General features: G+C 42.8%; 1 long non-coding RNA gene across 1 annotated transcript; it reads right to left on the reverse strand.

The window, feature by feature from the left end:
* Positions 1-5144: 5144 nt before the first annotated feature.
* LOC311516594 lies at positions 5145-26387 on the reverse strand. Its single transcript, XR_014710457.1, has 4 exons — positions 26283-26387; positions 25563-25607; positions 13916-14039; positions 5145-5424 (listed from the first exon to the last, which is right to left on the reverse strand). It is a non-coding gene; the product is annotated as an uncharacterized lncRNA (long non-coding RNA).
* Positions 26388-72089: the final 45702 nt, after the last annotated feature.

The raw sequence follows: 72089 nt of genomic DNA on the forward strand, positions 1-72089 counted from the left end.
GGACTAGATGACCTCCTGAGGTCCCTTTCAACCCTGATATTCTGTGACCCAAAGTTAGCAACTATTGGCTGATTGGTGGCCTGCATAAAAAGTTTGCTGAACTTTCTTCTCCTTTTAGGGGTGGAGGTGGTGAAAAGGAACTTGTAATTTTCAGGGTTAAGGCAGGAAAAAAATAAACACACAAAGCCCAAATGGTCATATCAACACCTGCTTCATTCAGCATTTTCCTTCTCTATCACAGATAAATAATCTCAAAATATCTCCATTTGGTCTCTTGAGTTGACTTAAACCACAGATTCACATTTCCTAACCATAAATGGGAACAATGACAGAACTCACTCCAGAATTATGCATTTCATTCACCCTCACACCCTTTGGGCTTTAAAAAATAAACTCAATTTCAAAGGCCTAAATTCAGGATTTACATTGCTGCCATGAAAGTTATCGTCAAACCTTCTCCTCCTCAGTTGCCCCACTCTTAAGGCTGGCCTGCACAATGGGCCAGGAACAGTGGAAGAAGGTGCATTGTCTTGCATACCAGGGAGCTTTCTGTGGTATAATCCTTCCCCGAGTTTCCTGTGGAAGCCCTACGCACAACAATCCTACACCTAATACGCACAATCTTATCCTGCTGTCACAGATTACACAGTTTGCTGCACCTCTGTCTCCTTCCTGGGGTCTGAGTGTACTCCCTCTTGGCCTCAGGTTTCATGCCTTTACCTATCTTGGGGTGTAAACCTGCAATTCTTGCACTCATAGGGCCTTCTGCTACAGTGCTCTGTGCTTACAGGGTTTGGCATCTGCTGTTCTTCCCTCCAGGAATCTGTGACCAATGGTATACAGTGACCAGATAGCCTTTTTAAAACCAAAGTATTGTTTATTTTGCAGTATGAACAAAGCACAAGAGAGAAAAAAAGATTTTAAATCTACACTCTTGTCTATCTAAAAATCTTACCATCCCCTGATAGGTTAGGCAGCACTAATTTTCTTCAGTTGGAGTCTGTTAGCTGTCTGTGTGTCAGACTGGTTCCCCTGAACTATCCCCCTCTTGAAAAAGTGTTCCTTATTAAAACAGCAATAGTCTCTATGTTCCTGGGCTTTGGTCCTTCTGGTCCATAACTAGTTTTGCAGCTTGGCTGGGGAGGAGGTAAAATGTTCAAAGATAACAGTCCTGGAGCTGGCTATAAACAACCCATAAGTGTTTGCAGATAAGTGGCTTATTTTGAGTCTTTACCTTCCAGCTAAACCAATATATCCACAAAGTAAACATCTCAACAACCAGGTCAACATACAGTATTCAGAATTATTACAGAGGAGTTCCACTTCCATCAAATCTGGTTTAAAGGGCCAAATTTTCAAAGTTAGGCACCTGCATTTCTATGTGGCTAACATATACACAGGGGTACCCCAGGCATGCACACAAAGCAGATATTTGCATTCCTGTGAACCAGCAAGGCAATCACCTAACTAATTAGTGGCTGCACATGGGTATTTGCCCATGTAAGTTAAGTGCATGCCAAGGCTAACATGAAAATGAAAGGGTAGGTGCAAACTGAAAACGTTCCATGTCCTACAATGCAGACAAGTTTTCCTGAGAACTGCACTAGGCACTAGCCACCCCAGCCAAATTCCACGTCTCTGCTCCAAAGCACAGAGGTTATAGAGATTTCAACAAAATGGCTGTAAGAATTTGTTTTAATGTGGGCAAAAGAATGTATTTTCTCCCTAATCCCATTCATGGAAATGGCTGAACCATTTTTTTGCTAAAAACTTTGCTAAAAATTCAGCATGAAGCAGACACACAGCATGGGAAATTGTAACCCAAGTTCTTAAAGTCTGGAAAAGTCACAAGCAATTGAAAACAGGGTCTAGTAGGTTGCCCAACATTTCTCATTCCACTGTAGGTAGCACTCCAAGCATCATGTCTAATATATAGTTTTAAGAGCACAACATAGGTGCACAATATCAAAATACATAATGTTCAATGCATTTCACGTAGTTAAGCTACAATGATATTTAGAGTACAATAGTACCTATAGAACCCAATTTAAATGAGAACCCCATTGTGCTGGGAGCTGTACAAACATATCGCCCCAAAGAGTCTAAACAGACAATGGATTGGAGGGGAAACAGAGGCCCAGATAGGTGCAGTAACCTGCCCAAGGTCACGCAGCACATGAGTGGGAGAGCTTGGAATAAAACCTAGGTCAGCTGATTCCTAGTCCGGTGCCCTATCCATAAAAACCATTATGCAAACCACTGATAGCTATACATCAGTCACAGTATATGGAAAACGTATGCATTCCCCCATGGTATATTTGCAATGCCTGCTGCCACATACCCAGCTCTATCTAAGTTTCTCTTTGGTGCCATCCCCATTTGAGACCATACATGTTTAATGTTTTTCTCCTGTCTCTCAAACTATTTGTGGGCAAATTAAGTCAAGCAACTAAGGGGTTTTTTTTGCATTAGGTTTATGAGCACAGACATGTTTCAGAGTAGCAGCCGTGTTAGTCTGTATCCGCAAAAAGAAAAGGAGTACTTGTGGCACCTTAGAGACTAACAAATTTATTTGAGCATAAGCTTTTGTGAGCTACAGCTCACTTCATCGGATGCATGCAGTGGAAAATACAGTGGGGAGATTTTATATACACAGAGAACATGAAACAATGGGTATTACCATACACACTGTAATGAGAGTGATCAGGTAAGGTGAGCTATTACCAGCAGGAGAGAAAAAAACCTTTTGTAGTGATAATCAAGGTGGGTCATTTCCAGCAGTTGACAAGAACGTCTGAGGAACAGTGGGGGGCGGGGGGGAAATAAACATGGGGAAATAGTTTTACTTTGTGTAATGACCCATCCACTCCCAGTCTTTATTCAAGCCTAAGTTAATTGTATCCAGTTTGCAAATTAATTCCAATTCAGCAGTCTCTCATTGGAGTCTGTTTTTGAAGATTTTTTGTTGAAGAATTGCCACTTTTAGGTCTGTAATCGAGTGACCAGAGAGTTTGAAGTGTTCTCCAACTGGTTTTTGAATGTTATAATTCTTGACGTTTGATTTGTGTCCATTTATTCTTTTACATAGAGACGTCCAGTTTGGCCAATGTACATGGCAGAGGGGCATTGCTGGCACATGATGGCATATCACACTGGTAGATGTGCATGTGAACGAGCCTCTGATAGTGTGGCTGATGTGATTAGGCCCTATGATGGTGTCCCCTGAATAGATATGTGAACATAGTTGGCAACGGGCTTTGTTGCAAGGATAGGTTCCTGGGTTAGTGGTTTTGTTGATGGTGAGTATTTGCTTCAGGTTGGGGGGCTGCCTGTAAGTAAGGACTGGCCTGTCTCCTAAGATCTGTGAGAGTGATGGGCCGTCCTTCAGAATAGGTTGTAGATCCTTGATGATGCGTTGGAGAGGTTTTAAGTTGGGGGCTGAAGGTGATGGCTATTTTCTTTGTTGGGCCTGTCCTGTAGTAGGTAACTTCTGGGTACTCTTCTGGCTCTGTCAATCTGTTTCGTCACTTTGGCAGGTGGGTATTGTAGTTGTAAGAATGCTTGATAGAGATCTTGTAGGTGTTTGTCTCTGTCTGAGGGGTTGGAGCAAATGCGGTTGTATCATAGAGCTTAGCTGTAGACAATAGATCGTGTGGTGTGGTCTGGATGAAAGCTGGAGGCATGTAGGTAAGTATAGCGATCAGTAGGTTTCTGGTATAGAGTGGTGTTTATGTGACCATCGCTTATTAGCACTGTAGTGTCCAGGAAGTGGATCTCTTGTGTGAACTGGTCCAGGCTGAGGTTGATGGTGGGATGGAAATTGTTGAAACCATGGTGGAATTCCTCAAGGGCTTCTTTTCCATGGGTCCAGACGATGAAGATGTCATCAGTGTAGCTCAAGTAGAGTTGGGGCATTAGGGGATGAGAGCTGAGGAAGCATTCTTCTAAGTCAGCCATAAAAAATGTTGGCATACTGTGGGGCCATGCGGGTAGCCATAGCAGTGCCACTGATTTGAAGGTATACATTGTCCCCAAATGTGAAATAGTTATGGGTGAGGACAAAGTCACGAAGTTCAGCCACCAGGTTTGCTGTGACATTATCGGGCGTACTGTTCCTGATGGCTTGTAGTCCATTTTTGTGTGGAATGTTGGTGTAGAGGGCTTCTACATCCATAGTGGCCAGGATGGTGTTTTCAGGAAAATCACCGATGGATTGTAGTTTCCTCAGGAAGTCAGTGTTGTCTCGAAGATAGCTGGGATGGGGCATCCAGGATTCCCAGGTTTATGGATCTTGGGTAGCAGATAGAATACCCCAGGTCGGGGTTCCAGGGGTGTGTCTGTGTGGATTTGTTCTTGTGCGTTTTCAGGGAGTTTCTTGAGCAGATGGTATAGTTTCTTTGGTAACCCTCAGTGGGATCAGAGAGTAATGGCTTGTAGAAAGTGGTGTTGGAGAGCTGCCTAGCAGCCTCTTGTTCATATTCCGACCTATTCATGATGACGACAGCACTTCCTTTGTCAGACTTTTTGATTATGATGTCAGAGTAGTTTCTGAGGCAGTGCATGGCATTGTGTTCTGCATGGCTGAGGTAATGGGGCAAGTGATGCTGCTTTTCCACAATTTCAACCTGTGCACGTCGGCGGAAGCACTCTATGTAGTAGTCCAGCCTGTTGTTTTGACCTTCAGGAGGAGTCCACCCAGAATCCTTCTTTTTGTAGTGTTGGTAGGAAGGTCTCTGTGGGTTAGTATGCTGTTCAGAGGTGTGTTGGAAATATTCCTTGAGTCGGAGACGTCAAAAATAGGATTCTAGGTCACCACAGGACTGTATCATTTTTGTGGGGGTGGAGGGGCAGAAGGAGAGGTCCCAAGATAGCCCAGCAGAAGAATCTGTCCTAAGTGTATAGCTGGACAGATTAACAATATTGCTGGGTGGGTTAAGGCTGTTGTGGCCCCTTGTGGCATGTAGGGGTTTAGATAGATAGTTTAGTGTCCTTTTTCTTTTGTAGAGAAGCAAAGTGTGTGTTGTAAATGGCTTGTCTAGTTTTTGTAAAGTCCAGCCATGAGGAAGTTTGTGTGGAAGGTTTTTTTTTTTTTTTTTTTTATGAGAGTATCCAGTTCTGAGAGCTCATTCTCAATCTTTCCCTGTTTGCTGTATAGGATGTTGATCAGGTTGTTCCGCAGTTTCTTTGAGAGTGTGTGGCACAATCTGTCAGCATAGTCTGTGTGCTATGTAGATTATAACTCATTTTTTTTACCTTCAGTCCTTTTGGTATGATGTCCATCTGTTTGCATCTGGAAAGAAAGATGATTTCTCTCTGTATCTGTACTAGTTTTTTCATGAAGTTGATGGATTTCCACTCCATACGGCTAAATGCAGTGCCTTGCATAATGACAGGTTTCAGAGTAACAGCCACGTTAGTCTGTATCTGCAAAAAGAAAAGGACATTGGCCAAACCGGACAGTCTCTATGTAAAAGAATAAATGGACACAAATCAGACGTCAAGAATTATAACATTCAAAAACCAGTCGGAGAACACTTCAAACTCACTGGTCACTCGCTTACAGACCTAAAAGTGGCAATTCTTCAACAAAAAAACTTCAAAAACAGACTCCAATGAGAGACTGCTGAATTGGAATTAATTTGCAAACTGGACATCATTACATTAGACTTGAATAAAGACTGGGAGTGGATGGGTCATTACACAAAGTAAAGCTATTTCCCCGTGTTTATTTCCCGCCTCCCTCCCCCGCACTATTCCTCACACATTCTTGTCAACTGCTGGAAATGGCTCACCTTGATTATCACTACAAAAGGTTTTTTTCCCCTCTCCTGCTGGTAATAGCTCACCTTACCTGATCACTCTCGTAACAGTGTGTATGGTAACACCCATTGTTTCATGTTCTCTGTGTATATGAAATCTCCCCACTTTATTTTCCACTGCATACGTCTGATGAGTTGAGCACAGACATGGGTTTTCCTGACATTCTGCAGGAATGAGCTTGACAATCTTAAGGCAGCGGCTGAGGAATCTGGGTTCCTGGTGCTCACGAGTCTTATTCTTGTGGCTGATCATGTTTCCATTGGACCATCGCTGTCGTGGTCAGTTATGGTCATTTAGAAGGAGGTAGGTAAGTAGGACCACTCCCATTAAGGGCTTTGAATACCAGGATCATTGAAATTTTGCATATGATTTTGTATTCCACAGGGAACTAGTACAGAAGATGGAGCATTGGAGTGACCTGTATTGCTGAATAGGGGGTAATTTTATGATGTGATGCTTCATTCTTAAATATGAGTGATGTTATTAGGTTTACTACTGTAACATGAGCCTCTCCCTTTTTGCATGATAATCAAAAGAATTCTTTCACAGGACTTCATAAGAATCAGAGATATAACATTTAATGTGGGGTATTTAAGTCTACTAATGATAATTCTCCTTGATGCTAAGAGTAACTGAGGAGCTGGGTGTTTCTCTTGAAATATATGGGTCACTCAAAATGTGACAGTGATGAATGTGGAGGACTGATTGCTTGCTTGCTTGCTTGGGCCAGTAGAGTACTATTTTTCTCCTCAAGCAATTAGCATTTCCCCTCTACACTTTGAGATTTATTAGCAATATAAGAAACCCACTATGATGGTGGGGATCGATTTTCTATGCTAGATGGACACTTTAGTGCCAGATATTTAGAAGGAACATCCACAGTATAAAAAGGGATACAGAACTGGATTGAAAGCCCATAGAAGTCACTGGAAAGAATCTTGTTGACTTCAGAAAGATTCGTTTCAGGCCATATAATCACTAATGACACTCAGATAAACACCAGAAATGTGGATGCTTACACATAAAATTTATAAGAACTATCCAAAACAGTTTGAGGCTGACCTTCTTTCTCCCATTGTGACATACAATTCCCTGGCTCTTTCCATCTAGCAGTGTGTCTAGGCCACTATCCCCAAATAAACCAGCCCCTAGGTCCCTACCTATGATCAGTAACTCCGAATATAGTTGTAGGAGCATCTCCAGGACAAACATGGCATCTTCTCCCCCAAATTTCATACATGTTTAAGTGCTCATGTTGCATCTTACACAGTGAACAATTAGGCAGCCAGCTCAAGATTTTTAAAATCACTGCAGGAATGAAATCGACAAGTGCTATTCTGTCACAGTTCATTATTATTATAAGCTATGTTCAATGCACAGTTAAATAGGGTAAAGGCCTCTTTTTAAAAATCTCCTAACTCAATTTAACCACAGCTGATGAAGCCAAGTGTTTGCAACTGTTAAGTTCAGGCAAGTTTATATCTTGACATGGCATTAAGGGGCCCAGCTGTAGCAACTGTATCTTGCTCATACACCAGGTTTTGTTTCCGACAACTGTGTTTAGAAACAACTGAAACCAATAAACCCCCCCAAAATATACCAATAAACCTTGTATAAAGAGAGAGATTAGGTTACACCTTTGACCTTCAGAATGAAATCTGCAAAGCTAGATACTAAGGATTCAATATACAAAGATTCTCCTTTTCAACTAATTTAATTTATCCTTCCATTAAACTTCCCAAGGTAACCTCTCCAAAGCAGTCTGTGAAAGAAATAGCTCTATGACGGGTAAGATACTGACTTTGAAAGCAGAGGAAACTATTTAGCTTTGCACACATACATATGCATATTTTCATATGTACATATCTTATGTCATTCTTTTCCTCTACCACCTTTGCTTTTTCTGACACTTAATTAACCATATATCTCTGATGTCAAAACAAACATAAAATATGGCTGCTTGTAGGGAATGTGAACCCTAATTAAGATGAACTTTTGGACATAATTCAAGTTTTGAATTCTCATCAGGATCTAATCCGGTTTATAAAATGTTCCCAGATGTTCACGTGAGTCTGAGTCAGAGTCCATGTTTATTTGTATCTTGAAAAACTAAAGCTTAAATTAAAAATTTTGGAGCAGGTATTTCATTTGGAGCTTCAGGCCAAATTAATTACGGGTGAGATTCCACTAAATTCAATGGAGCTAAGTGAGACATGAGTTTAGCCTGCCACCTTTAAAGCATTAGGACTGTGGGAACTAATTCAAATCAATTTCTGTTTTTCTTCTTATTGACTTGCACTAAGGATGGGTAATTTCAACTTTAGACATTTCAAACCCACTCAGAAAACCCCAGGGATAAGAAATTTGAAAGAGTAAAAATACTCACTACCTATGTAAGGCCAGATTCTGATACCCTTCCACCTGTTAGTGTTTTCTCCCCACTCTGAACTCTGGGGTACAGATGTGGGGACCCACATGAAAGATCCCCTAAACTTATTTTTACCAGCTTAGGTTAAAAACTTTCCCAAGGCACAAATTCTTTTCTTGTCGTTGGATGGGTACTGCTGCCACCACCAAGTGAGTTAGACAAAGATTTAGGAACTCCAAGTGGTCCTTTTCCTATTTCCCCAAAACATCACCCCAAGCCCTTTCACCCCCTTTCTTGGGGAGGCTTGTGAATAGTATACCAACCAATAGGTTAACCAAGTGAGCACAGACCAGACCCTTGGGTTTTTAGGACCCAAAAAACCAATCAGGTTTTTAAAAGAAGAACTTTATTACAAAGAAAAAAGTAAAACAAGCACCGCTGTAAAATCAGGATGGAAGGTAATTTTACAGGGTAATAAAAAGATTTATAACACAGAGGATTCCCCTCTAGGATCAACTTCAAAGTTACAAAAACAGGAATAAACCTCTCTTCTAGCACAGGGAAAATTCACAAGCTAAAACAAAAGATAATCTAATGCATTTCCTTGCTTTACTTACAGTGTTTGTAACCTTAGATGCTTATTTCAGTTAGGGTTTTAGGAGACTTTTTTTCTGCCCTGGTCCCTCTCTGTCCGAGAGAGAGCAACAAAGAGAGCGCAAATAAAGCCTTCCCCCACAGATTTGAAAGTATCTTCTTCCCTTATTGGTCCTTTTGGTCAGGTGTCAACCAGGTTATTTGAGCTTCTTAACCCTTTACAGGTAAAGGAGGGATTTTATGCTACCTTTAGCTGTATGTTTTTGACACCACCACAGATAGTCCAACGGACTTCTGGGGGACTACTTCTAAAGCAGTATTCACTATTCTGTGTAAGGCTGTCTGAACCTGGTCCACTGTATTTTACTTGCTAAAAGTACTTGTCCAAGCATTAGTTAATTAATATTCACAACATCCCTACAATGCAGGTTAGTGGACCTTTGGTAGTTAAGGAAACAGACACAAAAAACATGAAAGGCAATGGCCCAAACTTTTGCCCTGACTTCAAACCAAATCTGTACTTTTCCCAAGGTCTGAAAAAGTTTTGACTTAAATTCACTTCCATCATTCATCCCAGTTCTGTCATGGATCTGAAAATCAATCTGTAGGGCTCTGTTTAAAGATCATATGGTCAGTGCTTTTACGAGGTGCATGCCTAAGTGCTTCTGTTGAGGTGCTACTAACAGAGAAGCCCCACATTGTACATGGCATATATATTGTGGTGTCAGAGAATGAGTGTCAGACCCACAATTGGATCTGGTGCTGTCATTTAGTTATTTATGATGAGTGGAAGGCTCTAAGGCAGAGTTCCCCCAAGAGTGGGGTGTACCCCCTGAACATGGGGGGCATGAAGGACTAGCTGAGAGAGGATGGAGATACCTCTTCTTTGTTTTTCAAGATTTCAGCTTTTGTTTTTCAAAAGAGGCAGTTTCTAGCTCTTATAGTTGCAAAGAAAACCTTCACCATCTGAAGGGAGCGTATGCCTGAGTTTGCAGACAGCATGAAACAATGGCTCTAAGGTGTGAACTGCCCGATTCATTTTGATGAGCACTAACTTGGATGCCAATAATGCTAGCTAAGATTGACATTTAAAATATTTCACTGCTCAAAGCATTTATGAAAGGAGGGGAAATAGATATTCTTAATCTATCTACACCAGTATTCACTAAATTAGGTGAGGGACTGGAAGGCTGAGCTTAGGTAGATGGGGGGACATGAAAGATGTATATACATTAACATGTGTAGACCTTGAAAGATGTTATGGCACATTCAAGGAGACATGGTGGGTTTTGTTTTCCTGAAGGGTGGACTCAGTTATCAGGAGTTTCAGGAACATTACTCAAGGACACAGTGACTGGAGGGAGAGAATTTTTCTTCCTGTGGTAGTTCTGTCATGTAAATGTACAGCACCCAGCACAATGAAGATCAACCTGGCCACGGCCTTTAGGTGCTACTACAATATAAAAGCATTAAATAATGAAGTACTGAATGATATTTCATATGTCATTTATTAAGGTTTGAACAAGGATCTCTGAACTACTGAGCACCCAAAATCCTTGGCAGTTTGACCTACTCACCACATATATAATGATCTAGCCATCTCCTGTAGGTGTGAGGAAGGACTGATAGATTTACTAAGTAACTTCATGGGGCAATTCCTTGATCCCCTATTAAAATTCATGGATCAGAACAAAGGGTTCATATAGTAGGTCTAAACAGGCAACTGAGGATTCCCCTGGCACGCAGAAACACTGCACTGGTGTAAAGCTTTAGGCCGCTCGCTCCTCCGCTCAGACATAGGGGTTGTCTGGGATGAGGGAGACAGGCTAAATAGGGAAGCAGCAAACCTGGGCTGGCAGAAGGATGGGACCATTGTAACCTGTGTAAATAAGAGCATCCCTGTGGTTCCTCAAACTAACCAGGGACCAGTTCAGGCTCTGGCCCAGGGGAGGTGGAAAGATGCCTTTCAGCTACTTTTGCCTCCCCACTCTTCATGCTTAGTGTTGTTTAAGGATTCAGCTCATAAAGAATATTTCTGCATCAAAATACCTAGCGACAAATCTGAGCTTAAAGAATGCTCTATCTCCTTTTTGTACCTGAAAAAGGACTAACCCAATAGTTCAATGGGAATAAACTAATATCAGTAAAGCCCACTATCTGAGGTACCCTTATGCACAGTAAAAGAGGTTAAAATATCCAGACAATCCGGCAGTGCAATTGGTTGAGCATCCCAGTGGGGCTTTAATAATCTGATTTGTGCCCAGTACTTTTCCTGCAAAACTAACTCATGAAATGCTCAGTCAAATGAGAAGTTTTCCAAATCTTCAAAGAGATCTTGGCCGTGAGGGGAATGAGGAGAATTTTTTTTTATTTATACTTATTCCACCTTTAATAGAAAAAGAGAAAATTCTCCTTGATGTGTCACATATGCCCTGATTTCAGAATAATACATTTCACATGAAGTTACGTGTCTAATCCAGTTTTATACATGCTCGCCATTTTACTTAGTGTTCTATAATTGAAAATGTAAATCTGTTTTTCCCCATTAGAATGCACCATGGAGTGGCAATTGGATAATATTAAGAATGGATGAACAAAAGGGACCTTTTGGTCCCAGCTCATACATACAGACTTTGTTTGAGCTAGCAAACCAGAGATTAAAGAAAGCACAGGGCATTAACCTGAACCTTTAGGGCTTCCTCTTATTAGGAACATAGCACTAATTTACTTGGGCCTTATCTATGCAAATTGACCATCTTGCCTCTTATGCAAATTGTGGAAGCTGGTTTGCAGAATAGTCAGTAAATGTATGCTTCCGTGGGGCTTTTTGAGCTTCAGCAAACCATGTACGTTACTTCTGAACAATGACAAATTGTGTGGACAGAGGCAATCTAAGTTTATTGGACTTTTTAACCACTGAATATTTGGTTTGATACTTTTACAGATTGGAGATTAACAAAAAAGAACCTGGATGGTTTGGATCTGGAACTGGATTCCCTGTTCAAGTTCATGGCTTATTTAGGGCCAAGGATTATGGTTTTGGTTCAACATCAAAAGTTACCAAAATCATGTAAGCTGTTGTCATGAGAATCTGGCCTAAAAATATCAGACATCTCATGAGATCTGCTGACATTGTGAGATTTCTGCCATCTTGAATTATGGAAATTTCACAAACTCAGTTACTCTCACAAGATTTGACACATATTCAGTGTGGACTTGAACATTGCAGTTTTAGACCAAAGCCCGAGGAGAAGATTCAAATCAGAACCTAATCCTGTTTAAATTTGAAAGGATTTAGAGTTAAGAATCTGGTTTTGACCCATCTCTAATATTAATGGAGCATTGTTTATGAGAGCTCTAATTCTGCTTTGGGATTTTCAACCATCCCCATAAGTCTTAAAAATGTAAAGGTGAAGACAGTTAAAAAAAACCCACAAAAACACCAAACCCAAAATCTTTACTGACCTGAATTATTCTTTATACAAAAAACCCAAAACACAACCCAAAACCTCACAACAACAACTTATCCCAGCTAGCTGCTGTAGAGATGTTATCTCAGCACATGACTTGCTATTCATAAATATTTTCGACATTAAACCAGTTGATGAAAACAGAGAATTGGCTAACAATTGCTTTTCTACAAAATCAAAGATGAATAATGTCATGGTTATAATTTTTTTTATTTATTCCTCTTTCCATTAACACCCAAGGCATGTAAGAGCATCTGCTGCAGCTACTTCTTTAATCTTCATGTAATTAAACAACTCATAGGGAACAGTGAAAGCTTTGCCCACAGACTAAACATAATGCAATTTCAGTTTGACAACACTGCCTCCTCCCTCATACCAAAGCACTTAGAATGCTGTAGAAGATCATTCTGATTAGACTACATTAAAGTCATAATAGACCCTATTCTTTTAATATTTAAGAGTCCAATACATAAAGATGGTTATCAATGGGGTCTAGGGTCATGTGATAGAAGGAAAGTCATTAATATGGGGCCAATAGGAGACAAATTAAAATAAAAAACTTCAAATGTACGAGTTGGATTTTCAATCCTGTTCCTAATAGTCATGGTGTCCAAATCACAAAATAAATCTCACCATTAGCACTAATCACCAGAGTTGGTCAGAGAAATGTAGATGGAACTACATTCCATTAGAACTGAAATGCTTCGTGAAATTGGGTCAATTTTATTTTGTTTAAGAAGAAAACCAGAAGGAAAAAAAAAAAAGAGTTCAGAGAATGTTAAAATGTCCTACTTCAACATTTTTACAGCTAAATATTTCAATTCTTCATTTTGAAATTACTTTTCAGCCAGATTTTTTTTTAATTTGGTTTTATGTTGTATTACATTGTAATACCAAAGTTTAAAAAGTCAGAATGGAAATTAAACAATTCAATCAACCCAAAATAATTTCACTTTTTTCCTTTGGGCAGAATTTAAAAAATGTCCAGTTTTAATTCCAATTTGGAATGCAGCCAAATTTGCAAAGTGAACTTCTGTTCTCCTCCTCACTACTGTACTCATCACATTTTGGTCCCCAAAAGGGCAAAGAATGTCTTGTGATGGACAACACAGGACTCTTAATCATAGGCTTACTAACTTTATTACATTCACCATCACAAACTTGTTAAGATTTGCCACTTGTTTGTGTGTCCCTTTTTTCCTGGAAAGCATAATCTCCACTCATTTAGGCCCCAGTCTTGCTATAACATGTGCACAGGCAAATCCATACTTGCATGGAGCATCACTGATTCCAGGTGTCCATGTGTGTGCATGGTCCATGGGTGTGCATTTCATTACAGGATCAGGGCCTTAGTCTATGTCAAAGTACTGCCTTAAATTATTGGTGTATCTAGAATATTTTATGGAGGCAGGGGTAACAAATAGGCAGCACCAGTTATCCAGCCACCTCCTCCTTCCCATCCGGTCTTTCCCAGACTTTTTTTTTAAATACAGGTTATTTTGGAATGTTTTCCCTCACCATTTCTTTCACACAAGACACATTGGTATGAAATAAAAAACAAACCTCTCTTCAGATAAAGGGTGGATGGTAAGAATCACAGAGGGAATTAATTATAGGATATTTGAATGTATATTTTTTTAAATAAAAAGTAGAAAAATCGAACCTTGGTGGCCTCAGCCTATCCTTTATTCATGGCGGACTTTCAGCAATAGGACTGTGTAGTTATTCTTTTCCTTCTTGTAAGAATTTCCCTCCTGGACCCCAGTGAAAGGGCTCCAACTGGATCTCTATTAAAATGACATAAAGGTCAATGTGAGAGTCAAACAGCTCATTTGTTGTAATAACTATATATGTAGTGGAGGTCAGTACTCAAAGTATGTATCTTGAATTAATACCCCTCCTCAAATTCACTGTCATTATTGGCTCAGTTTAAGTTCGGTTGAGGTATATTAGAATTCCATTAATGCTGCAGATGTTTTTATTTCTTGAAGGTGCTTGTATATCAAGTGTGCTTTCTCTCTCTGGCTTGCACTTCTCACAAGCAGCTCCCATATTCCATGTGAGGAATGAAAATATCATCAAGTTTTCAGATATAATTTGCCTATCTTCGCCATCATGTGACAGTTTTTTAAAAGTGTGTTTTTATAAAGGTCAAAACAAGAGATTAAAATGTTGTATGAATATCAATCATGTCTCTGCTGCTAGGGTCAGAATCATCAATGGAGAAGTTTAATTTAAGCAGCTGCAATACATCATCATGTTGTTTTAAGCATGTCTGTAGAAGAAAAAACACAAGTGTTTGCTTTTGGTTGGAAAGAAAAATGATGGATGATGATTTCAGACATGAAACCTGTTGTGATCAGTTACCCTAGCACACAGATCTTGGGAGACAGGCCAGTCCTTGCTTACAGACATCCCGCCAACCTGAAGCAAATATTCACCAGCAACCACACACCACACAACAGAATCACTAACCCAGGAACCTATCCTTGCAACAAAGCCCATTGCCAACTGTGTCCACATATCTATTCAGGGGACACCATCATAGGGCCTAATCACATCAGCCACACTATCAGAGGCTCGTTCACCTGCTCATCTACCAATGTGATATATGCCATCATGTGCCAGCAATGCCCCTCTGCCATGTACATTGGCCAAACTGGACAGTCTCTACATAAAAGAATAAATCAGATGTCAAGAATTATAACATTCAAAAACCAGTTGGAGAACACTTCAATCTCTCTGGTCACTCGATTACAGACCTAAAAGTGGCAATTCTTCAACAAAAAAACTTCAAAAACAGACTCCAAGGAGAGACTGCTGAATTGGAACTAATTTGCAAACTGGATACAATTAACTTAGGCATGAATAGAGACTGGGAGTGGATGGGTCATTACATATACCACATACTCAGCTTGGGTACAGATGGAAAACCTATCCCCTTTCAGATGCAAAGTTGAAGTGAAGACCACAATCATGGAAAACTTATTTAGTCTCTTTTAGCAAATATTTCCAGTCCCACACATACCCCTGTCAAGGTTCCTCCCCCACTCTGAACTCTAGGGTACAGATGTGGGGACCTGCATGAAAAACCTCCTAAGCTTATCTTTACCAGCTTAGGTCAAAACTTCCCCAAGGTACAAAATATTACCCCCGTTATCCTTGGAATGGCCGCTACCACCACCAAACTAATACTGGTTACTGGGGAAGAGCTGTTTGGACGCGTCCTTCCCCCCAAAATACTTCCCAAAACCTTGCACCCCACTTCCTGGACAAGGTTTGGTAAAAAGCCTCACCAATTTGTCTAGGTGACTACAGACCCAGACCCTTGGATCTTAAGAACAATGAACAATCCTCCCAACACTTGCACCCCCCCTTTCCTGGGAAATGTTGGATAAAAAGCCTCACCAATTTGCATAGGTGACCACAAACCCAAACCCTTGAATCTGAGAACAATGAAAAAGCATTCAGTGTTTTACAAGAAGACTTTTAATAAAAAATAGAAGTAAATAGAAATAAAGAAATCCCCCCTGTAAAATCAGGATGGTATATATCTTACAGGGTAATTAGATTCAAAAACATAGAGAACCCCTCTAGGCAAAACCTTAAGTTACAAAAAAGATACACAGACAGAAATAGTTATTCTATTCAGCACAATTCTTTTCTCAGCCATTTAAAGAAATCATAATCTAACACATACCTAGCTAGATTACTTACTAAAAGTTCTAAGACTCCATTCCTGTTCTGTCCCCGGCCAAGACGACTACAGACAGACACACAAACCCTTTGTTTCTCTCCCTCCTCCCAGCTTTTGAAAGTATCTTGTCTCCTCATTGGTCATTTTGGTCAGGTGCCAGCGAGGTTACCTTTAGCTTCTTAACCCTTTACAGGTGAGAGGAGCTTTCCCCTGGCCAGGAGGGATTTCAAAGGGGTTTACCCTTCCCTTTATATTTATGACAACCCCCAACTTCTTACACAGACCAAGTAGGTAGAAACAAAATTAATTGACATACTTAGATTGGTCAGATTGCAGACTCCAAAGCATTTGAACAATTCATCTAACAATGCACAACTTCAAAAAGGACAGATTTTTATAAATATTTTCAAATTCAACAATGTCAGACCAGAAATGTGGGAAGATGTACGTACTAGAGCCCTCAGATGGCCAGGTGGTCTAGTGGGTAGCACATCCAGCATTGCCTTTCAGTGGGAAGGCCTTTCAGACCGCTGCCTCACCTGAGGATGGGTTTAGCTTCACCTCAGGTTTGCAATGTCTTTGTCCTCATTTCATCAGAGGCAGTGGGAGATTGGAATGTGGCGCATGTACATCCTGCAAGCAGAGGCAGTTGGCTGGGGAGCCCAGGACCTCCCACTCCACCAGGCTCCGACACAGGGCCTTTCGAGAGTCAACTGTGTCCAGCATCCTGGAGTGCCCTTGGAGTTACCTTCCCTGGGTCACTTCCTACCACCTGTCTCTCCCCATAGCCCCAAGTCCAATATAAGATACAAAAGAAAAAGAAGAGATAACTAAACCTGCAGCCCCAATTGGCCTCAGCCTTCAATCCTGTTCCTCACAGGGCGGCTTCTTCAGCACCCTTGTCCAGGAGCCCTAAGGATAGGTCTATCTTCCTGCTCAGCCTACCCCTGACTGAGCTGAGTTGCTCCCTTTTAAGCTTCCTCTTGAGCTGGAGCATGCTCTGCAGGTCTGGAGGGGTGGAGCTACCGGGGCTCAGTATTGTCCTTTAACCCCTTTCAGGCCCAGTGTGGGATTTGCACCCCTCCCCCCATCACAATATACAGCAACCATATTGAAATTAGAAAAATAATTGTAAAAAGGCTTGGGAAAATAGGGTGATCTAAAGGACAGATTGTCATTCTCCAGGCAGCTGTACATAGTGGTGAAACAGATAAATCACAGCACACAAGAAAAATTGGAAGCACAATTTCCTGGCACCATAAAAGACTACACTAAAATGCACACTCCCCACAGGTCACTGTGGGCATGACAGCCTGCTCCTCTGCAACTGCTGTCTGGAGCAAACATTATGGGATCAGTTTCCATTCAAATCTCACCCCAGAACGTACCTTTTCTTCCCTCATTATCTCTTTTAGGCTCTCTCCTCAACTTCTGCTACTATTCATCTCGGTAGCAATAAAATTGAACTGCATGGAGCTTTGGGCTAGAATTTGTATGAAAAATTGTTATAATTCTACAGTGATATTGCATTGCAAAGGCAGGATTTTGTGGTTAAGGGACTGGGACAAGGGCGATCTCAGTTCAATTGCCAGCTCAGTCATAAACTCCTTATAACAGTCTGGGCAGGTCACTTAGCTGCTGAGCACATGCTTATGCGCTTTGTGAGATCAAACCCTGAGCAATGCCACTGGGGTTACTCAAGTGATTAAAGTAAAGTATGTGCTTAAGCGTTTTGTTACTCACGTCTTAAAGTTTAGAATGTCTAAACGTTTTGTTGCAGCTGAACTAAGAATAATGTTTTGTTTCTTGTATTGCACCTCCTTTGTACTCTTTTGGGGACTAGATACAAGTAAATGGATGCTGTATAAACATATACATAAATTAAACAGATGGGTCAGGTTACTTGTAAGTAGTTTGGAGGTGCCCATGAGTATTCAGGGTTTACGGGTTTTGTCAGTAGCCACTACACTCTAATACTGGTCTTGTCTGAGACCATCAGTGACTTACTCGCTCATGTGGTACAAACTAATATCTTCAGTTGTATTTTCCTAGCAACCACTGCAACTGGAGAACTTCACCGATAGTCCCTCAAGATCAGAATATGGGAACCTCAATGTGCTGAGTGTAAAATGATTGACAGGTTAGCAACAGATTTGGTGAACCACTGCAGCCATCTCTTTTCTTTCCCTGAAATACTTCATTGTATACTTTATATTAATATTTGATTTAGGCCTGGCTCTAGAAAGGTCATGAACTGAGAGAAAATACCTAGTTATTAAATTGCATATCAGTTTAGTTTTATGAAACCACTTGGGTCTTCAAATTACAATAGTATATTGGGAGAAAGTATTTAATGTTGCTATTTGCATTTAAATAAGCTTTGAAGTATGGAGAATAGAGAGAGTTTTTCAAATAAAATTTCCTACTGCTATGAAGAAAGAGGTTCTGAAGAAGCCAGCCTCCAAAATTTAGCAAATAATTGCCAAAAACGCTACTTGTTCAGCAGAAGGGAAATTTAAAGTGCTGCTTATAAAACAAGTGCTGTGGCAGGGGAAACACAGCAATTTAGTAAGTTAATTTTCAGCAAAATATTTCTTTTCCACATCACTGTTTAGCTGAAGTCTACATTTTGAAAAGTGACTTGTGATTTTTGGCTGCCTCGCTGGGGACCCCTTAAAGGGCACTGATTTTCAGAAGTGCTGAGCACCCGTGCTCTGAAAATGAGACTTTTTAAAGGTGTATTAAGTTGGGCATCCAAAAAATGAGGTTGTTTTTGCAAATTTGAGTCTAAGGCTGCTGCTAGACCTGTGGTTCTTTCCATTTGGTGCCACACACTGTGAGCAGAGAACTGAGCAGGGAATTGAAAGCCCATACACCTGTTGGACAGTAGGTCTTCTCTTCCCGCTTTTAATACGATACTATTGTTTGCTTCTCGTTGGTCTTATCCTTTGAAAATCTGGAAGTATTTGCAAGGATGGGGCTACTTTTCTTTGTCCAAATTTCAAATGTGAATTAAAACTACTGTGGTAACGTATCAAACAATTTACAAAATATTTTTAAAAGGCTCACTAAATCGGTTTCCACTTCACAAATCTTTTCAAGTTCATGCCACTTTGATTCAAAGCAATAGAGATGAGGCACAACAAAATACAACACTTCCAACGCTGAGGCCAAAACCTTTTTACAGATTAGCTGAGTGGTTCCCACCTCAGTAAATAGAAGCTGCATGGCTAAAAGGGCATGTCTACACAACAAATAGACTGTTTTACTAGTCTATTAGAATATTTTCATCAATTTTGTAAACTAGACTGTAGACTACACAACAACATGCAGCTGGCCCATGCTAGCCAACTCTGGTTTGAGCCCCGCAAGCCGAAGTCAGCTGGCAAACCGCATGTTTCTCTTTGCTGCGTAGACATACCGAAACAGAATACAAGACTTTAAACACACACCCCGGCAAATTGAACACTGGCCAAGATACACAGATGAGTCAGTTTCGCCAGGCAGTTGGCAACCAATCTGGAATGAGATAACTTTAAACAAGAGTGAATACATGATTCACCATTCTGCTTCACCAGGGCAGTTACACCAGTTTTATGCTAGTGTAAGAATCTTAGGAGAATAAGATTTATAGTATACCACGAAGGATATTTTCAAAATGCAGCTTCTATGAGTATGCATGCAACTCTATGTGCATGAACACTTGCATACATGCACATCGAGTACAATCACTTGTACGTGCAGTGTGCAAAATATACACACACAAGCTCTGTTTTGCTAAATGGGTGCTGCATGTGCAAAAGAGACAGTGCTTGAAAGTGAGGTGAGCATGCACCTGTGCAGAGAAAGAGGTCTCAGGAGGCTCCTTTCCACATATGGCCCTCTCCATTTCAAATGCATATGGGGCTGATTCTCCAAAAATGGATTTTTTAATGGAAATTGTGTTCCTAAATCTCTTAGGCACTTTTTGAAAATCTCCCCCATAGGACCTAACTGGCCAATACACCTCTACAGAATAGATATAGTATGTGAATCTTCTTTCTTGCCACTCTCCTCTTCAGTTTTTAGCCTTCTTCCAAAACTCATGACTGTATGCCCGTCATGTAAGTTGATCTCTCAATGCTCTGTGGATATCCAATCCAGGTACCAAATCTTGGCTTTCCCCTTTGATCATCTTCCTTCCATGATCATTGCAACGGCCATCTTACCAACATAAAAGTCTTGGGTTTCCAATGGACATGTCCAGTGTTCCCTCTAATTTTTCCCACCCATGTGTGGAATGAATTTTGTTATGTGCACCAATATGGAGGTGCTGTGTGACACATCACCCCATATTGGTGCACATAACAAAATTCATGTGGTGGGGGTGGGGCTGAGGGGTTTGGAGTGTGGGAGTGGGCTTAAGGCTGGGGCAGAGGGTTGCGGGGCAGGGGGGGTGAGGAATCTGGCTGGGGGTGTGGGCTCTGGGGTGGAGCTGAGGATGAGGGGTTTGGCATGTAGGAGGGGGCTGGGACAGGGAGGGTGGGGTGTGTTGGGGGTGCGGTCTGGGAATGAGGGATTTGGGGTGCAGGCTGGGAGAGAGGACTCCCCCCTGCTCTCACTCTCTGCAGCAGAACCTGGTTGGGGGGGAGGAGAGGTGCCTCTCCCTGCCGTGGGACGGCATAAGAGCCTCTCCCGCAGCCGCGGCAGATCTGGGGCTGGGCTGGGTTGGGTTGGGGCACCTCTTCCGCATCTGCGGCAGGTCTGAGGAGGCTGGGGGATGGGTGCTGCGGCAGGTCCAGGGCTGGGGGAAAAGGCATCTCTCCCCGTTGCAACACTTAGCACCTGCGCGGCGCTTAATAGGCTGCTGCGTGGCCGCACAGCTTAGCGGGAACTTAGGATATGTCCATACCAACATATAGTACACGAAACAGAGTAAAATAACTAACAGTTAAACAAGACATGGCAGTTACCATGGAGTAACAGTGTTGCTGAGTCTCACAATATTTAGTATCTTTCTTAAAGCCCCAGTTTCTGGAAGCAAGTGAAGGTGAGAATCTCAGCTTTCATTTAAAAAAGTAGTACATTTTTGGCCCTGATAGTTGTAGAGAAAAAAGTTTGGAAATGTGACCCAAGTGCACGGTAGAAGCTCAGAAACCAGAAAGCAAAGAGAAACAAGTCAATATTTACGGGGGGATGAAGCCTTGTGATTTTAAAACTAATCTATGATGTTTGTGGCCTGACTCAATTTTTTAATGCCCTGGAAACTATGATCAGCCCAGCTGTTTGAAGTGTCTGAGTGGGTAATCAGTCCCTGGTGGTGACGGGTGGAGCTGAGCTGACCTAAGCAGAGAAGATTTGGTATAAAAACGTTCCTTGCTAGTTGAACTCAAGAGCCATTAACTGAAGCAGCTAGCAGGAGAATTTTAGAAAGAGTTGAGAGAGGAAGCATAGGCACTGACTCCATGGAAAAAAATTAGTGAGTGCTTAAATCCTCCCCACTCAGTGGCTCCCGGCGCCCCCCTGATCAACTCCTCCCCCTCCCTCCCAGCACCTCCCACTCGCCATGGATCAGCTGTTCCACAGCATACTGGAGGCGCTGGGGAGAGGTGCGGGCATGGGGCATGCTCAGGGAAGGGGGGGTGGAACTGGCAGGAAGAAGCAGGGTTGGGCTGGGGCAGAGTAGGGGCTGAGTACCCACAAGGCAAGGATGAAGCTGGCACCTGTGAAAGGAAGTGTGAGAGGCTCAGTACTACTTGTGATAGCAATATTGCCAGTGATAGAGCAGTGGTGGTGACCTGCAGTGGATATGTGTCATGCTATCTTTCCTGCCTAAGACCAGATGGGATTTCCTGGGCATGAAGTGCAAGTTGACAGATGTGTTGGAGGAAAAGATTCTTGGATTTGGAGGAGCAATTGAGATGTTACTGAGAATCACAGAAACCCAGGAGTACCTAGACAACCAAGTTTGGAAAACAACAGTACGTAAAGTTCAAGGAAGAATGGAGCTTACCACAGAAGGATTTGGCAAGAGATGAAGTCAGTGAGGAGGGCTGGCAGTTCGTAACCTTCAGAGGCAAGAGGTCATGGTGGCATTCTACACAGTTGGAGACAGATGAGGATACCAGAAAGAAGAAAAGCAGGAGGAATTCCACACAACTAGAAGTTTCATGTGATACCAGGTCATCAGCTGAGAAACTATGGAAGATATCTAGCAGGTCCAAGGGAATGGAGATATGTACAAGACATGATTGGATGGCAGCAAGGACCAACCTGTAAGAAAATTAATTTTATCTACAAAGGATTCTCCATCCAACTGTCACCACCTTGTGGTCAGAATAGGAGTAAGGTTAGGTCAGATATCAGGAGGTCATAATTCAAGGCAAGCCAGAGGGCAAAATGGAGAGTCAGGTGTCAGAAGTCAGGCAGGGTCAGATTACCAGGAGATCAGTAGCAGGAGCAAGCAGAGGAAGCAGTCCTAAGCAGGGAGATTCCCAGTTGCAAGGACAACTTCCTGTTCCTATGCTGGGTTTATATAGAAGCTGTGAACCAGTCAGGCCCCCGCAGTGTTCTGCCAATTGGATTCCAGGACTGGAATCCTCTGTTAGGGTTCAGTTTCTGATCTGGCAATTGTTAGCAGGTCACTGAGTGGCAGGTTGAAACTTCCTGGCTCTTGGGAGTGCTGTGGCTCTCGAGAACACAGTCCAAGATAGACAGACAATCCTTGCTGGAGATTCAGTGCTCAGAACAATCAAAAGAACATTCTGCAAGGGACAAGTAGAGAACAGGATGGTGTGCTGCCTTCCCAGAATCACAACATCAACTGTCACTCTAAGACGGAATAGTCTGTCAACTTCAGAAGCCAAGTATCCATTGGTGATGATTCATATTGGCACAAATAACGGTTGTGTTGCAGGCTATCCAGGGGTACTGGAAATAGGGGTTCTTGGTGTGCTGCCACACGGCCTGGCCTGAAGTAGTAATAACACCCACCAAATGCATGGTTTCCCATCATTAGCACCCCACTATAAAAATTGTTCCAGCACCCCTGAGGGCATCATGCAGATACTAGATCACTTCAGAGACTAAGAAGCATATTGATGAAGAACATCATCCAAGCAATCTTCTTTGAGATCCTCCCTGTCCACTGAGCAAAGGAAGGCAGAAGATTCTGGAAGTGAATTGCTGGCTAGATAAGTGGTGAAGAGTCAAGAGCTTTCGTTTTGTGGAACACTGGTCCACTTTCTGTGGCCTAGAACTCAGAGAAGGGGGACCAATGTCTTTGAGGACAGGCTGGTTACACTAGTCAGGAGAGGGTTAAATTAATAGCAAGGGTGCCGGGGGCAGGGGGGAAGATGGAAGAAATGAGTGCTCAGTTAGCACTAAATCCAAGATCCTGAGAATGAAATTAAGGAACCAAAGAACATGGAGAAGAAATTCTTGAATTGCTTAGACACCAACGCTAGGAGCCTAGGTAATAAAAAAAGAGGAACTGGAATTGCTCACTTACGAGCATAAATTTGATCTAGTGGATATTACTGAAAGCTGGTGGGATGATTTGCATAAATGGAATTTTAAAAATCATTGGTTATAACGCACTGAGGAAGGGTCAAGTGTGCAAATGGAGAGGGGAAGTGGCACTCTAGGTCAAAATGGCATTACCTGTTTCCTTGACACTGATAACTTGGAAGAAAATGATCCTGAATGCTTATGGATCAACGTCTAACAGATCAAGATCAAGATGGGGTTCTACCTAGTGTCTGGTACAGAGCACCAAATCACACTAGGGAACAGGATGATCGCTTTCTTCAGCGCCTATCTCCAGTGTGTTGGGAGAAAAAAAGCTGTGTGATCAGGGGGGTCTTAAATCTGAGTGACATATGGTGAAGGTTTGTTTATGCTGTTAGTACTAAAACATTCTTGGAATTTCTTCACATAATAGATCACAGTTTCCTAACTTAAAAAATGTTGCAGACAACACAAGGAAATTCTATATTAGATCTTGTCCTTACAGCTAAAGAACTGATCACTGAACTAAAATATATATATATATATATATATATACATATATATATACATATACACACACACACACACACACACACGCACGCACATTTGGTGTTTTAACTGGGCCAATTTCACACAGCTGAAAGCAGTTATGAGCCATATCAGATGGGAAGAGTTTAATCAGAAAAATGCAAATGATAATTGGGAATCATTTAAGAACACCTTACCAGATGCCCCAAAATTGAGCAAGGAGGATGTGCTGGTTAGAAACGCGACCTGGTTTAGAGGGGAAGTCAAGGCAGCTATAAAAAATAAAAGAACAAATGGAAGATAGGGGAAGTTGATATTAACGAATATAAATCAGAAGTTAGGACTTCTAGAAAATTGATATGCAAAGTCAAGCAACACAAGGAGAAATCTACGGCCGGGAGAGTTAAGGACAATAAAGAGTTTTTAAAAAATATTATGACCAAAAAGAATCTGGGCAATGGTACTAGTCTGTAATGAGATGGAAATGGTAGAATTATCAATACAAATGCATAAAAGGCAGACGTGTTCCATAAATATTTCTGTTCTGTGTTTGGGGAAATCAGATGATGCAGTCTCATCATATGGTGATGAAACATTCTTTCCATTCCATTAGTATCTCTGGGGGATATCAAACAGAAACTACTAACCGTAGACATTTTAACAATCAGCAGGGCCAGGTAACTTACCTCTCAGAGTTTTAATAGAGCTGGCTGAAGAGCTCTCTGGACCATTAATGTTGATTTTCAATAAATCTTGGAGCACTAAGGAAGCTCCAGAAGACTGGAAGAAAACTAATGTTGTGCCAATTTTTAGAAAGGGTAAATGGGATGACCTAGGTAATTATAGGCCTGTCAGCCAGACATCGATCCCAGGCAAGATAATGGAGCAACTTTTATGGGACTCGATTAATAAAGAACTAAAGGAGGGTAGTGTAATAATGTCAATCAACATGGGTTTATGCAAAATAGGTCCTGTCAAATGAATTTGATATCTTTTTGATGAGGTTACAAGCTGGTTTGATAAAAGTAATAGCATTGATGCTATATACTTTGACTTGGTGCCCCACAACATTTTGGTTAAGAAACTAGAATACAAAATGAATATGGCACACATTAAATGGATTAAAAACTGGCTAACTGTAAGTGGGGAATCATCATCAAGTGGGTCTGTTTCTAGTGGGGCCCCACAGGGATCAGTTCTTGGCCCTACACTATTTAACATCTTTATCAATGACCTGGAAGAAAACAAAGTGATCACTGATAAAGTTTGTTGATTATACAAAAATTGGGGGAGTAGTAAATAATGAAAAGGACAGGTCACTGATTCAGAACAATCAAGACCGCTTGGTAACTGGACACAAGCAAACAATACGCATTTTAATACAGCTAAATGTAAACCTCTACATCTAGGAATAAAGAATGTAGACCACACTTACAGGATGGAGGACTCTCCTTGAAGCAGTGATTTTGAAAAATGATTTGGGGGTCATGGTGGATAATCAGCTGAACATGAACTTGCAGTGTGTTCAAAACAGCCAGCGTGATACTGGGGTGCATGAACAGGGGCATCTTAAGTGGGAGTAAAGAGGTTATTTTACCTGTGTATTACTGGTGCAACTGCTGCTGGAATAGTGTGTCCAGTTCTGATGTCCACAATTCAAGGTGGATATTGATAAATTGGAGAGGGTTCAAAGAAGTGCCATGAGAATGATAAAAACAAGCATTAGGAAACAGGCGTTTAGCAATAGACTCAAGGAGCTCAAACTTTTTAGCTTAACAAAGAGAAGGTTAAATGGTGACTTGATTACAGTCTATAAATATCTACATGGGGAACAAATATTTAATAATGGGCTCTTTCAGTCTAGCAGAGGAAGGTATAACATGATCCAATGGAAGCTAGACCAATTCAGGCTGGAAATAAGGTGAATTTTTTTAATGGTGAGAGTTATCAATAATTGGAACAATTTACCAAGGGTCATGGTGGATCCTCCCTCACTGATCATTTTAAAATCAAGACTGGATGTTTTTCTCAAAAGTTATGCTCTAGGAATTATTTTGGGGAAGTTCTACAGTCTGTATTATACAGGAGATCAGACTAGAGGATCATAATGCTCCCTTCTGGCCTTGGAATCTATGATACTCCATGTACTTCCTAAAGAAAGAACCAAATACCCCAGTATCTACCAGTTAAGTAGGTCTAGATAAAAGTATTTGTCTTGTAGAATAAATATTTAGTTCACAGTAAAAAAAATTTCTGAATAAATCTTTGGAATTAGAGTAATAATTAAGGCCCTATTCACATAAAATACTTTGATCACCTTTATTGACTACTTTTTCCTGTGTGGTAAGGGTGAAGTGACCGCATGTTCCAGCATAAAGATTGTGATCCTGAGTCTCTACTGCCTTGCATCTTGTGTAATAATTTGCACCTGGAAAAAGATTGTAGAATGTTAATACTCTGATTTAGGAGCATTTCCACACTTTGCATCTTGTGTAGTTATTTGCACCAGTGAAAAGTGGTGAAGAATCCACTTCAATGGGAATTGAAGGCACTCAGCACCTCAGATCCTAGGTGGAAAAATACCAAAATGCAATGGCCATTTACAGATTGGATAACAATGGATTTCTATTGGTACTGTATTTACTCATGTGGGGGGTGTCTACAGGTTATTTTACTGATATTGTTTGATAGAAAATTAATCAACTATCATTACAGGAGACTCTTCTTATATTCCATATTTCACTAATCTGCAATTAAAGATAAATAAACCAAAACTCTGATTGGAAGCAGAGTAAAACTACAAAGTTTTAATAGCAGACTGGCGCAGAGAAGGCTCCTAAATTATTCAGGCTTTGCTACTTTTACAAAATATACAATAAATTCATTAGTATGTTATCTTTCCTATGAAACTACAATTGTCAAAAAAAATGGACAAAATACATTTTGAGATGCAGCATGCTTGATTTAAAAAAATCACAATTGTTTAGTCTCAAATTCACAAAATTCAGTTATTTAAAAAATGACTCTCCCAGTCATTAATGAACATGGGTGAGTGTCCATTATATATTTAATTAAGTTTTAATTATTTTCATCTCTTATTCCATCAGTTTCTCCAGACAGTTATCTATTCAAGATGACTTCAAATTACTTATGAATATAGAAGTTTCTGAAAGTATTGTTTCTGTCAGAATAAAGTTAACTGAAATTCAAAAAAAGATTTAATCAGAAATATTAACTCTGATTTCACTTTTACACTCTGGCTACGGAGTTACAGGTTGTTCAATTACCGGGCTGCAAATTCTTCTCTCTCGTGGGAATTTGGAGACATTATCCAGTTCTCTTTCAGCTGCCTCTGGGGATTCAAGCTGGTTTACTGAGCAGCAACTAGACAGCTGGCAATTCCCCACCTCCTGAACTTACCACAAGGAGTTTACAATATTGGACCCAATAGTCACAACAGAGGTCAAAACACCAAATCTCCAGCAGCACAGACAAGCCAGGAAATATAGTTCAGAATAACCAGTCTCCTCCATCTAACAAACCTGCATGAGCAGCTGTGCTTGGCCATTATATAGGAAAGGAGAGCAACAAATCCATACATCTGATTCAAACAGGCTTTAGTGTATTCCAAACTGGCTCATTGAAGACTGCCTCCAAGGGCCAAACCATTCCAAAAGAAACATTCAGATTAAGGCAAAGGGTTTCCATGTGAACATATAGCTATAACAAATAGGAAAATAAGTTCCAAATGACACATTAAATGTGTATCACATTGTTAAGCATTGCATTTCTCATATGGATGGATTCTCCTCTCCCTTACTGTAGGGTGAAACTTACCCCTGTGCACAGGGCCAGCACAACACCTCTGCAATACTTTTATAGATTTTTAAAGCCACCAGGGACAATTATAATCCTCTAAATTTACCTCTGGGTGAAAACAAACAATATACTTTCATCCAGTAATTTCTGTTTCTAACCCATCAATTAGTGGTTGAACTAGACCATATCTTTGAGAAAGACATCCAGTCCTGAGTTAGAGACTCCAAGCAATAAAGATTCTACCACCCCCGTAATACATTCCAATAGTTAAATATGTTCATTGTGAATAATTTGCATCTTTTTGCAGTAAAGACTGTCTTTTTGTTCTGTGTTTGTGCAGTGCCTAGCACAACAGGGTCCTGGTCCAGGACTCGTGCTCAAAGTCACTATCACAAAATAAATAAAAATCAATAAATAATAAACCTGTTGTTGGTCCCCTGGACAGAATCAAGCCTCACCCTTTTAGAAGTATTACACTGGTGCGACTCTACTGGCGATACTCCTGATTTATGCTGGATTAACAGAGAAGAATATGGCTGTACTTTGCGCATCTTGTTCCCGACAGTGTTTTAACAATAACAGTTATATATTTTGTACACATAAAGCTGAAGGGATTGGGTAATAGTAATTAAGATAAAAACTGGTATGTCTGAAGTCTGAAAACTAAAGGAGTTTGTACGAAAATAGTTCACAGGTTTGATGAAGAGTCAGGCTGACAAGCACATACAAAACTTGTCCTTGAGTTTTCTATTAACATATAGATTATAAGGAGGAAAAGTTAATGTGTCCCTGGAGCTAGAATTTAAATTGCTTTATCTTTTTTCTCTGATAATATCGGACCTTCCACTTATAGACTAGGTGGATTTTTCCATAATATCACACATCTGCTCGGTAGGACATCTTCCCTTTTTTCTTCACAGCAAGCTCCGAGCAGCTGTGATTAGTGGGAGGAACAGTGCACTGCAGTACAAAATTAATTGCTTCAATCTACGTTGTTCTTCCCAACTCTGCAGCTCATTTTCTGCTAGGCCTTGCACCACCTGCTCCCTCACGCTCCCAATTTTACCTCCCACGTGGCCTAGAGAGGCAGAATACAAAAGGGAATCTGATAGTCTGGACCCTCTCTTGAGAGTCATTAAGCAAGTCATAACAGATCTAGGCAGGGCTGGGAGCACGTTATTGCCCAGGTCTTCACAAAGATAACAGGAAAGATTGGTCGTAAAGTGAATATGCTTTAATCCAGAGCTTTGCTCTAATTTAAACTAACTATCCTTTCTCCTAAATCACCCCAGTGAAGACAGTTGGGAGAAGTACAGAGTGTGGTAAATGAATTTTGAGCAATAAACGTACCTTGCAAATTCCCTTTGTCTTACATGGATTACAAAAAGAAAACTAGCTATTTCCTTTCAATTTCCTGGGGATCTATTGTTAGTTCTTTTGGAGCATAACATGAAAACTTTTTTTTCCCCCCATTTCACTGCTGCGTTAGAGAAGAGGTTTATGGAAATGTTGAGACTCATCAGTATTAAATGAACCTCTCATCTAAGCAGAAGTTGTAGTACTTTTGATTAACATAGCAGTGTACCTTCATGTAGGAAGCAATATCGTACTTACAGAGGCTGTCACACAGCCCCACTTAAGAATAGGTTGTGAGTGGTTTGTCCTGGGTGTTCTGGGGATTGTGGCCAAGTTTATACAAAGAGCTGATTAAACACCAAAGTGAACTATTCACCAAATTTTGTTATTAATTTGTCAAATTGTTATGAAACTAGGACTTGTCTTCATGGGGACATCCAGAAAAATTGATCTGAATTAACTAAAGATGCGAATTTGAGGAGTATTTGTTAAACTGCATAAAAGTTTGCATAACCTCTCTTTTCAGAATTAAAATGGCCTTAGGGCTTATCTATCCTTGAAATGTTACAGCGGCAAGTGCTTCAGCATCTGCTACAGGAGGGCAGATACTACCTATGCTAACAGATGGGTTCTCCCATCAGCATACGTAATCCATCAACTGAGCACAGCCTACACTGGGGGCTTAGGTTCACGTAGCTACATTGCTCAGGGGTCCACACATCCCTGAGAGATGTAGCTTTGCCAATTTAAATTCCCAGTGTAGATCAGGCCTTAAGCTGGTTGATCTTCGTTCACTTCCAAAATGAATCAAACTAAGGGCTTTGCCTCCACTTAAAACACTGCAGCAGTGCAGCTGTGCTGCTGTAGTGCTTCAGTGAAGACACTACCTACACTGACAGAAGACCTTCTCCTCTTGGCATAGGTACACCACCTCCCCGAGAGGCGGCAGGAGAATTCTCCCCATTGATACCATGATGTCAACACTGGGGGTTAGATTGATTTAACTGCATCACTCAGGGGTGTGGATTCTGAATGATGTAGTTAAACCAACCTAATTTCCTAATATAGACCAGGCCTAAATTGATGCAAGACCACTTTAATTCCAAATAATGTCTACACAGGGATTTAATATAGACTAGCTAATCCACTTCAAATTCACACTTTCAGTTAATTCAGATTAACTTTCCCGGATGTCCTTGTGCAGACAAGCCTCTTGTATTTGACCAAATTACAGAGCAGGTTGAATACTATTAAAACAAAGCTTAAAAATGGAAAACTTAGCCAAATGGTATGTTCAACGAATATTTGACCAGCTCTGCTTATATGTCACTTTACGACATCCTACACTGCACAAAAAACTCTTTGTATATGTGAAGAACTCAATGATGTACATTTTCTGTGTCACATAAATAGCTTAAAGTCAGACACACTTGAGATGAGCAGTGATTGAACTATCACACTGCCGTTGCAACTTGCATGTATACTAGATTCCTCTTAGCTGGGATGCCCAGGTGAACTGCTGACAGTTCTGAATATGACGCGAGTCACCGAGAAAATAAGAGAATGGAAAAAACCTTGAAATAAAATACACTGAGTAAAATGAAAGATTAAATAGAATTTTACTGAATTTCAGGTCTTGTGTTTTGTCTTATAGTTTTTATTTGGAATTTGTGTATTAAAAAGGACAGACGCCTAGCATTTCACATGCATTTAACACCTGATCCAATGCCATTTAACTGCTTGGCAAAGATCAAATCCATTCCCACTTTATTCTTTGCTCAGAAATACATTTACATGATCTGAGAAAGAGAAGGAGCAGCCGCCTCTCAAGTACGGCTTTCAGGAGAACTAATCCTTCAGGGTATTATTTCTTGGTGTAATGTCACAGTGTAGGACAGCTGTGTGATAATGACATCCCCAGCGTTGCTACTTTTTTTGGGGGGGGATATTGAAAGGAACGTCAAGCGGTGATATCAGCAGCACCATGTTCAGAACAGGCTCTGATCTTCAACTACAGCAGAGGAGCACTTGGCATAGCTGAAAATGGGAGCTTTTCCAGGAAGTGAAGCATCTTGGAGACAGTTTCTGTGAAGTATCTTGGTGACAGTTTCTGTGAAATTTGCCCCCTTGTTATGCTGGTTGTACCTATTCTGTGAATAAGCAGAGGGCTTCATACCTCTAGAGATTCCAAGCTGGCACCTTTTTCCAGCACTATATTACCTAACAAATATTTAATACAACTAAAATAATAACTGACCTGTAGCAGCAACACTTGAAGAAAAGAACAGAGGAAGTTCTGTCATGCCGAGAAGTATCCTGAGCTGGTGACAAGGGCACAGCAGAAAGGCAAAAGGTGTTGCAGGAACAAGCATTGTAGAACAGATATGAGAAGAATCTCAAATGAGCCCCTCTTTTTCCTTTCTTTTACTGCTGAAAGTAATGCAACGGTCAGTAGAATGAAATAAAGATTTTTTTTTCTTGTTACACCTTCAAGGAAATAGTGAGGTGGGCAAAATTTTTCATTTGAAACTTTGTTCACCAGAAAATGTGCAGTCAGGTCAATCAAGACTTTTCACAAATTTGTATTGCACTTGCCAGATAGATTGTTTGTTTGTTTAAAAAAAAATCGGGGGGGGGGGGGGGGGAGTGTTTTAGACCAAAATGTTTTGGTCTTAAAATTTACATCAATTACTAATTAAAACAAGGTTTCTAAATGCTTGAAAATGGAAATGTTTCATTTTGTATCAAATGTAACATTGTGTTCAACCCCCCAAAATTGTTTTCAACTTTTCATTTTCCCCAAATTTTCAAAATTTTGTTTTAAGTCAACTTGAATTAATTAATTAATTAATTTTTTTTTTTTTTCAGTATGGCCAGTGGACCAAAAAAAAAAATCAGTTCTTTGTATAATTCCAGTCTTCACTGCTTTTGGACTCAACCTGATCCAACTGAAGTCATATGCAGACCTCCCATTTACTTCAATGACAGCAGAGCCCTGTTCCTGTTTAATGTTAACTATAATGCAAAGGTAGGATCTGCACCTCCTAACAGGGTCAAGGGAAAAATTTCATCATTCAAAATTTATGTTTATCATTTTTTACTTCCCTCCCATTTTTTATCTTTTAGTCTTTATTTGTTCCTTTTGCTTCCATTTCCCTCTTTACTTCTCCCCACATTTAAAAACAACGGATTTTCAAAAATGACTGGGTGGTGGGAGGCAGGAGTAGAGATAAAAGAAAAGAGAAGGAGAAAAAAGGAGGGGAAAATTAAAGAAAATATTCAAAGATTGTGATATATTTCAAAGTATGTTAATTTTTTATAAACACTGTCAATTTAAAATATACCATTTTTGTAACAAAAAAGCTTTCGTTCAGTACATTTTCAGCAGCTCCAGTCATATACGTGTTACAGTTAGGGGCCAATAATTTTTTTTCAATTAAAAGGCACAATGCTACTTGATCTTAAAATACTTATGCAGTTCTATAGAATCCTCATTAAGGACAGAAGAAAAGTCAAATTAAAATAAAGGGGGAAAATATCAGTGGCTGCGAAAGCTTATGCATTCGGGTTTTTGCTTTGCCTTAAAACACGTTGGGTGAAAACCCTGGCCCTACTGAAGTCAATGGGAATTTTGCCAGTGACTTCAGTGGAACTAGAATTTGACCCACTGTCTTTTACTGGTAGGCTGAACACATACTCATGCAATAGATCATACTGAGAGTCAGTTCTTGACTTGCCTTCCCAGCATTTTGAACTGGTGCCAATATGAATGGTTTGTTGATATCCCTGCAAGGGGTGGGAAGCGCATTCACCTTTGCAACAGACAACCACAATATCCGATACTGCTTCCCTTCTGAGCTAGGCCATCACAAGAGGGAGGTAATGCTACAGACTTTCAAAAGGTGTGACAGCTCCCATTCTGGCACCTCCTCCCCTAGCACTCCCAGCAGCAATCTGCTTCCATACACTCCACCTTACAACAGGGCTGCTGGCTGTAAAAACCGGAAGAGAGATCTAGATTTAAGTTTGTATTGGAAAGGACATCCCCACATACTTCTGGGAGTTCAGTTCCAATTCATTTCACCTCCAGTCGTGGGAGTTACTCTGGGATCTTTCTTTGAAGCACTGGAATTGAGCCTTGGCACGACTCTGACAAAGAATCACAGCAGAATATAGCAAATCTGTCTAACAGGGAACATCTGTGAATGTCTTAACGATCACCAGAAATACCAGTTTTATGGCAGATTCCTGATGTCGTTCTTTCTATTCATTTTTATTCTGTATTCCTTGGTATAAAGGAATCGAGGCCTTTTTGATACAATGCAAGTTATCTGCAGCCAATTCCACTCATTCAGTATCTATGGTACAGCAGCCCAAGATTTTCTTAGCATTGTCAAAGTGAGGCAACGTATATTTAGAGATGTTATAAATAACTCATTTTGGCAGACTGTAAAGTTGCATCTTTAGCATTTTTTTGAACAAAAGTCTGGTTTTAATCCAGCTACAGCCTCAGATGTCTCATTCACATAGCCTGAGCAACATTAGGAATGGTAGATGTATTTTTATCCAAAGTGTTTGTTTGTGGGGGTTGGTTTTTTAAATTTAGCCACAAACTAAATTATCATATTCAAAAGTTGTAGAAAAATCCATTCATTTTTCTTGTTGCTGATTTGGACTTTTGGACTCTGTCTGGTGTATTTAGAAAGTGGGAGCGGAATGATGTTGGTATGACAAATCAAGATTTTAGTCAAGTGACAGATCCTGTCATTTTTTGCAATCTTCTTGTACATCTAATAATTCGGTATAGTATGATTAAATTGCATATTTCCCTTTCTTTCAACGTTCCTAGTTTACCAGTCAGGCACTCTCCTTATCTAGGACTGTGTATATAGCACTAAAGCCATTCATTTCCCTGCTCCTCATTATTAGATGTTTCCACGGCCTTATGTTTTTCTTCCACTTCAAGTAGCTCAGTTGTAAACACAACCAATTTTTCCTGTTGATCCAACTGCCATGTTCTAGCAAAGCATTTAAGCATGTGCTTAACTTTAAGCATATTAGGAATCCTAGTGAAGTCAATGGGACTTCTCATGTACTCAAAGCTACAACCACGAGTAAGTGCTTTGCTGGACTGGGACCTACTGTGCCTTGTGCTTGCCTGAAATTCTCCAACCTAGTGCCCTGAAATACTCCATTCCTGTTGGTAGGTATTGCTCCTGCTAGGAAAGGATTACAACAGTTTTGCTCACTCACTGATGCAGATGATTTTTTTATTTCACCCACCTACCTACATGGGGACAAGAGTTGCTCTTTAGAGACAGAAGATCTTGGGTTTGGGCTAAACAGTCCTGGTGTATGAACCTTAGCAACAGCCATGTGTGGGAGAAGACTGCACTTAGAGAATTTACTCTAAGTGCAGGTTTCCCAGTTTTACAGGTTATAACAAATAGCAGGATCTTATCAAGTTCCGAATGCATCATTTATAAATAAGAGAGAGAAGGAACTGTCCAGCAGTCTGAACAAAAGTTCATCACTCAAACCGTTGCTCCTTTGATGTACCAAAAATAGCTTCACTAACGTGAGGGTGGGTCCAGTTCAAAGCCTACATGCAGTCTGTTCCGGGGTTTGTCATCGACAATTTCAATTGTATGAAAGGAAGGGATAAAGCTGGTACCTTGTGTGCCACTTCCATGATGGCTAGAGACTTCAGCAACGCTCCGAAGACAGCTCTTTCACTTGCTCAGATAAAGAATGATGCTGGTGAAGCATATGCAGTAGAGAGGCACTCCTTGGTGGAGACAACCCTTTTTCTCTCTTCTTTGGTCTACCTACCTACCGAGACACAACTGGCTCCTTCTAAACCCTCTTGCCATTATTCCCTGCTGTCTATGGCCTGTCTCCTGACAAAGTTGGGAAGGAATCCTCTCTGTAAGGCAGACAAGCAGCAAGAGGAAGCCAGATGGCAGTTGTGAGCTGTTAGAGAGGCTACAGAATGGATGAGAAAGGCCCAGAAGAGAAAACTATTTGGGAGGCAATGAATACAAGAGCTAATTTGTATTTTAATGATTAAAGAGGAGACTAAAGCCAACAGCATCATAATTTTGATTAAGCAGCTGGTGGATTTCTTTGTCTTTTGGTCAATGAAGCTGAATTACCAGCCTGGGGGAACTTCAAAAGTGTTAAAAGATGTTATAATAATAAGGGTGCTCTGTAATTAGAGAGAGATTATTGCATATAACATCAAAGAGGATTGCACTTAAACAGCCTCATCAAATTAATTTGCACTATGACTCATTGATTCCACAGATTAGGACTTCAGGTGGGAGAATGAGTAGCAGGAATGGATGAGCACTTAAGAAACAAAGTCCTCGTTTTCATGCTAATATTCTTGTGTAGTAGAGAAGAAGGGAAGAGAAATATTAAAATGCTGTGGTAGCGATGCCATAGTTGCAGTTGAGAAGGCACTTCCAGTGGCATAGAGCTGAATTGTTCCTCAAGTGAATGTTTAACAAAGTTGTTCATGAGACAGCCACAGCTGTAAAGCTACTGCAATCCCAGCACATTTTGTTATGATAAAAAAAAATTGAATTGTCTGATACTATCAGCATTACAGACATTCATCTAGCATGGGGGGATTGAAGTGTTAATATCTTTTCATCCTTCTTTCATTAGGCACCAGGAACAAGTCTTACTCTCCTGGGACTGTTTGAAAAGGCTGATCTTTCCCCACCAGGGCATCTAGCGGTGGTCCCTGTAATATTAAAGAGTATTGATTAAAAAAAATTATACATAATATTAAAAGAATACACATTTACTGTGCCTCCCAAGCGACCCCATACCTTCACTCTATGTATTCCTCCCCCATTCCCCTTCTCTGTCATCTTCCTCAGCTCATCCTTGTTGTAACCAGTTTAGATTGCAAGCACTTCAAGGCAGGGACAGAGTCTTTTTTCCGGGTGTGTACACCTATGGCACTATGTAGGGACTGTCCTTAGGATCGTGTTTGTACATTACCTAGCACAAGGGGGTCCTGGTCCAGGACTAGGACTCCTTAGTGCTACAATACCACAAATACTACAAATACTGAATCAATTATTATAGTTGATTACATTGTCGACCCTACCCATACATATGTAAATACACAAAAAACAAACATTATTCCTCCACATGTCTTTTGAGGGTTATTTATTTCGCAGGATGTTTAACCCTTTCTGGCCATGCATCACAGCCATTTTTACTGTGCAAGTATTTATAATAAAAAACAACAACATCAAGTGAGCATTGTCTACTTTGTATACTGTGTTGTAATTGAAATCAATATATTTGAAAATGTAGAAAAACATCCAAAACTATTTAATAAATTTCAATTGGTATTCTATTGTTTAACAGTGCAATTAAAACGGCGATTAATCACAATTAATTTGAGTTAATTGTGTGAGTTAACTGAGATTAATTAACAGCCCTAATTTGGATAGCATGATTTTTTATGGTAACAAAACATTTCTAATTGTAATGGTTTCATAGCCAAAGATCCTTGGTAATATAAAATGACCCTAATCCGTCAGCCCACCATGCAAAGAGATGGGATATCAGTCTTCCTATTTTATGTGGGAGGATGGGAACAAATATTCTTGAAAGAGAGCAAAGCAGTTTGTTTCCATCTTTTCTTCTAGTTACTGCAGACAGAATGTGTGACAGTCCTGGAAAGAAAAGTCACTTCAAATAGCATAAGCCTGGCAGTGATGAGCAGGCTTACGGTGCGCAGCCTCAAACAATTCAGTCTCTTTCTTGCATCATTCCTCCCAGCCATCCCTCCTGGGTCACAATAGCTTGGATAAAGGAAGAATGACCACTATCTACCAGCTCCAGTTTATTTTTAGCTATCATATTACTATACACTGCTTTTAGAGCCTTTTTTGTTTTGTAGTTTCTTCTATTTAAAAGTGCCACCTCAAACTCAGAAGAAAAAAAATTCCCTGCTGTAAACTGGAAAAGTACTTCACTCATGGTCTTCTAACAGCTGTGATGGGCACTTTCTGTCATATTGGCAGTTCATTTCAGTTTTACAGCAGCAGTTTCCACTTAGGCCCTTATCCTACAAATATGTGCTCATGTGCTTAACTTTCTGCACATGAGTGGCTCCATTGAGTTCACACTGGCATTATTCGGTTTTGCAAAATGAAGCACCTGCTTAAATGTTTGTAGGCTCAGGGCCTTTGGGCCAGATTTTTAAGGTATTTAGGTGCCAAAATACCTTACAAAATCTAGCTCAGCCCGTTTCAGCACCACCCAGATGGATTCAATTCTGTATACACTGTGCAAAATGTAATGCAGCCTGCTGTAACTATAGCTTTAATGTCAGGAAAAAGATGTGAGGCTTCAGAAAAGTAAAGCTTCTTGCCTAGTAGGTGCCTTTGTGTGTTTAACAAAAGCAAAGCTTAATTGAGGTATAGACTGGAAAGATCTGCAAGGTCTCATTTGACAGGGTTACTGACGTATCACCAATCAAAGGCACCAGTATCACTGGTTTAATCAGTAAATTTCCAACCTGGGAGAATAACTCATTAACAAGGCGGACAAAAGAGAAAGCTGTTCAATGGGTTTTTTCCCCCCCAGTGATAGATAAATAAAGCTCCCTTGTCATGGTACATTCTATGTAGCTGGGAGAAGAGTATAAAGAACAGACATTGATCTAGAAACTAGATACTTCAGGCTTTATAAAAAGGAGGGGGGAGCCCTTCAATCACTGACACCAACTGTCTTCCTGAAGCTGGTAAGAGGCTCGTGCTGGTATCGGTGACCCATCAGGTGACCCTAAGTCAGAGCGGAGAAGCCCTCTACCTCGATGGAACATGCTTGAGTGACACAGATAATGAAGAAGGTTTAACGGGAAATTGGAAGGGCGCTCAACAAGATCTAATCTGCATTGAGAGGCAAAACATTTATTCCTTACCCACTATATCTTTCCTGGCGGCTGCAGCCCAGGCTGCAGACTATTGTAGTCTCTGGGTGGGATTACCATCTTCTAAAAGATGTTATTTGCAGACCTTATTTGCGGAGAAAGAGCTCTTTGCCAGCAGTAAATCATTTCATTATAGTATGTACTGTACCTTCAGGTAGCTTCGCCCCCCCCACAACTCCAGAGCCCAAATAAAACCTGAAGGAAGAGAGGTTTGGACAGATTGCCCATTCCAGCTGACTTCCTTCCCACCCCTAACTTCTCCCATTTAAAAAACTGACTGACCAGTTAAGGAAACAGGTTTTATTGGTGCTTGGGAGACGTCATGGGGCTCTGGGGTGGGGGGAAGCTTCCTGAATGTTCAGTAAATACTATAATAAAATGATTTACTGTTGGCAAAGAGCTATCTCTCAGCAAATAAGGTCTGCAAAGAACATCTTTTAGAAGATCATTTTACTATTAAGGGTATTTTAAAAAAAATCATAGAAATTTAATCATTTTGTATCCTTAACTCCAAAGAGGTCTATAGCCACAGAACCACAGACATGCAGCCATCTCTGAGGTATGGAGAGGTGGCTAGGCATAGAACTAGGTAATTCTGCAAACAATAGTACAAGAGGGGGAAGAAATGTTGTAGCATAAGGTCCCTGGAGAACATTTACACTCCAAGAAGTGCCATGGAATCTTTAGCATGTGCAGAGCGTCTTTTAAAGTCTCGTCCAAAACACCCCTGCCCGGCAAAGTGCATTGTATTAGATCTGTCTTCAGTACCTCAGAACAATGATCAGATCTACTCAGATGTGCCAGTAGGGTGCCCTGCTGTCTCGAACACAAGGGTAAGGCTGCTGCTCCAACTCCTGAGTAGCTCAGGTCAAGCACTAGTTCTAAATTAAACAAACTCAAATCACATGGTCACATGTGTGCAAAGGAGCAAATCTCCCCACTCCACAGTTATTTAAGAGCATTTACAGCATAGGGAGAGCCCAGGAATTGTAGGAAAGGCTGTACAGTAATATTGAAAACATTTCAGTTTATATATCTTTTAAAAGAGTTTGATTACTTTAACTGCAACTTTCTGCAGAGCTCAGTGTTGTAAAATTCCAGGGCTCTATGCATCACATAAGGTCCATGTTCAAGGTTTAAACAGGAATTATATGGTGCATAGAGGCTTGTACATGCTCTTTGCAGAGAGGTGAACTTCATCCTAAAGCCTGAATCCTGCAAACACTCAGGCACAAGTTAACATTATGCATGGGAATAGCGCAATATTGAGAAGAGACGACTGTCACGCATCAGGTTTAGTACATGCATACATGTTTACAGGAACTGAGCCTCAGTTCTGAAAGCTCCTTGGTTTGGTTTTCAATCAAACAGTGATATTTAAATTAATGTCTACGTGAAATGAAGATATGACATTTTCCTATTTTAAATGACAAAAAATTGGAGAAATTAGCATTACAAAACATAGAACAACAACAACAACAGGGCAGAGGACTCGGATTTGTGCATTGGGATCCATGGCTGGGGCAATTCCACCCTCCTCCCCCCTCCCCTTTTCTTGGCTTAGAGGAGGCCTCCACATTTATTTTGGTTTGTGTTATTAGCTTGAATTGTTAATACATGGCAGAGTATATATGGATAAAAGCTTTTAAATAGTACGTATAAATGTAAATAAGTTACCAAATAATTGGTGACTAATGTAAACTCATTACTGAGTTGACATTTACTGGCAGCTGACGTCACTGCTTTGATGTATTTTTTCAAGTTGGCTCCTTTAAACAAAAAAGAGTAAAGGACAAATAGGAATAAAATTGCTAGCTCTTTTTAAAGACATTTCAGTGGATTATTTTCATTATGTATTATCTTGGATTCATTAAATGTCTGGCCATATATCAATCTCTGCTGAGGTCTGCCTGAGCCTGATTTGCTCTCTGGCATTGCCTAAATTCCCAAGGTTTCTACTTACAAAAGCCAGGATGCTGTATATAAGGAAAAAATAACAGACTAAAGATTAACCTGCTTGTTGATATTCATGTTCCAGCACATCCCAAGATGAACAGCATACTCAAGGGGTCAGGCTTCACCCTAATCAGAAAAGAGAGAATACAGATTGTTTTGATCAGCACTACATGTGTCTGGAAGGCTAATCCAAAATTAATTAGATCTGGGCTGCACAGAATTCATTTGGATTTGTAAACATGGGGACGGGGGTAGGAGGATTATGCAGATAGAGAATGGATAAAGGTAACTAATTTGTACATTGATGATGCTTTAATAATGTCACAAATGTGCTCCTTGGTCTTAATTGCCAAAAACAGGGAATATTTTACTGTAAATTAGTGTGTGTATAGACAGCATTTCATGCAAAAATGAAAATATTTTACCAGCCAGAAGAAGAAACAGATGGAAAACCATTATTTAAACAACATTCAAATGAAGATTTCCATTCTGAAATGGAAAAGTCAATTTAAAAAAGTGCAACTCTTTATTTATTTTTTATAAAGGAGAGACCCACCCTTTGGTCTCAGGAACCAAATCTGTGGATCATTTTGAAATAACTATTAGCTTGGTAACGTGTAAAAATTAGGGGCCAGGTTTCCAGCTGTTGTCAATTAGCATTGCTCTAGTGATTTAAATGATACCAAGCCAAGTTACACCAGATGAGGATCTGGCCCATATACCAGCACTAAAGAAAACAACACAAGGCTATAGTATTATTTTTATAGTACTTAAATGCCACAATTACTAATAATTTCAGCACTACTGAGATATTGCCCATATCAAGAAGAGTTGTGTATCTAACTTCTCATATACTGGAAAATTTTGCCTGCTAGAGGGCACCTGAGGAGATGAAGGGCACCTACTGCAGTGAGGCTCGAGTTCTGCAAGCCAATTGATAAGAGGGCGACAATCAATTAATAGAGGCAGGGAGGGGAATGGGAAAACACATTAAAAGAAGCTATGAGGATTTATAAATGTTAGCAAAATTGTCTTTGTGTTGAGTGAGGTAATCTTTATTAATCTGCTATATTACACATTCCTTCCATCCTCTATGTATGGAAGCCAAGGCGGGTAAGAAGATAGCTATCTTAGGAAGTGTGATGCGACTGTCATACAACCGGGATGTTTCTCATTCTAGTCTCACAAATGGATCATCACTGTGTGGTTTTATGTCCTCCTTTCACCTACTGTTGTAAGAGTGAAGATTTACAAAAAATATGAATACTAAGATTTAATCACATTTTGCGCATAATAAAACTCACTGGCTCTGCATATAAAATTATATTAGAGGCTGAAAGGGAAATATGAAGATTTTAAATAGCAATGACAGGCAGTTAGTATGCAATATACTGGATCTGACTAAACGTTAGGCCAATAGTCCAAAAATAAAAAAGGGAGACAAGAAAAACAAAACGCTTGATTAATGAAGACGCTCTTGATTAATTAATTAGTAAACTCTTAGGGGAAAGGATTGTCTTTCTGTTCTGTGTTTGTGCAGTGTCTAGCAAAATGGGTCCTAATCCCTAGCGAGGGCTTGTCAGTGCTACCACATTAGAAATAGTAAATTACTACTACTACTTTGGAGAAAATGATTTTTTCTACCACCTCAGTTTTCTGGTGTAAAAAGTTTTACACTAATAAAATTAGATTTATATCAGATCAAGGGAGAGAAGGGGAGTACTTGACTATAAACTGAGGGGTTTCCCCTCACAAAGAAGAGCATTGCGAGGTATGGTATAGAAAAAACACTTCCTACACAAAATTGGCTGTAAATCTGAAGGATAATGAGGTCCCACAGACCACCTTTGAAACTTGCTGCTGGGTGGACACCTAGCTCAAGATTTTAATTCTGATTGCCACAGGAGACAAATGAGAAAGGTCTCCTTTCCTGTTCATTCATTTGTTCCCTTCAGATATTTGTGACTTGGCTGATCTGCTATAGATTGTGACAGCTGCTTTCATTTGGATGATTGGAAACTAGGGAAAAAAAATCCAGGCAGGCACATTAAAAGAAAAATAACCCCAGAAATAACTAAAATATTTTAAAACCTAAAATAAAGGTCTTTTAACTGAAGCAAAATCACAAGAGTAACTTTTGCTCCTACTCTTCCTGCTGCTGTTGCACAACATCAAAGGAGTATTGTCTTACAGGAACCACCAGCTACTCAAGCTGCACTGATTGCTACCCAGAAATGATCATGGTTAAGAATACCCCACAGGCTTGATCTCTCTCTCTTTCATCTCCTCCATTTAACATACTGTAAAAACTAAACAAACTGGTGAAACAAGACAACACAAGTGTTCACTGTAAGTATTCTGGGTAGTGCCAATGAATATTTTAGTTCTTGTTTACACTGGGGTATTTTGCACCAAAGTAGCTAACACAGATGCAAACCCTTAGTTTAGGCATGTTCTACATGTGCATCAATACTCCTTATCCTGGTTTGAAACAAACAAAAAAAAATTCCAGTGTAAATAAGGCTTTAGATTTAGTGGTGGCTCAATGTCGAAAGTTTGGACAAGATCGCCAAAGCTCACCTGAAATAGCCAAACCTCAGGGACCAAAATGCATTAGAAATAGTTAAAAAATAAAACAAAACACCAAATGAAAATTATTTTGCTTCTGAGCATAGATAAAACCACCAACCCAGAGTCAGAGTCAAACAAGACAAAGGTGTGTGTGCAGGGTGGGGGTATGGGGTGGGAGTGGGAAGAAAGCGAACACAAAATTATAACTCCTTCTGAGTCTGAAATTCTAACCTAGTAGCCAAAAATGGTTAGACGGTGCCCCTATTTTCAAAATACAGTCCTGCATTTGGGTTTGTACAATATCATGTTGCAGTCAGTCACTTTTACATAGTTCTGGTTTGAACACTAACGTCCGTGGGAAAATGGCAGACTGTAGGGGGTTAGTTGTCAGACGGGCAGGTGTGGCAGGCAGCACTATCAGCTTGGAAAGGAGAAGTAGGTGTCACCAAATACAGCGTTCAGGCAGATTCAGACCGATTCAGACCTATTACTGAACCCTTCACCCTACACTTGTACCAACGTGACAAAAATCACAGGGTGCTGACACCATCTTGAATTGTGGCAGATACCTCTTACAAGGAGAAATTGGGACAACCTGTATTTATAGTATTTTTATACATATTACTGTAAGCATGTGGCTCTTACACCTTACTCCAAACAAAACTATATACTCTGTGACAAAGTTCCTCCTCTGCCTTAGTGGGTCCTACGCTTATTGGCAGATTTGCTCGCCTCAGAGGTTCACAGCAGCTCTCAGTTTGGCCACTTTCGTGGCTCAAAACTGCTGTTCACTCAGTTAGCCTCATCACTGGCCAGCACGGGGAAAAGGAAGAAGAACAATGCCCGCAGTCTCTGCTGATCCACCTTCCTCTCTGGTGGAATCCACAGTCCAGGTCAACTCCTCCGATATCAAGTAGGGAGTTTGGGGGGAACCCAGGCCCACCCTCTACTCCGGGTTCCAGCCCAGGGCCCTGTGGATTGCATCTGTCTACAGTTGTTTGTTTGCCCCACCCTGGCCCCTCTCCCGCCTTCCCCTCCATCACCCCCCAAACCTCTACCTCAACCACCACTGCCAAACCACCTGCCACCGCCCCCACTGGGGCACCAGCAGTGGCGGGCACCGGGGTGACCTCCGCTGCTGCCATGTCCCTCGCCCCCTCAGTTTCTGGGGGAGCCCCTACAGCCGGTGGGAAGGGCCAGGGTAAGAAGAAGGGGAAGGGCCCACTAAAAAGACCAGGCCCTCCATGGCAGGGACTGCCCCCACTGCCGTGGCCCCACCACCAGCCGCAGCATCCTTACCCGCTGCTCTCTCCACCAGCTCTGCGTGTGTCCCTCCCCCAGCCGCCAGGGCATATGCCCAGGTGGCGGCAGCCCCCCCGCCTGCCGCTATGTCATCTCTCCTGCCAACCGCCTCCACTACCATCTATAGCGGCTGGGGCCTCTTTCCCACCATGACCAGGAAGCATGGTGTCCGTTGCCTCCTGGTGCCTACCTCACCCCACGTGGAGACCTACGTGTGCGCGTTGGGGCCCACAGCCATTGTGGCGGCCTCCAAAATGTACGGGAAAGTGGTCTTCTTCTTGGCACAGGAGGCTGCCACCCAGGAGGCAGTGGAGAAGGGCCTGGCAGTGGGGGGCATGGTCATTGCCCTAGAGCCGCTAGATGACCTGGGCATCCACCTGGTCCTGACCTCCGTCCCTCCCTTTCTTCCCAATGCCGCCCTGTTTCCTGTCCTCTCCACCCTGGGGAAACCCATCTCTGTTGTCAGCCCTCTCCCACTGGGCTGCAAGGACCCCACCCTCCGTCAAATCCTCTCGTTCTGCTGGCAAGTGCAGCTTCAACTGCTGCCGGCGGTGCGTGATGGAGAGGCTCTTGAGGGGTCATTTTTGGTCCCCTACCAGGGGTCCTGTTAACGGGGGCATTATTCAATGGAGGAGGCCCGGTGCTACCTCTGCCGGGCGATGGGGCACGTTCGGAGGGACTGCCCCTTGGCCGGGCAAGGAGAGGCATCCGGGACCCCTGGGCCCCAGCAGGGCAACGGCCCTGTCATTGCCAGTGCCCCTGGCTGCCCGGCTCCTGGAGCTGCCCTTCCTCCTACTCAGTCCACCAGTGCTTCCGCTCAGGCTCAAGGGGTGCTTCCCCCAGCACGCCCAGATGAGCGGGAGAGCCCCGCCTTTGCTGCCTGCAATCTGGCGGGGCCCCTAGAGGGGGGCGGGGCCCCTAGAGGGGGGCGCGGCAGGGATACTGCTGAGCATGGGAGAGGGCCTGCTCCAGGGGGAATCTTCCCTCCCTCATGTCTTCCCTTCCCTCCCTCTCACACTCCTGCCCCTCATGACCCCCCACCGCTGCCTCCCACAATCCCTGAGCCATCGCCCCTGCCCCCCCGACCCAACCCCTGTTAGCCGGCCCCCCGATGATGCCATGGAGGGCTGGGCCCTAGTCCAGGGGAAGTGGAGCAAGCAGAATTCTCGAGCTCTGCTCCTTTCCACTGATGCAGAAGCCCCCCAGAAGACCAGAAAGGGGAGCACCGATGCCAAGCTCTCCGCCTTGCCCGCGGGTGCGTTCCACCCACCGGTACCGGCTGCAGAAGACGTGGCAGCATGGGAGGGCAGTACCGTCCCTCCATCGGAGTTCCTTCCCTCCAAGGCCCCCGATGGAGCCTCTCCTGCCCCATTACCATCCGGAGCCCCTGTGAGCCCCGAGGTGAGCGTCGCTTCGGGCACTGGCGGGGAGACCTCCAGGGTGGTGGAAGGAGAGCTCCCTTCCATCTGTGAGGAGATCAAGGCCCTGGGTCTGATCCCGGTCACCCAGGGGGAGGACGACCCTCTGCCAGCAGGCCTCGATCCGAGCGACCTCACCCCGGCCCCCCCTTCTCCATGCTCATTCCCTCTGACCGCTGCTTCCGCTCCCACCTCCAAGGGTTCCCTGGGCTTCTCCATCTGCCTGGCCATTGGTGGCACCCTGCTGTCGGCCGCCGAGCCCATTGAGGTGACGGCCGGTGCCGTGTGGGTGGGACCCGAGCCCCATGGGCTGTCCCTCGTGGGCATGGGGCAACCAACCTCCTTCCCAGGCGGGGACCCCACTGAAGATGCCATGGCTACTACGCCGGCCATGGTGCCAGAGCCCGGCATCACGGAGGGCCCCCTTCTCACCCCCTCAGCTCCCTGAGCTTGATCGAGAGAGGCCATTTTCCAACGACCTGGCTCCTGCCTTTGCCCCTCTCCCTGACTCTGCTCCCGACCCCTGCCCTTGTCCTACTCTGGATCCCTGCCCTGCCCCTGATGTCAACCCCGTCTCTGTCCCCTCCACCTCCTGTGACATCATTGCTGCCCCTGGGGCTGTCATCTCCTCATTCCCAGAGGATAACCTCCAGGGAGCAGCCTCTGTATTTCCCTGTCCCGACTCACCAGGGGCTGCTATTTTCCTCCACCACCCCCAATTGAGTCGGGGTTTGAGGGGAGCCGCGTGGCTCCAGCCCATTGGGCACCACGTCGGGGGTCCGCCCCTTGCCTGCCCGTTTCAGTGGGCCATGGGGCTGTGTCAGTGGTCCCCCCGGGGGAAAGCTGGGGGCTAGTGTCCCCAGCCCCCCATATGCTGCGAGAGGAGCTGCGGGAGTTCCTTGAGGACATCCGTGACTCCTGTAACAAGGTGCAGCTCGCTCTCCAGCGATGGGGGGGGGAGACTTCCATCAAATCCTTCGGGCCGCGAGGGCCCTCATGGGGGAAGGAAAAAGGACCAGGAAGCAGGCCACCGCAGCTGACCAGCAGGTCCACCTCTTCCATGACTTCTTACTCACCTATGGGGTAGGTCACGGATTGTTGCACGGCCCGTTAGGAGTCATGAGCGTCCCTGCCGGCGAGGATCCCTCCCCCAGCCCTCCTCATGGCACCTTTCACCATCGCAACGTTGAACACCTGAGGCTGTAGGATAGATCTCCGCAGGTGCCAGGTGCTCTTCTTCCTCCTGTGGTTTTCCTGCAGGAGACCCATGTGGATCCAGCCGCTGAAGATAGCTGGCGGCTGGAATGGGGGGACAGCATTTAGCCATACTTTAGCCATCCCACAGTATACTTTATATACTTTAGGTATACTTCAGCCATCCCACAGTTCGTACAGCTGAAGTGGCGACCCTGTTCTCCCCCGACCTATGGCCCGAGGTGTTGGGGGTCACCGAGGCTGTGCCGGGCCGCCTGCTGCACCTCCGGGTCCGTATGGAGGGGCTCATGGTCAGTCTTGTCAATGTCTATACCCTGACATCGGGCCCGGAGCGGCTGTGTTTCTTTCAGCAGGCATCCGCCTTCTTTGGCACCTTGGATCCTCACGATCCTGGGTGGGGACTTTAATACTACCCTCGAGGAGTGGGACCGCTCGGGGACTGAGCAGTGCCCGGCTGCAGCCGACATCCTCCGGGAGATAGTCAACCATCACTCCCTGGTGGACGTCTGGTGTGACCACCACCCGGACAACGCCTCAACGTTCACCTTTGTCCGGGTGGAGGCCCGTCGGTCACACCACTCTTGGTTGGACTGCAGCTACTTATCACGATTCTACCTTTCACAGGCCCACTCCTCCAGCATCCGGCCAGCCCCGTTCTCTGATCATCATTTAGCCACCGTGACGGCCTCTCTCTGCGCAGAGAGGCTGGGGCCAGCCTATTGGCATTTTCACAGCAGCTTGTTGGAGGATGTGGGCTTCATGGCATCCTTCCGGAAGTTCTGGCTGGCCTGGCGAGGGCAGCGACGTGCCTTTCCCTCAGTGCGGCGGTGGTGGGACCTGGGGAAGGTGCGCGCCTGGCTCTTCTGCCTTGACTACACCCGGGGTGCCAGCCAACGGAGGGATCCGGCGATAGGGCAGTTGGAACGGGAGGTCTTAGAGCTGGAGAGGTGTCTGGCCACCAGCCCTGAGGATCCATCCCTCTGCGGGGCATGCCGGGAGAAGCGGGAGGAGCTCCAGGCCCTCGAGAGCCATTGGGCCCAGGGTGCCTTTCTTCGATCCCGCATCCGCCTCCTGCGGGAGATGGATCGTGGCTCCCGCCTCTTTTTCTCCAGGGCATAGAAGAGGGGGGCCAAGAAGCACGTCACCTTCCTCCTAGCAGAGGACAGCACCCCCCTCATGGATCCGGCGGAGATATGCAGGAGGGCCAGGGCCTTCTAAGCAGGCTTTTTCTCTCTGGATCCAACTGATCCTAATGCTTGCAGAGTGCTCTGGGATGAACTCCTGATGGTCTGCACGGGTGACTGAGACCTGGTCGAGTTCTTGGAAGCCCTCCGCCGCATGCTCACCAATAAATCTCTAGGCATGGACGGGCTGACCGGGGAGTTCTACCACGTGTTCTGGGACATCCTCGGCCCAGACCTAGTCACCATCTGGGCCGAGTCTTTGCAGAGCAGGGTCCTCCCTCTTTCGTGCAGGCGAGCTGTGCTTGCCTTATTGGCGAAGAAGGGGGACCTCTGCGATTTACGAAATTGGCTACCCGTCTCGCTCCTCAGCATGGACTACAAGGTCGTAGTGAAAGACATCTCACTGCGGCTAGGGTCCGTGCTGGTGGACGTGATCCACCCAGACCAGACCTACAGCGTCCCAGGCCGCACCATTTTCAACCACCTATATCTGGTCCGGAACCTCTTGGAACTTGGGTGTTGGGATGGTCTGTCGTTTGCCCTCCTGTCCCTGGATCAGAAGAAGGTGTTCGACAGGGTGGATCACGGGTATCTCCTGAGCACTCTGCGAGCGTTTGGCTTCGGACCCCAGTTTGTGGGTTTTCTCCAGGTGCTGTACGCCTCCACAGAGTGTCTGGTCAGGCTCAACTGGACCCTGACCGAACCGGTCAGCTTCGAGAGAGGAGTACGGCAGGGGTGCCCCCTCTCGGGCCATCTGTATGCTCTGGTGATCGAGTCCTTCCTCTGTCTCCTCCGTAGGAGGTTGACGGGGTTGGCGCTGCAGGAGCCAGAGCTGCGGCTGGTCCTGTCAGCGTACACCGACGATGTGCTCCTCGTGGTCCAGGACCCGGGCGACTTGGTGCGGGTGGAGGCTTGCCAGGCCATTCATTTGGTAGCCTCCTCTGCCCGGGTCAACTGGGTCAAGAGCTCTGGCTTGGTGGTAGGGGACTGGTGGCAGGCGAGCTCCCTCCCACCCGCGCTTCAGGCCATCTGGTGGAGTGCGGGTCCACTGCTCTATCTCTGCGTTTACCTTTCTGCCACGCGTCCGTCTCTGCTGGAGAACTGGCACGGTTTAGAGGGCAGGGTGGTAGAGTGGCTCTGGAGATGGACAAGACTACTCCGGTGTCTCTCCCTTTGAGGGCACTGGTGCTTAATCAACTAGTCCTGACCATGCTCTGGTACCAACCCAACACCCTGGTCCCAGCCCCGGGTTTCCTGGCCAACCTCCAGACATTGATTCTAGAGTTCTTCTGGTCAGGACTGCACTGGGTCTCTGCAGGGGTTCTCCATCTACCCCTGGAGGAGGGAGGGCAGGGCCTGAAGTGTCTCCACACTCAGGTCCATGTCTTCCGCCTCCAGGCCCTGCAGAGGCTCCTTTCTGGTGCAGGTAGTCCGGCGTGGAGCGTACTAGCGCACACCTTCCTGCGCCACTTCCAAGGGCTCCGATATGACCGGCAGCTCATTTATCTCCATCTGAGAGGTCTTCCACGAGACCTCTCTGGGCTGCCGGTCTTCTACCAGGACCTCCTCCGGACCTGGAAACTGTTCACAGTGACTGGGTCCATGGCGGCCTTCCTTGGGGGAAGATCTCCTCGCGGAGCCCCTGCTACACAACCCCCAGCTCCGTGTGCAGGTGGCGGAGTCCCCTCAGTGCGCCAGAGGTTGGTCCTGGCAGAAATCACCAGTCGGAGACCTCTTGGACCATGACCAGGGAGACTGGCTGGGTTCCCTGACGCTCCCTCAGCACATGGGGCTCTCCAGACCTCGTACTAAACTACGTATACTTCAGGAGGTGAGGGCCGCTTTGCCGCCCGCTGCTCAGGTTTACCTTGACAGGGTCCTAAGGGAGGGCGTGCCCTGCCCACCCTCCACCCCACGGCCTCCGGACCTTTTCATCGGGCCCCTGCCCTGTGGACCCATGAGCCGGCTACGTGAGCTGCAGCCGGTCTGTTTCCAGACTGCGCCAAGGAAACATCTATACATGCTCGTGCTCCACACCCTTCACGTCCTCACCCTCGCATCCAACCCCGACACAACGTGGCGGGACCTCCTGCCACCTCTAGAGGATGTGGAGCCCCGGTGGGCCGGCCTATATTCCACCCTGGTCCCAAGGCCCGTCGGGGATATCAGTTGGCGGCTCCTTCATGGGGCCGTGAGCACGGGCGTGTACTTGGTGCAGTTCACCCCAATCCCAGACACCTGCCCCTTTTGCGGCGTGAGGGAAACCCTGGCGCATGTCTACCTAGAGTGCACCAGGCTGCAGCCCCTATTCCAGCTCCTCACGAATAATCACTTTTCCCCTCACCTCCTCATCTATGTACTCCCTGTCCATGGCCCCACTAAGTCACAGGACCTCCTGGTCAACCTCCTCCTGGCCCTGGCTAAAGTGGCCATCTATAAAACCAGGGTGAGGAGGTTGGCCGATGGAGTCTCCTGTGACTGTAGGGCCTATTTCCGATCCTCCGTCCGTTCATGCCTCAGGGCAGAGTTCCTCTGGGCGGCGTCCACTGACTCCCTTGATGCCTTCCTTCCCTGTCTCAAACCCTACCAGTCTCTCTGCATGGGGGAGGGACAGCTTAGTGGCTTGAGCATTGGCCTGCTAAACCCAGGGTTTGTGAGTTCAATCCTTGAGGGGGCCATTTAGGGATCTGGGGCAAAAATTGGGGATTGGTCCTGCTTTGAGCAGGCGGTTGGACTAGATGATCTCCTGAGGTCCCTTCCAACTCTGATATTCTATGATTCTACTCCTACTTCACTTGTACCCAAATGGGTTAACAAGCCAGCCACGCCAATGAGTTGGTTAATGCTCTTTAGCAGGATCATCACCTGCTAACAGGCTGTGGTTTTCAAGACAACACTGACAGCCTGTTATAATAATATATACACAATGGTTGCCACTTGACTTTATGCACTTGTTTGCAAGCACTTTGTTGGCACACTAGTCCCAGTATTCCCTATGTTATGAGCATGAAACACTGACAATGGTCATTAAGCAAAACACAAAATTGTAAAGAGTTTAACGGTGAGCACTGTGCACATATGTATAATTTATATTTTGGGTTTCTGATTTTAGGTTTTAACTGATAAACACTGATGAAACACTGGAAATCAGAAATCAGTGTTTCTCCAATAAACACCCAAAATGGTTATGAGTATCACTGGGTTTGTCTACACAGATCAGTAATGCACATTACCGGGGTGTGATTTCTACAGCATACAGACATGTTGCACATTAATTGGTCTGTGTAGACCCTGCTAGTGTGTACTAAAGGTTCCCCCAGTACACTTTTAACATAGTAGTGTTTCAAACAGCACTACATTAAGCACACTGGGGAACGTTAAAGAAATTACTTGTTACCATATATACTACTGTAATGAATAGCGCATGTAACGTACATTAGTTATTACAGTGTATACACAGAAAAGCCCTATAACGGCCCAATTTTTGGACCTCTACATGAAATAGATAAAAATAGCTCCCCCTGCAAATGAAATGAATAAACCCTGAAAAACAGAAGCACTAAATGTACATATCTGCTGCCCCTTTGGCTCCACAGAAACCCTATCTTGTGCACATGTACTTCAGGTGTAAATAGTGTGACAAATACACACAAGTTTACAATTGACATTTTTCAAAGCCTCAGCCTTGTGAAGGCCCCAGAAGTTCAATGACGATGATATGAAATGATCTAGTAACGTATCTTGATTCATTGATTGTCTTGGGGATGTGAAAGACATCTTTGTAGACTATTGCTTTGACTGGGAATGAATGGTTGAAGGCTAACAAACAATACTGATACCAGAGGCTTCCTCATAGCAACTAACTCACTCAAATATAGATGGGAGGTTTGAGCCTGATTTTAAATACCGAGGGACCAGACTGGGATTCTACAGGGAGGCAGAGTCAATGGTTAGTGATGAGGACTCAAAGCCTGGGGGGCACATAGTTTTTGTACCCATTTAACTAGTTCAGTTAGGGTGTGATTTTATAGTTCAATTGCTACAGCCCCTCCTGTTGATGCATGTATATTGGCATCACAGTACTTATGCTGGTACAGTGTCTTCCTGTACATTTACAGGAATAAGCTACTCCATCATAAACATTTTTATACTAGTATAACTAGGCCCACACTAGTGAGGTCTACTCCTTTCTCTATCTCTGTTTCTAAACTGATATAACAACAGCAGTACAAAAACTGTGTGTAGACCAGTCCTTGGCATCAGATGTCCTGGATTCTGTTCCCTCACTTGTCACAGATTTGGGCTAGTCACTTTAACCTCTCTCTGTCTCAGGAGAGAAAAGGAGTACTTGTGGCACCTTTTTAATGTTCTCTGTGTCTATAAATCTCCCCACTGTATTCTCCACTGAATGCATCCGATGAAGTGAGCTGTAGCTCACGAAAGCTTTTGCTCAAATAAATTTGTTAGTCTCTAAGGTGCCACAAGTCCTCCTTTTCTTTTTGCGGATACAGACCAACACGGCTGCTACTCCGAAACCTGTCTGTAAAGGACACTATCACGGGGTGCATCACTTACCGCTGGGCTGGCACCTCCTCCTGGTCTCTCTGGGGATTAGCTTAAGGCAGATGCCCCTGTGTATGGTTTGCACATTGTCTCTGCATCTGCCTGCAACCCCCCCTTGCAGCCTCAGGAACCACAGTGCCCTCTTTAAAAAGAAAAGGAGGACTTGTGGCACCTTAGAGACTAACCAATTTATTTGAGCATACATTTTCGTGAGCTACACCTCACTTCATCGGATGCATTCAGTGGAAAATACAGTGGGGAGATTTATATACACAGAGAACATGAAACAATGGGTGTTACCATACACACTGTAACCAGAGTGATCAGGTAAGGTGAGCTATTTCCAGCAGAAGAGCGGGGGGCAGGGGGACGACGACGACTTTTGTAGTGATAATCAAGGTGGGCCATTTCCAGCAGTTGACAAGAACGTCTGAGGAACAGTGGGGGGGGGGGGATAAACATGGAGAAATAGTTTTACTTTGTGTAATGACCCATCCACTCCAGTCTCTATTCAAGCCTAAGTTAATTGTATCCAGTTTGCAAATTAATTCCACTTCAGCAGTCTCTCCTTGGAGTCTGTTGATTGTGTCACCAAATGTGTTCCCCCCCCTTTGGTGGGGTTACAGTCTCAGTACAATAATCATGCCACATCCCCCATGGCGAGTGGGGGGGGGTACCCAGGCCTGCCCACTACTCCAGATCCCAGCCCAAGGACCTTGTGGATAGTAACTTTCTGCTACGCCTCTAGTTCTTCTCACTGCTGCTATGATCCCTTGGGCCACTTCCCCATGGCCGCAGCACCTTCTTCACCTTGCCTCAGGGCACTCAGCTGCTCAATCCCTGCAGCCCACAAAATTGCTCTTTTGCTTCCCCTCCGCACCCCCGGTTCCTGCCAGCAATCACCCTGTCCATGGTGCTAGCTTTCTTTCAGGCTCACCCCTTGGGGTTCTGCCAGCAACTGATCTCAGCTCTGCCCTGCAGCTCCTTTTATGTGAGCCTGCTGGGCCCTGACTGACTGCTCCTTGCAGTCTCCCTCCTATTGGCTGCGCCTCATGCAGCCTCTCTGGGCCACTCATAGGACTCACCTCCACTGCTCCCTGCTGAGGTTAACCATTTCTACACCTGTGTGGGGCCAATGCCCCATCACAGAGACCTAATAAAACTTTCCATCCCCAGGATTATAAAGCACTTTGAAAATCTCATCAAGTTACTATACAAGTTATGGGCAGTACTGATAACTTTTTCTATTAAGGTTATCCCACACTTTCCCTTATAAGACCCTGATTTTGGTTGCTTATAATTTTGTCAAATAAGTGTTTGGGAGCCAAGTTTCCATGCTGGGTGTTTGCCTCAGACTAAATCTTTATGAAAAATTTCAGCTGAAATGGTTTCCAAAACAGGGTCAGAGAAAAACACATTGTTTTCCAATATTAAAAAACCTCCTAGTGGACCTCTCCTGTAGTAAGATCATAACCGGATTTTTTAAATGTGTATTAAAAATCAGATACATCTAACCTAGAACTACGAGCACTAATATGTATCAATCAAAAGTGTTATGGTTATTGCATAGGAGAATCCTTATAGACAGAGAGATGGTTATTTGGGGACCTTAACTGGGCACTTCCTGACCTTAATGTGTCTGGATTTCTTTTAAATTTAACTCTGGATTTTCTAAGTTTACAGTGCTTGTTACAGGGATCATTACTACACCTCTGTAATGCCCCCTCCGCTCCTCCCGCCCCAAATTACTAGGGCCTTTTCTACTCTTAAAAGTTTTGCCACTTGAAGTATGTAGGCATAGTTAACACAGCAAAAGTTCCTGGGTATAGACCGTTATACTGGTTTAGACACATTTATGGTAGGGGTAGTATAGCTTATTTTGGTTTGTGAAGTGGAATCTGCTATATTGTCATAAGCACTTTTATACAATAACTCTGCCTACACTTGGATTTTTATTGGTATAGTTGTGGCGATCAAAAATATAGATAAAAAAATCACACCCCTAACTGCCACAGCTGAGTTGGAAAAACTTTAGAGAGTAAGACAAGCTTAATGTGTACTGTCACCCTTAACTCCCTTTACCTGTTTTTGTCTGGGAATGTGTGTTATATATATTATTTGTACAGTTTGTAGAGTGCTTTGGAATCTTTTCATTTAAGTATTTGTCAGTTATTAGTACGGAGTGATAGAGGACATTCAAACATTCCAAGAGTAGAGATTCTCTTTTCTGATAATCCATTCATTTTTGTTTCCAGATCCTTTGTCCGATACAACAGATCCCTAAAGCACAGTACAGCAGAGAAAAATCCAGGCCAAGCTGTTTGAAGAGCAGCATGGCAAGCTTCAGGAAACAGAGGTGAAGCCAGATAAGATTCTTATACAAAAGACCTATCAGAGTCAGATTTTTTAAAGCTTAGGTCTAGCTAGCTTCTGCGCTGCTGAAGTCAATGGGAGTTTTATTGCCGATCAAGTGGTAAGGAATCCGGCCGAAAATGCACCCAGACCATATCACACATACAAATGTTAGGTGCAAACAGAGATGCATGGTTTTGTAGGTGAAATAGGTGCTTGCATTTTGAAAACACATGTATGTACTAAGCTTTGAAAACACAGCCCTTATTCTTTTAGGACTTCAGCAAATCCCGTAAAGGACTGAGCTGAATTCACATTTTTAGCTTGTATAAGTAAATCCTTGAAGTTGCAGGAACTGCTAATTAAATATTCAGGGAAGTTATTTTTTGTAAGAGATTGGAATTTTTTTCAGTGTGTTGACCTGACAAGCCTTGGACTTTGGCACAACGTGCAGCAAAATATAGTGTAACTAAGGATCTGATTTAAGTACATGTGTAAGTCCCTTTGTATTATAATGACAGTCTATCCCTTAATATGAACCTCATTCTACTAATTCTTGTTTGTCCTGATAAATATATATTCATACATCAGCAATTTGCTACAGGATGAGATACGTGTTTCAAGAGAAATTCCCCCCCACTTTATTTACAATTTTCATGACAATATGAATTCAGAATTCACAACGGCTATAAAAGATTTTCTTTTGCTGCAAAATAATGTGAATAGATTTAAATGATTGGAAATATCTTTGATGCAAATGTCTCATACCAGTTGGGAGAGCTTTTGTTTCTGATGGTATTTTTCTGCATCAGTTGCTAGATAAATGAAACTAACTTTAATTGAACAAGTCAAACAGTGGGACACAATAATATCTACTCCCTTCGCAGGCCTTAAGGCAGGTTTTGCATTCTGAGAATTGGTCAGCTATTGACATAGGGATGAAGAGCGGTGGCACTTTGTTCATCTACTTTAGATGGTGTTCTATGGATGTAGTCCCTACAGCTCAGCTCTGATTGCTCTGAAGTCAAAGATCCCAGGCTTCACTTTAAGGCAACAAGAAGATAATATCAGGGTTCTTGCCAGCATTCTCTCTCTTAAGAGGCAGCTCCAATGTCTAACAGTACATTTGTGCACAGTGGCTATTACAGGTCATATTAAGCCAAATTCAGTTCTATTAGTCTGAAATAATTCTGTAAGAGAAGACAGAAAGCTACAGGAAAATAACTATTGATCCAGCTCATGGGCTTAAGCCACCGTTAATGTTTTTGACTAACATAGTATTACTATTCAATAGCCCAGGGCTCTACCTTTTACCCAGAAGAATCTTTCAGAATGCACATCCACCAATGTACATTACCAGTGTAGGTACAGACACCTTCGGGAGACTGAATGCTTTTTGTAGACTGATAATTAGATATTGAGGGTGCTTACTGCCATTTTGTTTTGTAGTGGTGTTATTAATTCAGGTTTTTTTCCTAACCATGGCAAGCGTACTATAACTTTGGCAAGGAATGCCTTTCTGTTTGTTAAACCAAAATAGAATTAATTCTATCGGGGAATGCTGCAGAGACAGTTATTCCACTTAAGGTCAGGACTGATTGACATTCTAGACATTGTATTTAAATAATTTTTAAATTGGGTAAGAGGAATAAACTGTGCACTGTGCCAAAAATGCCTTTGGAGGAGCACTTATGCTACTTCATCATTAAAAATATAGACCAGCATAGGCACCGATCTTAGACTCTGCGGGCCAAATCTTGGATTCTTGAAATCAAATGGAGTTTTACCTCGCTGAAGTGAAAGACATCTCACATTGTAACTGATTGAGGCACTCCATAACATAGGAAGAGAGTGTCACTATCTCACACAACTGATCCTCAGCTGGTGTAAATTTCTTTGAAATCACTGTACCTGTGCCGATTTACACCAACTGAGGATCAGGCCCCTAGAATCATAAATGTGCAGAGCTAGAAGGCACAAAATTATTTAGGCTGAGCATTCTTCCCTTTCCCCTACTTAAAAACTCTTTGAAACCTTTATGTATTTTTATTTTCCCCCTAATAAAATTCTTATACTCCTTCCATAAAGATCCACATTCTTATATGTGGTCATTGACTTCACACTACAGGAGAAAATAATCTTTTCTATTTCTAGGTCTTTCAGCAAAGGGAATGCATCACTCCTCCATCTGCATAAAATTTGCCTTTTGGCACGAGAGCAATTGATAGCTTAGTTTAGTTATTCATTGAATCTTTAATCCCGAATAGTCACGTACCAGAAATCCCTTTGCCAAACATATAATCCTGTAATATCAGTTTATAGTTTATAATTTAAAAAAAAAATTACACTCATTTGTATTTGGTGAGCATTAGTTTTATTCTCCTGTTTAGAGATGAGCTGAAATCAACACAGCTGTTTTTATTTAAACAACTTATCAGGTGCTGTTGGGGATATAACTCACCATTTTTACTATGTATGGGATCTGCAAGTCAAGATCTCTCTGTTTGTAAACCAGTGGCACTTAAAACTTCAGGACAGCTCAAGGAATATTATTTTGTTGGTTTGCATCTGAACCAGCAGAAGAAGAATAAAAGTTCTTTCCATATGCCCATCCGTTCTTATTGCACCAAAATGTTTTGCTTCACTTATGAATGGCCTGAGTCAAAAGTTTTCCAACGAGATGTTTTTCTATCTGAAAGTACCATTTCGTTGAAATTGAAATGTTTTGCAAGAATGTGTCTATTTCAATGACATTTCATTTTGGAAAAAAATTGATATAAAACATTTTAATATTGTCTAAATGTTCTGTTTTGACTTTATCAGAAGTTCTGATTTTTCATTTTGAAAATTTTACATTATAAAGTAAAAATGTTTCAACTTTAACAAAATAGAACATTTTGATTATCAAAAAAAATTTTCTTTTTGCAGTTTTCATTTTGCGGAAAACAAAAAATACCCTTCCCATTCGGACTGAAAAAAAGTTTCAAAAATGTCAGAATTTCTCCAGAGAACAAAAGGTTTTGACTAACTCTACTAGTGACTGAGTAGTAGCTATAAAGAAAGAAAAAGTAGAACTATTTAGAACCAAGGTTAAAATAAAACTATCTTAAAAGAATATTAAAGTTGAAAAGTCAAAAGTTCAGAAATGCCAGAATGAAGGTGGTCTGAGCACACGCTGTAATGCAGAAGGTTTATATGCACGGACATCAAAACAAATTTAAGGCAATTAATATCTGTATCTTCCCTACCAGATATGGTCACGTGAGATGTCACTTTTTTGTGCAACACTTCTATACAGTACTGAGTTTGAACTACAATTTTATTAATTGTTTGCATTACAAAATCAGGGTCCCATTGTGCTAGGCAGTGAACACATACATAAAAAAACACCCAGCTACTGCCCCAAAGAACTCTCAAACTAAATAGATAAGACAGACAGATGATGAGAGGAGAGACAGAGGCACAAAGAAGTGAAGTAACTCGTCCAAGGTAAGGCCAAGTTCAGTGGCAGAGCTAGGTCTAACATCTAAGTCACTTGCCTTAACCATGTGATCATCCTGCTTATCATCCTATTATTATTTGCATTACTTAATCCTGATTTTTGTCTTTTTTCAGCTAGTATGTTGATAGGAAAGAAGGACACATTATATTTAATGGTCAGTGCTTTGAAAGGGCCAGCTAGAGTGGAAGGTGCTTTTAAAAAAAAAAAAAAGCATGGAAGGTTTTGGTTCAAGCTCCATGGAGAGCGTATCAATTATTGTTTTTAAAAAGAGCATAAATGAGCTTCTTACAACTTCCTGCAGCCCAGATATCCAATGTGAAAGGATAAAACTGTACAACCCAAAGGGACAAGAAGTCCCACAGTTCACACACTGGGTGTCTCAGGTCTGTTTTGAGGTTCTGACCCACTTCTATCCCTACTTGCTACCTTGCACAGTTCAGGGGCCATACAGGGCGGAATTTCCCTGTCCATAGGTAGGGAATGGTCAGTATATAGGTTTCCTTTCTCACAGTCCCTAGTGTAGGGGCATCAGAGGTAGAACAGCCCAAAGGTAGTCATGCAGAGGTTGATGTGAGCTAGAGCAGCTCTGGGAGCAACGTGAACTTACTCCAGTGTTCAGCCCCGAGGGGAGGTACAAAAGTAGTTTAAATCCAATGTTGCCCTGCTCCTGTGTTGCCCCTCCTAAGATGCACAGCACAGAATCTAACGTGTTTTTCCTTGACTTTAGAAAAATTTTTGACACGGTCTCCCACAGTATTCTTGCCAGCAAATTAAAGAAGTATGGGCTGGATGAATGAACTATAAGGTGGATAGAAAGTTGGCTAGATTGTCGGGCTCAACAGTTAGTGATCAATGGCTCCATGTCTAGTTGGCAGCCAGTGTCAAGTGGAGTGCCCCAAGGGTCAGTCCTCGGGCTGGTTTTGTTCAATATCCTCATAAATGATTTGGAGGATGGTGTGGATTGCACCCTCAGCAAGTTTGCAGATGACACTAAACTGGGAGGAGAGGTAGATACGCTGGAGGGTAGGGATAGGATACAGAGGGACCCAGACAAATTAGAGGACTGGGCCAAAAGAAATCTGATGAGGTTCAGCAAGGACAAGTGCAGAGTCCTGCACTTAGGACGGAAAAATCCCATGCACTGCTACAGACTAGGGACCAAATGACTAGACAGCAGTTTGGCAGAAAAGGACCTAGGGGTTACAGCGGACAAGAAGCTGGATATGAGTCAACAGTGTGCCCTTGTTGCCAAGAAGGCCAATGGCATTTTGGGATGTATATGTAGGGGCATTGCCAGCAGATGGAGGGACGTGATCGTTCCCCTCTATTCGACATTGGTGAGGCCTCATCTAGAGTACCGTGTCCAGTTTTGGGCCCCACACTACAAGAAGGATGTGGATAAATTGGAGAGAGTCCAGCGGAGGGCAATAAAAATGATTAGGGGACTGGAACACATGACTTATGAGGAGAAGCTGAGGGAACTGGGATTGTTTAGTCTGCAGACGAGAAGAATGAGGGGGGATTTGATAGCTGCTTTCAACTACCTGAAAGGGGGTTCCAAAGAGGATGGATCTAGACTGTTCTCAGTGGTAGCTGATGACAGAACAAGGAGTAATGGTCTCAAGTTGCAGTGGGGGAGATTTAGGTTGGATATTAGGAAAAACTTTTTCACTAGGAGGGTGGTGAAACACTGGAATGCGTTACCTAAGGAGGTGGTGGAATCTCCTTCCTTAGATATTTTTAAGTGAGGCTTGACAAAGCCCTGGCTGGGATAGAATCATAGAATCATAGAATATCAGGGTTGGAAGGGACCCCAGAAGGTCATCTAGTCCAACCCCCTGCTCGAAGCAGGACCAATTCCCAGTTAAATCATCCCAGCCAGGGCTTTGTCAAGCCTGACCTTAAAAACCTCTAAGGAAGGAGATTCTACCACCTCCCTAGGTAACGCATTCCAGTGTTTCACCACCCTCTTAGTGAAAAAGTTTTTCCTAATATCCAATCTAAACCTCCCCCACTGCAACTTGAGACCATTACTCCTTGTTCTGTCATCTGTCATCATGATTTAGTTGGGGATTGGTCCTGCTTTGAGCAGGGGGTTGGACTGGATGACCTCCTGAGGTCCCTTCCAATCCTGATATTCTATGATTTTCCCTGCCACTCCTTCCCAATATGCTTTCCTGCAGCCTACAATTCCTAGGGTTCCTCTGGGTATGATGTCTCCCAAAATTTCCTTGTTCAAGCAGCCTACAGAGTTAGGTGGGCTTGAGAACCATAGCTGCATCATCCAAAGTGTTATTTTTAGCTTACTAGCTCCAGCCACACTAGTACGAGTGTCTTCCTGGGCTGGGAGGCTTGCTCCCAGCTGCAGTGTAAACATACCAATGGTGACTATGTCTTTTTGGACCGCTGTGTAAGGTGGTCTGGCCATCAAAGCACAATGCTCACTCATTCTTCTTCCAAATGCAATTGCTATCAGAAAGGCCATTCTGATCAGGAAGTATTTGAGAGGCTTGTGCAAGAGGCTCCATATCCAAAATTATCTTGCTTCCACTGATAAGTGCTGGGAATGCACAAGTCCCTGATTGTTGACATAGTACAAGTCCATGGTGTTGCCTGTAAGCACATTAACTACGTGCTGTTGCACGGATGGCTGATAGGCCCAGATAGCCCAATCCACTGTCCTGGAGTTTGGGGATAGGACTATGGAGACTGAACGTGTGAAACATGTGGGAGTCTGGAGGTCTAGGCAATGTGCATCCCAAACCAGATTGGAGGGACTGAGGGTGATTGTGACGGCAGCAGAGTGGGGAGCAAAGAGCGTGCCTTATAGAATGTTATCCGTATTGTGGGAAGTGAAGGTGCAGTAAAGTGCACTGCATTACTGAGTGGGTTTCACCTAAATACAGAAGGCACCAAACATGGGAATCAGTCTCCAGTATGATTGATGGGCATATCTATGCTACAGCTGGGATTCTGAAGCCCACCCGAGCCCCTGGGTCTAAGATCAGGTGGCTAGCCAGAGCCTCTGTCAGAGCGGCAATGTCCACACTGCTATTTTTTGCAGGCTAGCTCAAACCCACTAGCACAAGTCTGTATCTCCAACCTGGGAGCCCAATATAGACCCAGTGGTGTGTACACACACTTCCAAGATAAAGGACAGATAGATATGCTAAATGATTGTATACTACTCTACAAAAAGTGACTGCAAGAAGCTAGATTAAGGGAAGAGCTAGACTGAAGGATAGTTCTATTCACTCTCCACATTGGCAGCAGATAAGGAATGCAGGTGGCTGTGGGTGCAGTCCTTTACATAGAGTCGGGCGATGATGTTACCCTCATGCAAAATCTCCCATGCACCCCAATAGGCATGGCCTTTCAAGGCAGTTCAACAGCTGAAAACCAGGGGTGCTATATCTTACAAGTAGCAGATATTGTTTTTATAACCTGATGGGAAAGTGTAAGTAACCATCCCTCACAGGACAAAAGACTACATAATTTGAAGTTTGCAGTGTTTTGGTTAGTTGCCTAAATCGCATGGTTAAATCTGCAGCAGATTTAACCACCAATAGACATATCAAAGTAAATATGAGGATAGCTATTTATCAGAGCTGCCTGGAAGACAATAATTCCATTTCATAGCAACCTTCTGCTGTTTCAAAGTTTGTTTTCATTTTGCATCAGAATGAAAACAAAACCCTTCTTTGCAATAGAAAACAAAAAAGTGTGTCAAAATAGCTATTATCAAACTGAAAACCTGAGCTTTTCAACCTGTCTCTCTCTTCCCCCTTTCCCTTTCATCCAAAGTGGCTAGAGAGCCCTTGACCACAAAAACCTTCCTGATAAAAACTTTGCTGAAACTGGTAAGTCTCCATGAAATGTTTCAGATTCGACTAACCCTATTTTGACAAAATTTCATATAGTTGAAAATGTTCCAACCAGCTCAAATGTTTCTCCATAACACTGCCACCATTATGATTGGAGGAAGTAGCTTCAAAGTGGCTAACAGCCTTTTGCCCGAGAAGAAATCTCTTCATGCAGATGATTGCCATTTTCCACTGGAATACATGGCCATCTTAGCCATCCAGTTCATGTACACTCTCCAGTTAAAATTAACCACCATATTTGATAAAACAAAATCCTATTTGAATATACCCTGCACAAAATGACTGAATTCTTATACTGTATTTGTATTGGTATTTTGATAAGAAAAAGGAAAAGGTAGGGTTCTTTTCTTTTAATACTTCATCTGTTCTTTACCAGAGCCAACATAATTTTGAAAACAAGCTTCATGGGATACTTTCAGTACCAGGTTATGTACCAGGGTACTTTCAGTGTTATGGAAGCCCCTCAGTGCAGAGGGTTACAATGGATGGTAAATAGGAGTCTCTAGAGAAAATGAACTTAACAGAACCTATGTACAATGGGCCAAAGATTTTCACCCTTCATTTTGAGCTCCTTCTTTTTTGTATTATTTGAATACCTAATATGTAGAGTTATTTTATGACTATAAACAAGACTGGGATAAAAACTGACAATGATTTTTAATGGTGTCTTTTCGAGCCATAACAAAACTCGAATAAAGATTGAATCCACTTACTGCATCTGTTAGGCCTTTGGGCCTGTATTTAAATGTATATGTGGAAAAACAAACAAACAGTCTATTGAAAGCCTGACAAGATTTCTTTTTTTCCCCTCCCTATAGGATTAATTTGATAAAAGAACCTATTTGAGCATTAGACTTTGACACTTCTGTGTGCTTCCTTTCCCCTCTTTTAATTGTAATCCTTTCAAAGTCACTTTTTCTCCTTTAGGTCTATTACTGCTCCGTATGGTGATAATACACAGCCCTTTACACAGGAACCTAATGCTTCAAGCTAAGTGGAATGGTCTTATCCAATTCAGCATTAATATGTACAGGGTGTTTTACAGCCTCACCTGAAGTTAGCAAGAGATAAAAAGATTTATTCCCTAGGTATTCAAATGGTAAAAGAACTTATCTTATCTTGTTTAATCATAAAGCTGGGTTTATAGCATGCCTAAAGAACAAGAAAATAAAAATGGAGCCAGGATTATAGTCAGCTCAAGGGAGCGTGGCAAATACTATATTGGGGGGAAAAAGTACATTTAATTCTCTCTTTTGTCACAGTGAATCAAAGACTCTCTGATTGGTAGTGTCACATATTACCCATCAGAAAGGAATTAAGTGACCAGTGAGAATGTGCTTTTCTATCAAAGAGCTGGCAAATTGCAAGATGTAAAAGCCCAAAGGTCAGTGTAAATCTCCATATCAGAAAGAGAGTAGAATGGAGGGGGGAAGGAAGGGGAGGGAAATCTATTACAGGGAATCCAATTCCTACATCCAGATCTCTGTGAAAAATACACATTCATGATTCCATGTCTCATTTTTCAATCATACTCTGTTTTCTCCATTTACATTTTTTAAAGTGTGTATCAAAATGATGAGCTATGTTGATAAAAAATGAAATCTTTCATTTTTTCTATTTATCTTTCCTATTCAGTGGAAAATTTCTGTCTTGAAGGGATAAACACTTCTACCTGAAGATGAACTGAACCTAGGGAAAAGGTCACTGTAATATGCTCCCAAGCACAGTATAGTGGGTTAAAAAACTATATTATCCCCTGGTGGCTGGAGTTCATCAACAAATCTATTTTGCTCTGGAGTAAAGGGACGTTGCTAGAATCCATTCTGCTTGGGTGGCGGAGGTTGTTGTGGTAACTGGGCCTAGAAATTTACCCTAATTATGAGCTCATCTGTAAAAAGTGAGTGTAAGTTCATAAGATGTCAAAACAACAAAAGTTGATGAGAAAAGGTATGAAAGGGAGACAGACTGAATAAGTCTTAACACAAAGGCCAACTGATATTTCATCTGCAAAAGGCCTACATATATTTCATCTGAATTAATACACAGTGTGTCCCTTCCCCAGTAAATAGGAAAACATCTCTCTGTTATGTGAAGAAAGGAGATTTCTGGGTAAACAAAGTCCACAGAACCACTGTAATGGGAACTTTGTGCTGCTTGCAGCTTGGGGGCAGAACCAGACCTGTCAATCACTAGCAGCAAGGAATGCCCTGCCCTTGAAGTTCCTTCAGTTGAAGTAACTTCCAAAGTCAGGATAATTCAATTCTACTTTCCTAAATTACAGATGTTAAACATATTTTGAGGAAAAGTAAACAGTACAACAGTCCCTCCAATGCACAGCGTGGAAAATTCCTCTCAATGACAAAAACCCAAATCTTTGAATGCCAGTGTCCATCTCTGTTCTGGATGATCAAATTGTTTTCACAGTAGGCTGGCTATGTGACCGTTACTACTAAAAAAACAAGAGGAAGTTTTCAGTAAAACACAGATGCTTTTTTTTATTTTTCATTGTGCTATAGTATACAGATCTATTACCATGAGATTTTTAGAGTAGTGTGTCTTCAGGGTGGGAAACCGGATCACTAAATATGGATGTATAAAATTAGGTATATTCATCTACTCCTAGGCAACAAGATGTGGAAAAGACTTCTACCAACAGAAAGGAAATGATATTGGCTAAGATGGGATGACCAAATGTGCAGAAATTTGGTGAATTAATGTACTGATGGCCATTTGGCCACTTAGGAGGAGATCTCAGTACAGGAGACATTGCTTCTCTGCCTTGAGATTGCTAATGCACCTAAAGATAGGTCTTTGATGCTTAACAGAAGAAAGAATATTTCTTGAATTTATTTTGAGAATGAATGCGATGGCAATTGTGAAGGTAACGTACAGTTAAAAGGACAATATTGGGTCTCATCTGAAAAAGCTCCCAACTTCAAAAACTCATCTGATTGGAGATAGTAGCTAGTGGGATCTCTGCTTCAATGGATTGGAAGTATAGTGTCCCTCTTGCAGGGCTCCAATCTCGGTAATGCTGTTAGCAGCAGAATGCGGCTCCACGGCAGTGTTCCATAACCTTGTAGGGCTAGAAGATTTTTGTTTGTTTGCTTAAAAGTAGATCTCATGCTGAGGTCTCAGATAATTGAAGAGGCTAAGGAGGGTATCATAATATTTCAGTTACTCCCAGAAATACTGCCAGAGTATCTTTAGATACTGTATGTTGGTATCTAGATTATGCGTGAGTAACAAATATTGCCAACACCGCAATTTAGTTCTTATCTATACATATGGATCTTTGTGGAATGCAGATGTAGTTTAAATAGCTCACAACCTTAACCGTTGTCACTATAACATGAGTCTTTAACAAAGGCATGTAAAGCACTCCATATGCTTTAAAGCACATTAACGTAAACCTATTACATTAACATTTGCATCCATTTTTCCTGTTGTATATTTAATGTCCGAAGATCAGTGGGCTGTTTTGGGAGAACTTCTAGCAATTTCTGTGTGTGTATTTACAGCATTTCTTTTTGAAATTTCACTATTGACTTGTTTCAGAGTAGCAGCCGTGCTAGTCTGTATTCAGAAAAAGAAAAGGAGTACTTGTGGCACCTTAGAGACTAACAAATTTATTTGAGCATAAGCTTTCGATGCATCCGATGAAGTGATCTGTAACTCATGAAAGCTTATGCTCAAATAAATTGGTTAGTCGCTAAGGTGCCACAAGTCCTCCTTTTCTTTTTACTATTGACTTGGTCATTGTCCAGCGATCCAATGTTTTCCCATTTAAGTCTTTTAGGGCCTGAATCCGGTCCTAGACATGGTCTCCTTTGCACTGTTCCAAGGGGATGGAGGGTTCCCCTACCATAGACGACAAAAATGGCATGTTCGGGGCAGAGGCAGAGTGACACATTCTCTGGCAATTTCAGTTTATGGAGCAGCCCCCAGAGAGCCAGTTTAACTGGTGCAATTTAGAGAAACAGCCAGTTTTAGTGCCATAAGTACTTGGCCATCAGACAATATAGTAACTGGCCTTGTTTCTAATGCCATGTTTGAATTACACCATGTGTGAATTACTTCTACAGTAATGTATGAATTACTACTACAGTAGCGCTGTTCTTGATTTACAGCACGGAAATGAGGCGAGATTTCCATAGGGCCAAATTCTGATCCAGAATATCTCCATTGACTTCAATCGAGTTACACCATTGTAACTGGGATCAGATTCTCGTCCATAGCATTCATAATACAAATAGACATTCTGGGATTTTCAATGGGTCTCCTATGTACTTAGCATTCCCCCACTTTAGATATTGGTCTATTGGTAAGAAATCCTGCTCTTTCATGCTTACTGATCAGCAGAAAAATGAGATACATTTAAAGGTGAGCTTGTAACCTAAGACTGGAAGAAGCATCTACTGAGCCAGCAAGTGAATCAGCTGAGGCTTCATTTAGATTTGAAGTCAATACATAGCGCAAGGAGCTGGATTTGCTCGTTAGGTAGCACATGCAGGCATAACGTTAGGTCATCTCTAGAGTCCTGCGCAGATACAAAAATTTGGATCCGTATCCGACCTGCATCCGCGAAAAACAACTTGTATCCAACCCACTATCTGCACTCCACCTTTTATATGGATCTCACTGTTAGAAAAATTTGGATCTCTATCCAATCCACAAAGATGGTAAACAATAGAACTGCATCCACAGATGCAGATATCTGTGGATTTGCAGGGCTCTAGTCATCTTGCCAGGTACTGCTCAATTTATATTTATGTCCACTTTTATTAGGTTTGATTGATACAGTGTTTCCATTAACTTTTGGATTTTAACTATATTATTGAGTTAATTATATTAATCTGTCATATGAACATTTAATATCCCCAGAAACAAATGGTAGAATTGTACTAATGTTGTGGGTTAATTGCATGTTGATTTACTTGATGGAACTTGAATGGCCAGTAGAAAGCAACCATTCAAGGAAACAGGGTGATTAAAAAAAACCTAGAACTGGAGAGGGCAAAAAGAGGTGCACACTAGAAAGATCCAATTAATAAAATGCCTTACCTTCTAATTAAAATCCTCTGTTTTATGGGGGATAATGGGCCAGATTAATATGAGAGAGAGATGGATGATTAGATTGTTCCTTCCAGAATGAAAACACAAATGTAACGAACAAATGGGAAGCTAACACATCATTTATCTGCTCTCAAGGACTGATTTATTTAAAAAAAAACCCAAACAGTTCTAGTAAAATTTACTAAATTCCTACCTGTTTATGCTACAAATCTGATCATGCCAATGATTATCCACAGACCTAACATTTTGTGCCACAGCTGTAAAATATTGAAAGCAGTGGCAGGAGACAAAGAAAAACTGAAAACTCTTATGGACCAATGTCAGTTCTGTTGATGGCAAACATGTTTTTGGATCTTCAAGCAGCACCTTAGAACTCAAGCTGTGGGGAAAAAATTATTTTTCAATTAGTTGGGAATTCCCCTAACTGAGACGAGCAAGCATCACTACATTGATTACCCTCTTGCTTGAATTCAGAGTATTTTTACTGTAGTCAAAACTTGATTACTACTTTTTACTTCTTTTAGCTCTGCCCAGCCAGTACAGCTATAGAACAGCTAGGTGGAAGCTGTTTGTCTCTCAGTACTGCTACTCCATATTAATATTTACAGTAGGTTATTTTTGATTGGATATAACCAAAGCCCAATTAAAAGACAGGTGTAACAGCGGAGACATTTTACTGCTTATCATAATAGTTCCGGTGTTTACGTATGCTCCTACCATCCATTTATTGCCTTTTGTATCCTCTTTTTGCAAATATATTAACATTTGCTTAATAAAAATGAAATGTGATGAACCATTTTTTAGGTAGGAATTCAAGTTATCACCTGGCTCTGTATTTTGAGATCATCATATTTCTTTCAAGGAGTACCATCTAGACACACAATACTTGCTGAAAACCTTAGGGAAATCATTTAGAAGTTTTTGTTTCCTGTTGAATAATGGTGCTCTAGGAATTCTTCTGTACAGGGTACATTTCGAGAGGATCTGATCTGTCATTTTAAGAAAAATGGTTAACACTACCAGAGTAATTATTAAATTCCTAGAGTTTTTAGAACGATAAGCAGGGGTCTGAAACTGGGCAATCTTTCAGACTCAGCCAGTGACAAGGAAGGCCCCAGGAAATGATGAGATGTCCCAGGCCACAGAAAGATGAAACATTTGGCAGCCATATAAATGCGCATTCAGCTTTCTGTTAAAGTAACAGGACTACATTGACTCCATATGAACTGAAATGTCTCCTCAATTTCAGATAGTCAAGTTACATGAAACAGCTATCCCACAACTATACTGTTTCTAATACAGCATGCTGGGGTCAGAGGCAATGACTTCCTCTCTAGCCGGGGGGGGGGGGGGTGGCGGACGGACGGGAGGGTGTGCTCAACCCCCATTACACCCCAGGCCCACCCCCACTCTATCACTTCCTCTAAGCCCCCAACCCGCTTTTTCCTACCCCTGCTGCACCCCTACCCCCACTCCACCCAAGCCCCACCCCGCTCCCTGCCCATGCCCCACTCCTCTCCCTCCCTCCCAGCGCCTCCTGCAGGCCGTGGAACAGCTGACTGCGGCAGGCAGGAAGCAGTGGAAGGAAGGGGGAGGAGTTGATCAGCGGGACTGCCGGCGGGGAGGGAGGGAACTGGCTTCCGGTGGGTGCTAAGCACATGCCAATATTTTTCCATGGGGACTCCAGCCCTGGGCTGGGCTAATAATATGAAAGGACTCCATGCTTGTAAAAAACTCAACTGGCTATTTATTAAAAGACCTATTTACAGAGATATGGCACCTGCAGTTTGCATTTTAGTTACGTGCAAGCCGACTGACTTCCTGGTGCCTCCTCCATAAACTCTTCCCTCATGCAACCTGCGGTCCGAGAGCCAAGTTGCACGCAGATGGTTTCATTTACAGTACTAGTAATTTCTCCACAAATCACTGCTGTAGTAATCTCAACAACTGTAATGCATCCCTTCCACAGCATGAGGTTCCATGGAGCAGCAGACTCTTCAAGTCACCCAAACCAACAGTTGTCCCTCTAGGTGATGGCAGAATTTGCTCACCATTGTATTGTAGCACCTCCTCTCCACCCGGTTACCTTCTGTAATGCCAATCTGCTTTCAGGCTTTGATGGACAGGTCTGGGTTCTTTTGGATCCTGTCACCAACTTAGCAGGGTTTACCTTCTTTATTTTTCCCTATGAATTTATTTGGCGATGCCTCCACCCCCCCCCCCCCTTGCTCCTTCCTGGCAGGGTCACCAGGGCAGCTTGGGAGGAAAATTTTCACCACAGGGTAATCCCCACTTACTTGCCAGATAGTTGGAGACTCCCAAGAAATAACACAAATACATGAATATATTCAACAGAGTAATTATATTAAACAGGAGACAAATATAACAGGGTAAAACACGATTCTTAGGGTCATCGGTGCCCACGCTGATAATATCAGTGACTTTCCCCAGTCACGTGACCTGATGTAGCAAATGTAAGATTAATGTCTCGTTGGTACACATACTTTGTTGGGGCCCTTGATGATCTCTGACCATGATATCTTCTTTGCAGTGGTTTAGCAGTGTGGCTGACTGGGTTCAGTACAGTCCAAAGGACTCACAAGTGGGAGAAGGTGGTAAGTCCCTCCACAGGTTTAACATGCGGCAGGTTATAAAATCCCCAAACCCTTACTCCCTGGCTTGAGGACAGTTCAGGGGGTAGGGGGTTCCCAAAACAAGTTCCCTGACTAACAGATGGCGCACTCTCAAACACCATGAATAATCCTCAGGTTCAGAGATGACTCTGGACTCCTCAGTCACTGCAGAGAGGCTAATCTCTGCTGGCAGGGATCCTCTTCAGGCAGGAATCAGGCTGCTTCTGGTCCCAGGATTTCCTCTCACCACAAAGGGGTGCAGGGCTCAAGGTGCAGATTACACAACTATAGTAAAATCCAAACTGTAGTCTCCTAGCCCAGCGTCCAGACACACTCACAGCAGGCAGCAGCCCTGGACTAGCAGCCAGAGCAGAGCTGACCATGTGGTGACTGGTCTCACCTAGAGAGCTGGAGGGCGAACTCAGCCTGTCTGGGGGAAGTTGCCCAGCAAAATTCTACAAACTTGGAGTCATCAGTGGAGAGGGAAAAGCCCAGCTGAGGGATCTTGCTTTCTGGTCCTTAGAGGCCAGTTCTCAGGGGGAACCCTGCATTCAGGCTGGGACTCATCAGCTCCCCACACAGCCAGTCCTGCCCTTTCCCTGGCTGGCTCCAGCCTGCCTCAAAACAATGTCTTCTCCCCTTTTCTGAGCTCCCTGGGAAGGGCATCTCACTCCCTATTGGCTGCCGGGAAAACTCTGTGTCTGCCTTGGCTCCTACTCCCTACCAGGGACAGTATGCCTCTCCCTGAGCTGCCAGAGCCCCAGGAATCTAGGTAATCTCCTTGGGGGTTACAGTATAGAGGGTGAAAAGGTTATACTGGCTTTAATTATAAATGACCCACAATCAGGTAAATATAAGAATTGCTCAAAGATGTCAAATATTTATCTCCCACACTTAGTCTGGGGCCCTGGCTGCAAATTTTCTGGTTATTAGAGACACCTATCTCCTAGCTTTCCCCCTTTATATTGTCCAGTTGAGACCATGGGCCAATGTGTGATGGCGATTCCCAGCACCTGCCCTACTGGGCTTCTCTCTGGAGCAGGGTCAGTTGCACCCTGTTTCCCACCATTCCTCGGGCTATTAAAGAGGCAGATCCCATTGCATACGACATGATGCAGCCTCCTTGTGAAACATTTGCGTCTGCCATATACACATTACTCTCATAGAGGCTATGATAGCTAAGGACTCATGAGCAGTGATGAACCATCTAGAGAAGGGGTCTGGTTTCAAAGTGAAACCCACTATACCCCGTTTTACTTCACTAGCACAATTTACTCCTTTTTCAAAGGCCATTCTGTTCAGACTTTGCTGAATTTATTTCTAGACCGAGCCACAGCAGCATTTCTTGGCACAAACTGTTCATGAACTTCAGGGGCATAATTGGGCAGAAGCTTCATGGCACGGATATACACAGATACCCAGCTGGCATATTTGGTGTGATCAAAGGCAAAACAATAGCGATAGTGTCTGTACACCCATCACAAGTTGTTTTCACTTCCTCCTCTAATGAAATGCTATCACAAATATTTTCATAAGTAGATTATTCAACTTGTCAAATTACACCTGGCTAAAATGAAAAACACATCTTTCAACATCACATCTTACAGCTATGAAACATGGACAAACAAGTTTTTTTTCCCTGCAAACCCCCCCCCCTAAATTCCATTGTGTAAGCAGATCATACATTACAAATGTAGACTGAACAATATATAGAGAACATATTTAAAATAATTTGTTGGAAAGAAGTCAGCGTAGGATGAAACCAGTGTATAATTATATACATGTTAAAGGCGAGTCATAACTTTGACTTTAAGAAATTTGTGAAGGCCATTTCAGAAGTGATCATAGAATATCAGGGTTGGAAGGGACCTCAGGAGGTCATCTAGTTCAACCCCCTGCTCAAAGCAGGGCCAATCTCCAATTTTTGCCCCAGATCCCTAAATGCCCCCCTCAAGGATTGAGCTCACAACCCTGCATTAAGCAGGGCAATGCTCAAACCCCTGAGCTATCCCTCCCCCCATTTGACATGATTCACAAAAGCAGCTATAATTCTCAAAGTTACCACTGCATAACAATACCACATCTACCCCTAAAATCACTCTTGAGGGTAAATCCCTTCATAAAAAGGTGTTAAACTTTTCTGGTCTATTACACCTAAAATGCATGCACCCCTGCTCGTACACTAAGCCATGGTAGGGAGACATTTAACCCAGGCTTATGTCCAGACGGGTAGTACGTTTAGGGAAGATGTTTCAGCAACTGATTTTTCCCTCAATTCTGTACTGCCATCAATGAATACAAATCCACTCCAGTCAATGCCGTCTACAGATG

Source organism: Lepidochelys olivacea (assembly GCF_965140295.1).
Source record: "Lepidochelys olivacea isolate rLepOli2 genome assembly, chromosome: 1".
In the NCBI taxonomy this organism is placed as follows: domain Eukaryota; kingdom Metazoa; phylum Chordata; order Testudines; family Cheloniidae; genus Lepidochelys; species Lepidochelys olivacea.